General features: G+C 37.8%; 3 protein-coding genes and 1 pseudogene across 3 annotated transcripts; 2 read left to right on the top strand and 2 right to left on the bottom strand.

The window, feature by feature from the left end:
* Positions 1 to 18,897: 18,897 nt before the first annotated feature.
* Positions 18,898 to 20,554, top strand: LOC149838475 (fasciclin-like arabinogalactan protein 2). Its single transcript, XM_090006611.1, has one exon. It carries the CDS (start codon positions 19,012 to 19,014, stop codon positions 20,203 to 20,205), a length of 1,194 nt encoding a protein of 397 aa, XP_089862737.1. The 5' UTR covers positions 18,898 to 19,011; the 3' UTR covers positions 20,206 to 20,554.
* Positions 20,555 to 21,686: 1,132 nt separating this feature from the next.
* LOC149838474 (O-fucosyltransferase 15-like) lies at positions 21,687 to 35,006 on the bottom strand (annotated as a pseudogene).
* Positions 35,007 to 41,610: 6,604 nt separating this feature from the next.
* Positions 41,611 to 51,656, top strand: LOC149838473 (structural polyprotein). Its single transcript, XM_090007703.1, has 5 exons — positions 41,611 to 41,745; positions 41,817 to 41,898; positions 44,402 to 44,525; positions 44,622 to 44,743; positions 51,214 to 51,656. The coding sequence occupies exons 1-5, from the start codon at positions 41,666 to 41,668 to the stop codon at positions 51,328 to 51,330; spliced, it is 525 nt and encodes a 174-aa protein (XP_089863829.1). The 5' UTR covers positions 41,611 to 41,665; the 3' UTR covers positions 51,331 to 51,656.
* A 1,792-nt stretch (positions 51,657 to 53,448) lies between these two features.
* On the bottom strand, positions 53,449 to 59,373 carry LOC149838472 (uncharacterized). Its single transcript, XM_090006610.1, has 4 exons — positions 59,242 to 59,373; positions 56,080 to 56,435; positions 53,939 to 54,145; positions 53,449 to 53,859 (listed from the first exon to the last, which is right to left on the bottom strand). The coding sequence occupies exons 2-4, from the start codon at positions 56,335 to 56,337 to the stop codon at positions 53,542 to 53,544; spliced, it is 783 nt and encodes a 260-aa protein (XP_089862736.1). The 5' UTR covers positions 56,338 to 56,435; positions 59,242 to 59,373; the 3' UTR covers positions 53,449 to 53,541.
* Between the last annotated feature and the right edge of the window lie 11,684 nt (positions 59,374 to 71,057).

Genomic DNA, 71,057 nt, shown 5'->3' with positions numbered 1-71,057 from the left:
AAAGGTGATGGGTGGGGCACAACAGTTTGCGGAAACAGCAGAGAAAAGAGGAAGAGGCAGGTGAATAGGGTGGTGGTGTGCAATGGAAAAGAAGGAAGAAGAAGAAGACGGGTGGCCGCTTAACCAAAGAAGGTGGTGAGGTGGCAGGTGGTGACCGACTGGACTGAAGAATCAAGAGGTGCGGTGGCAGTAGAGAGGTTTAGTGGAGGTGGCTCAACCCCTCCACTCTTTTAAAACCAAAGAGATTGAGAGGGAGGGCCGAGAGGGAGAGAAATAGAGAGAAGAGAAGGCTCGTATGAGAGGGGGTGAAGTGAATGGGAGTGAGAGAGAGGAGGGTGGTGGTATTTATGGGCAAAGGAGGTGTTTAGGAAAACCCACACGTGAATGGGGTTATAATTAAACATGGAAAAAGGGTCTTAAACACTTGTAAAAATAAATTTTAAAGTGTAAGGGAAGGCTGAATACGTGTTTTGCTTTTAAAACAAATAGGTTTTGGATCTAGTTTGGTTCTGGGTAATCTAATTTAGTTTCAAACCATAGCTGGTTTGGTTAGGGTCTTGTGTTAATTAGATTAGAATCAAGTTAATGTAACTAACTAAGTTCAAATTAGTCTCTTTAGTTTAATTAAAAATTCTACCAAATAAGAATTTATCAATATACCTTAAGTAAAAAAGGTGATGATATGCATGACCTTAAGTTGGTCAACACAGGTTGACCGACTATGATCCTCATATCATAATTGTTTTCGTAACTTTTTCGCAATAACCATTTTTTCCCTTAAATTTGCAGGGCGCCATCCGAATTCATTTTAACTTTTTTTTTTATAAAATAAAAACTGTTTTTCTCAATTTTTCGATATGAATGCAACCCTGTATTCAAAAATTATAAAATAAGCCCTAAAATTATAATTTTTTCTTTAACCATCTTTCTGTTCCCATAACTTATTATTGTTTCCAGAAAAATAATAGAAAATATTTTCATACATAAAATTTTAACTAGGGGTGTCTACCTTATTCCCAAAAGAAATTCCTTGTTTATTTATTTAAAAAGGTACGGTTGTTACACTCACCCTGAATCAATGGAACTTTATTGCGACAATCAATCAACATTACACATTGTAGCCAGTGCCACACCTGTGGTCACCATTCCGACAGTGTAAAACTTTGTGGGTGTCCCCATAGAACCTCCTACTTCAGTTTGCCGAAGGAGGTACCCACATGGGTACTCGAACCTATGATAAGGAAAGCTCCCTATCCACAAGTCTGAGGCCATGTGGACAACCTCTTGAAGCATAAGAGCTCACCGTGGTCCAAGAGAATATATAATTTCTTTGTATCTTTGAATAATAAACAAAAAGAATTGATTGTTGTAAATGCATAGAGAAACAAGAAAAGAGGGTAATATATAATTACGCAAAAAAGATCCCATCCTTTTACATAGAATGAGTTCCATATAGGCTTAGGATCAGTCAAGAAAGTGAAAATGTGGACCAATCCTAACCATTGATTGAACAGTTGGAATCCGTAATCATAATCATGAATTTACATAAAAAACAACGCTATCTATGATTGAAATGAGGAAAACACTTTAAAATTATTGCATTTTCCAAATTTTATAATTGTCTTGAGGTAACTAAGCTCTTGCTTTACTGAACTAGAATTACTAAACTAACTTTGGTTACATTTTACAAATATCGTTTGATCCTTTTAAACTAATATACCTGATCTGTTACTAAGGGTTACACTTGGATTAACCTTTTTCTATGTGCGTGTATTTTTGTTAGCTACACTCAACTGCACCGTGTTCTCTCAAACTCATAAGTGCTAGCTTACATAATCAATTTGTACTCTGGGTTAAGTGGTCTCGACATAAGATTACTAATTTTTTAATCATAAAATTTTAGTGCATTGTAAGCCATTGATCTTTGAAAAAAACTAAAGAGATTATGAAAAAGAAGTCGTTTGTACCTGAAAGTAAATCTAGTTTTGCCCTTTATCCTTGTGCGAAATGAAAGCGGAATAGACTGGTTAGTCAACATGGAGGTGAATGTTAAACTCATAAAGATTTTTACATTAAAATTAAGAAATTTAATTGACAAAAATTATATATAAATAACATATGAAGTCCGTCATGCTGCAGTGCAGTTTAATAAATGGACAAAGGGACAGACAAAAAAATAAAAAGGGAAAGTGGAAACCAGCCCTATGGCCCACAATGCCACATGGGGGTGGAGGAATAAAGTCCTTGGAGTAAACTCCTAATCTTCTTATGAAGTAAAGAATTTGAGACAGATAGCTTGGTTCTCACTCAAGGCGACCGTTGCCTTTTGCAGCCATGTGCAGAGAGAGAGAGAGAGTATCCGTTAGAAATAGTTGTGTAATTATTTCGGAGAGAGAGAGAGCATGGATGTCATTACTATTTCTGTCATAGTCGCTAGAATATGAGAACTGCCCGAATGAACTGAGCATTTCGAATGCTTTTTTTTTGTAACAAATTCAACCATGTAGATATGTTCATCACAGTGAATTTGCTAAGAATAAACATGTTGGAGCATGTATTTTGCATAAAAAATATGATTTTTGAATGCATTAATATTTATGAAGATTATGAGCCATTGATTTTAATGCCTTAAAACATTTTTTTATGGATTATAACCAGATGATATAAGAGCTAGTTTTTTATAAAATCAAGCACGTAGATCAAAAGATTCTAGTAACTCCTCATATCCATATGGTTAGATTTAAGATAGAAGAACAAATTAAAGATCCATAAAAAATAACGGTTCTTGCAGTTAGTTCTCATATTCTAAGTAACTCCTCACATATATATCTCCCTCTGTAAACTTGATAAGTACAGGAAGGTAAGTCTATAAAGATTTAGTTCAAGGCATCAAGTTGAAGGATGTCAAGAGTTTGATATTCAGGATGTGTCTCCTTTGCTGCAAGGCCGCAGCCAACAAAAAACCATCACCAATAAAACACACAAAACCACAGTTAACATAGCACCTCCCAGGCTATAACAAGATGTTTGAACTAAACCATAGCTTTTTATTTTCCATCATTAAAATAAATAAGTAAGAACAGGGTAAGCCTAGCCTTAGCTTCCAACTCAAAGAGGGAAACAAGCAGGGCAATGCCATGGGGGTACCCTCCCAGATAGCATTGAGCTGGATGGTGTTTGAGATCGGAGTCAACATGGGGGGCAGCTCTTGGTGTCTGATCTGAAACCCTTGCTAGGTTTTGAGATGTGGGTTTGGACCTTAGTCTCACTTTTCTTCTCTCTCTTAATTAATTAAATACGATGACAACATGATTTTGCATTGGATGGACTTGACTGTGGACATCACAAAGTAGGCGCGCATGGAGTACTCTGAGACCAAACTCTAGCTAGTCCTAGATAGACCTTGCTTCAAGTTTTTCCTTTTTGACAGATAAAGCCCCTACCAGTTATACAACCCTACCATTTGGGGTTCGAACTTGCAAAGTCCCAACACAAGGTTACCTGCACTAACTGCTCCTGCCAGACAAGCCATTGGTTCAAGTTTTAATAGGTCTTACCAACCTGGTCTCCGATTGTCTGGTAGGAGCAGCTAGTGCACGTTACCTTGTGTTGGGTCGTTGCAAGTTCAAAACCCAATGGTATAGTGTGCCAAGACTGGCATGATTAAGATCTCATCATGCCCCTGTTTCTCTCTCTCTCTCTCTCTTATACCTGTACGAGACAGTGACTTCATAATTGAAAATGACCTAATAATTTTCAAGGATGCTTAAATACATTAATAATCTATTTTATTTATCGTTAAAATGCGTGCATGAGGAAAGAATAATGATTAGAAACCACCACTAAATATCTTACGCATATAATAATCCTTTAAAAAATATTATTCGGTCAAAAAGTCATGGAACTGCCCATAACAACGTTAATTAAGTTGATAATAATAATCATAATAATATTGTCCTTGACTCCCATAAGGTGAGCAAAGGCAGGCTGTGCAGGTGACACTTGTCCTTCCAGCCGACACTAACAAAAGATGGGTACTCTTTGCTCCCGCAAAAAAACACAAAACCTCTTAAACATTAGAGCCCAAAAAACTAGCGAAGGTCAAGTGCAATCACATTGCACACTAAAGTGTGCAACTGTACTTGATTAACCTACCATCGTTTCTTGGGCCCACAGTTGACAGTTGCATCAATAGGGATGGCAGTGGACCCGGGCGGAGACAGGGACAAGGTCTCCACCCCCTGTCATGTTTCAAAATCCGAATCTCCATTCCCCCCTTCATTTTCCCTCTGCCCACTGCCATCCCTATGCATTATAATGCGATTGCACCCAATATAAAAACACAAGTTAGCTTTTCTTTCTTTCTTTTTTGTTTATTACATGTAGAAACTGCCCTAAAATTTGAGAGACCTTACCACAATGGTCTTAGCCTGCCATACCCATAGTGACAAAGGTTTTCTATATGCAATTTCTCGTTTTTTAAAAACTCATGAGAAATTGAAAAAAATTCATAAATCTCGTGTTTTTTTTTGGCAAAATCTTGAAAATAAAAAAATAAATTTAAAAATATATAATTTATTTTTTATAAGAAAATATTAATAAAAATTATTTAAAAATAAAAATACATGATTTTTCACAATAAATAGCCATTTAAAACATAAATATCACATTTAAATAACGATATTTATGTTTTTTCATAAATCTCACGATATTTTGAAAATCTCACCAGAAATTACTGTTTTAAACTTTCAGGCAATTTCTAGCGATATTATCGCGAGTTTCATAAATCTTGCGATATTTGTCACTATGCTCATACCTAAGGTTGCTTTTCATAATGCATAAAACTTCATGAGCGCTTGATATCATACAATTTTGTTGGGCATTTTTCTGGTTTTTTCGAGTACCTTTTATGGGGCAAGTCTTTAGGGAATCAGTGAGATCTATTTTAGTGCACGAGCTTTATAAATACCCATGATAGTCCGATTCTTTTAATAAAAAATACTGTTTTTTGTCCTCCCTAATTTTATAAATTTGATAGTGGATTATGCTCTTACCTTCAAGGCTTTAGATGGGCTTATTAAGGGTTCTCTAATGAGAATTCCCTTTTCATCTCTCTATTTCTCTATCCCTAGTCGTCCCATCTTCTCCCTCGTTTTTCTTTAATTCCATGATCGGCTTCCATTTCTAATATTAAAGCATGGTTCTAATCCATTCTATCTCAAAAAATTAAAAAACAGTGTTTGCAAGTTAGATCTTAATTAGAATCAACATGAAGAACGAGCTAGCCGATTGGACAATTTTCATGCTTAACGTGAAATTCAACAAGAGGACGTGAGGAATGGCTGATTTGAGTACTTGAGTTTTATTGTAAATCCATCATCAAAGCATAAATTGATCATCATACGGTACAGATCAAGTGAAAGATTCCAGATCTAAAACAATTTTCATCGATTTGGAGAATCCAAGACATGAAAGAATGTTCCTAACGTGAAAATTGGGTGGAAATCATTATTCTGAATTCATTTTCACGTTATTTTTTGTTTAGGTTGCTTGATTATGCATAGATCTGCATCTGGTCATGATTTATTAGAGATTTGAAGTATTGATGCATGATTTTGGATTGAAATGATACTTGGATGAATTCGTATGAATAAGGCATGAATCTCTACATGTGATTTTTTAATTATTTCAACGTGAAAATCAATACATGATTTGATTGTTAGATGCTTCGTTTTAGTTGATTGGTCTATAGATTTGAGTTTTCCTAGCATAAATCATTGTTTTGGAAAGCAGGTTATATGTTCTCCCCCGAAGAGGGCAGTTAGCTACATCTTGTGTTCGGGGGTCCCAATGAGCACCATGTATTTAAGCATGTGCGTCTCGTATCCCCATGTTTGTCAGCATTAATTAGCATTGGAGTTTGATGCGATTGCAAAGACTTAAGTACCCTCTCCTCCATTGGTGCAAAAAAAAATGATCATTCTAGAAAATGAGTGGTTGTAAAGACTTAAGTGCCCCGAAGATGATTATTTAAGACCCAGTCTCTGCACTGCAGGATTATCCGAGAAAGAAATCTCCCCTGGAGGAGACCATGAACATCAACCCTCTCACTCTCTCTCCCCCTTCTCTTTCTGCTTGGGTAACATGGGTAACATCCTCCCAGCATGGGTAGCATCATTCAACTAAATGAGTTGTGGCTCCTGATTCAGAGTTTTTACTCTTACAAGAGAGGGGTATGGGGGTTCCTCCCAGCGTGGGTAGCATCATTCAACTAAATGAGTTGTGGATCCTGATTAAGAGTTTTTACCCTTACAGGAGAGGGGTATGGGGGCTCCTCCCAGCGTGGGTAGCATCATTCAACTTGAAGAGTTGTGAAGCCTGATTCAGAGTTTTTACCCTTACAGAAGAGGGGTCTGAGGGCTCCTCCCAGCGTGGGTAGCATCATTTAACTTGATGAGTTGTGCAGCTTGATTCAGAGTTTTTGCCCTTACAGGAGGAGGGTTTTGGGGCTCCTCCCAGCGTGGATAGCATCATTCAACTTGATGAGTTATGGAGCCTGATTTAGAGTTTTTACCCTTACAGAAGGGGGGTCCGGGGCTCCCCCCGGCGCGAGTCCCACTACGCGGTTAGCGGGGGTCCAGGTGGGGCTCGGGGGGCAGCGCCCCCCGGACCAAATTTTTATGGGGTCTTATATGAATTTTTTATTTTTTTATGCAACCCAACACAGAATTTTTTGGGGCCTTATATAAATTTTTTTATTTTCTTTTTCTCTTTTAACTATCGAAAAAGATCAATAAAGCGTTTTGTTTAATCGTGGGGCTCATGTTTCCTTCGGTTGTTTCTTGCTCGAGGTTTTCCGCAATAAAGCATTTTGTAGTGTTTTTCGCAAATCGCTATAGCGATTTGTAGTGTTTTCCGCAAATCGCTATAGCGATTTGTAGTGTCTTTCGCAAATCACTATAGCGATTTGTAGTGTTTTTCGCAAATCGCTATAGTGAAACACGCGCCGGGGAAGAGCCCCCGGACCCTCCTTCTGTAAGGGCAAAAACTCTAAATTAGGCTCCGCAACTCATCAAGTTGAATGATGCTACTCACGCTGGGAGGAGCCCCCAAACCCCCTCCTGTGAGGGCAAAAACTATGAATCAGGCTTCACAACTCATCAAGTTAAACGATGCTACAGTCAATGTGCAGGTCAGTCAGTGTTTGATGGAGCAATGTAGGATCGTCTGCTGGATGTGTACAGAAGTAGAAAGAGAAGGGAGAGAGAGTGAGAGGGTTGATGTTCATGGCCTTCTCTAGGGGGAACTCTTTGCCTCCCTTGATTTCTTTTCTGGAGAGAGAGAGAGGGTTTTACAGTGTTTTACGGAGAAGGAAGAAGAAGAAGATGACGATGAAAAGTTTAAACAGACATTTTTGATGGCTCAGGTTCGTTTCGCCAGATGACCATCGGATCGTCGACTCACCAGCGTTTCGCCGGATCACCATCGGCGAAACGATTAAGGTTTGTTTCGCTATGTAGACTTTGAAGAGTCAACATCATCCTCGACTTTCTGGATGGAGGACATGTTTGTCCTTTTTTTGAACATTTGTTTTTTCTTTTTTGAATGAAGGGCATTTTTGTCATTTTCTCAAACTGTCATTTTATGAAAAGAATAGCAAGAAAGGGTACTTAAGTCTTTGCAACCACACCAGACTCCAATGCTAAGTGATGTCAACATACACGGGAATATGAGCCCCATGTGCTTGTATACGTGGTGCGCATTCAGACCCCCGAACACAGACGTGGGATTCAGTGAATCATCGGGGGAGAACATACACCACCCTCTCATTGTTTTGATGCTATTAGATCTGTAGTTAGGTATATATTTGGTTGTTTTTGCTGAATTTAAAAGGTTTTGGATTTAGAGAAAGGTTCTGACCTTTTATCATTCTTTTTTTCAGCGATATTTGGAGTTGTTGGGAAGATCCACATAAATTGTGCAGCTTTCTTTCCCTATATAGGATCGAATCGAGCCTCCATGGTGTTGATTCTACTAGAGTTGTGAACTCTATTGGGGTGAAATTTCAGTCATTGGACAGCGGAATCTGACAAAAAATACACCAAAAATTCTGTTCTACAAGTTCTGATTTTGCATAAAATTGTAGAAAACACACACAAAATTATTTACATTGCTGTTATTTATTGGAGCATCATCCCCAACTCAAAATTGGGGTATATCTTTTTTACATTCTAAATTTCAGTTGAGAATTTTGTTTTGCCTTAATTGGATTTCTATTCAGCCCTGAGGACCTTTGCAAAGTATGCAAAAATTTAGACTATATTTCTATTCTAGTTTTGAAAAATTTATGTTGATCGAACTATAAAATTTGTTTGAAGGGGTTATCTGCTAAAACAATTTCTTAGATATTTTTTGAATCTTGAATTACTGCAATTGAAGTCATATTTGTTCTAGTATAGCTACTTTTTATACCTTGCTTTGTTTTTTTACCTGAACTTATGACCTCGTCTCAATCCTAAAAGTGCACCCTCTAGGCCTACAAATTGATACACAACTAGCTTTGTATGTTGTTGACCTAACTCAATTTAACTCATCTCAAAATTCACTCTATCTTGACTTGTAGTCATTTTATCATATCCTACTTTTTGTGACTGCCGGAATTGAATTCTGTCGTAGAACCGACTTACTTAGTTTAACATATTGCATTCACTTAAACCTCACAATAATTTATCAAAAAAATTCAAAACCTAATCAATTCAAATTCTTTTGAGAACAAGCTCAAATTTGACCATAACCCTTGACCTAAGGCCTTGAGCTAACATCATTTATCTAAAGCAGTTTTCGTTGCTATAGAATTCAAGAATCACTCTTGTCCAAACATTGCAACAAGAGGAGCTCGCAAGATGGAGAATGCCCTTAGCGCTAAGACATGACACCAAGTGAATGCCCTTCTTAGGAAGATGATAGCCAGATTGTATCGAATGAAGGCAAGTCATGATCACTTCAATGCATTAACAAAGAAACTACATACACAAGGAGATTTAAATTGAATTATCCTATGTGAATATTTACCCAAATTTTATTCCAACCCATGTGAGGAATTGGATTAAATTCTCGTCAATGTTGATTTATCTACTTTCTATGAGGAGTGAAGCACCATTAAGAACCACCAAATTCAACCATTGGAGCACCAACAGTCGAATAAACAATTCCACGATAATGGTAGCCAATGTGTTTGGCAAAATGTGGCTGAAAAAGAATTGATAAAGAAAAGAATCTCAAGTGAGAGGATGAACCATTCTCATACTCAAATGGGCCATGCCTCCTGCACACATGCCAGGAAAAGCGACTTCCAAGGCATAAATATGGCATCAAACTTACTATTTTCGTTCTTGTAGAATCCAAACTGTGCCAAATAACAAGTTACTCAAATCGACATCGAATGAGGTGGAATACAAGCCAAAAGTTAAGGTGAATGTTTTTCTCACACTTTTCATGGTTTTTTCCCATGAAAAAAGATCACTGCTCTAGTAGGGTAGAGTAGTAAGAGAATCATAAATATGATTTATAGTTTTGAATAAGCTTCTTGTATGTATGTTGGGTGCTTGGGAATAAATTGTAAGAGAAATAGTAGATAATTTTTCCTGAATATAATTGACACTTGAGATGTTTCACATCATCATGCGAAGAAATGAGCGAAGACCTAAAAAACCTAAAAAGTGGGTTAAGAATAAGAACAGTCACACTCACAAGCATTGCTTTGAAGACAAGGCAAATTTAAAAAGGGTGGGATTAATAGCATACCATTTTGTTGAGCATTTTTTTTAGTCTTTTCGGAGTCTCTTATATGGGTGGGTCTTGTATAACTTCTCACATCTTGTATTTGGATCCAAAAATCCATGAAGGGTGTATAGAGTTTACTAGGAGACTAGTGAGGGCTAATTTGGTTTTTTGAGTTAACTGGACTCTGTAAATACCGATCATAGTGTTTGCATGTTATCATTATTCTACTTTTTTAATGAGAATACTTTTTTGGCCTCTCTAATTCTAAAGTATATTTATCTCTTGCCTTCCTTCAAGACTTAAATTAAGCTCATTAGGCTTTCCTAGTGAGAATTCTCATTCCATTTCTCCATCATCTTCACCATGATCGGCTACCAGCTCTCCCCAAGAAAGTATTGAGTGTTTAGTGTTCATAGTTGGTGAGGATGAAGCCTCAAGGTTAGGCACCCAACCACCCACCTACCCCCCAACCTTGATAATATTAATATTATTGGCAAAACTCTATTGATAACAGATCTTTTTCAATAAAAACTTTGAAAATGAAAAAAAATTGAAATTGTCTTTTCCAAAAATTCAACAAAAGAACTCGTTCTTTTGAGAAAAATATTTACAATGTGACAAATGTAGAAAAATACGTAAAAGAAAATCAGAATGGATAAAATTTTATTGGATCTGAGGTTTGGATTACACCGATTCTCCAATTTGAATCCCGTAGTTTTCATGCCCTAACTTGATTTTCAAGGAAAAATCTAAAGCATGTGTCTAGTCTTTCAACTCATTTTTATAAAATTAAAACCCAAATTAAACCTATATACAGCTTTGCCGATTTATTTTGCACTTCATTAATTTCTTATGCCATGCTTTTTTTTTAAAACATCTGTCCTTTTTTAATGCAAAACCTTTCAAGTCAGGTATACAGTATTTGATAATATTTTTACCGTCTCACATACTGCTAAATATACACCGGAAAAGGGTAAAGTAAAATATCAAAAAAGAAAGGGCACATTGCATTCTTGATCAACTAATGATACACACACAGCTAAGCAATATTATTTATGTTTACTAATAAGGCTATAACCTTGCTTACCTACATGCATAAGTTAGATATTAAAATATTTTTTAAGGTTATTAACATGTCCTGTCATTGATGGGTTAACTTTTGTCCATTTTAAAAGCCAGAATATATTCTCCAGAAGAAGAGATCTATAACAGTCCAATTAAGTGTGATCATAAATGATAATGTTATGTCATCTGTTAACATTGAATAGAAATTATACTACCTAGATTGTTGTGTTGTGGAGAAGTCTCATGCATTTATTCATGGTTGTCTTAAAACATATTTATTTGTGCATTTTTAGACATTTTAATAACTCAAGATTAAATAAAAAAATAGCAATCTACGATTTGCCATTCATGATGATGGTACTTTTTTTAGTTAAAAAAAGAAAATCAGATACAAAGTAATCATCAAATCTCAAAGAGACAAATGCAAGGAGAGTTCAGTCTTTGAAGTCAATATGCCCTGCTTAGGTAAGTGATTATCTAAATCTGGATCGGATTTGTCAGGTGGATCTGGGTCTGAGTAGAAAAAAAAATAGATGTAGGTGATTAGATCCACGGCTGAAATCAAATTTATCTGCATTGATTGTAACTTGTAGATTGTATCCATTTTGAAATGCAAATCAGATCTCAACAGGGAATTATATCCCTTTTAAAAGTCTGATACAATGTCAGGTCAAGCACAGCCTGACCCATATCCAACCCATTTGCATCCTTTAATGAGGAACACTAGCACGTTCACCTTTATGCAGGGGTTGCCGTTGTCGTTTTTGAAGTAAATTAGTAATGAGTTCTAAAGGACGAACGAGTTCACAGTCAAATCCCTCTATGATGCATTTTCTTGGGTCCACTAGCCTGATTGGCTCCAAGTTATGTCACAGGGATGCCATTTTGGTGGTGTGTCCCGGGTAGGGGTGGGTTTGGTTCGGACCCAGGTAGAACCAGACCCAGGACTGATTTGAGAAGATGGTACCAGATCTGCGTTCAATTGGACCCACTATAATTGAAACCATACCCGGATCGTATAAGAATTACATGAACCTTACCCAAAGCATACCTGGTAAAATAATATGTTTTTGTCTTTTTTACATTGAAAATTGAGGTTCTTAGTCGGAACTCAGGTCTGGCCTGTGTCTAGTATGAAATTTCACAAACTATATCAGGCTCCGTATACTAATGGAACCCTTCGGGTCCAACCCAGATTATAATCGGACCTTCTAATTTATTACTAACCCAGATTATAATCGGACCCTGTTCGAATCCGAGTCAAACCCGACCCAATGACACCCCTAGTCCAGGGTGACATGAGCGGATACAACCTCGAACATGTGAACATGTCCATACAATATTTTAATGTTATTTGTATTAATTTTTAATGTTTTAAAGTTTAATTTTAATACAAATAATATTTTTAACATTAAAACATTCAAAAATTTAAAATTTATTGATTAAAAATAAAAAATCGTATCCTCATGTCCTATTTCCCAAAAGAAAACTCGAACTTGCGAGTCGAATCCGCATCGCCCGTTTCGTGTCCACATCTTTGTGAGATAGGATCCAAGTTATCTGCATCAAACAAGCTAGAACAGGACCGGGTTTTGAGTCTAAATCCAATAGCAAGTGTAACCCTGTAGTTGAGCTGGAGAATACTGGCTACTACAATGCCTCAAGGTCCAACCCCGTCCCGACCCGATATCCACTAAGGAATATTCCCGTAATGGACGGGAAAATCTGCCGAGGAGGCCGAGCGATTAATCGGAGAGCTCATCGCCTCTGCGACCTCGTGGCTACTCCAGATTAGATCCTTGTCGGTGGAGAAATCTGCTGATGCGAGATGTGACACGTGTCGACCTCTGGTGAGATATCTGGAGCCAGGCTGTCACTCTTTGGGAATAGCTGGAGCTACCTATACGCCAACCGTGGTTATTTAACTCTATGTTTAAGCCCTTCTCTAAGGAAAAAACTACAAAAACACCACTATCTCCACTTGTACTTCTAAATGACGAAAACACCCTCAACAAACCCAATTTTGTTTTTGTTTTTTTTTTGGGGGGGGGGGGGTGATGACACTGTCGGCTGCTGTTAGAGTAAAGGATCCAGCTCAATAAAAAGTTGATCATGTAGAGTATGAGGAATGATGTCTCCATGTGGTCATAACTAGGGCTTGTAATCGAGCTGAACACAACGGAACAGAGGGTGTTCAAACTTGGCTTATTTCTTGTGTTGAACCAAGCTGAGCTTGAGAGCTTAAGCTCGAGCTGAGCTTGAACACGCAACATACAAAATCAGATCTGCTCAAGTTCGAACCTGACTTGGCCGAATGAGTTCGAGTCGAGTTTAATCAAGTCGAGCCCAAGCCTGGGTCGAGCTAGCTGGGCTTGTTGTTTGCCCCTATTCCTGTGTCAGTGACCGTGGGTCCTTTGACATGAGGCCAAAATGGGGTGTCCCTACCACATTTCTTGGTAGGTTGCAGTTGAGGGACTAATTCTTCGTTTCTTACTATGGACAGCAATAGCAGTAACATGCTGGCACCTTTATAGCAGCATCTGCAGGACAACAACGATACCATTAATCACGCAGAGAGTTAAGGAAAGGTGGAGCCCACGTACTTCTCTTCCCCCCAACGTATCCATGGATCCTTTCCTTTGGATCCAGGGAGTTCCAAATGGAAAACTATACGAGGATCCACAGATGCGACTCATCATCTTGATGAGCGGCGATCAAGCCTCCTCTGACTGACGCATCTCCATTCATTTTGGTTAAGGATCCAAAACCCAGGTCTTATGATTATGAACTCAATCCAGGGTGCACTGGATCAGATATGTTCCCAACGATATGGATATTCAACATGACATTGTCTAGGGCTGTGAACAGGTCAGGTTTGCATGGGATACCTGACCCAACCCGAATCCGAATTCCTAGGTATGGGTATGAAAAAATGCCGATCTGAATCATATTCAGGTTAACCTGAGGAATATACGGGCTGGGTTTGGGTCATGACTTTTGCTGGGTACCAACCCAACCCTGTTTTTTTTTGCTGGGTATCTAACCTGACCCAAGTATTTTATATATATATCTTTAATAAGAAGTTTTTTTTTTGGAATTGTGTGGGTCAATCCAATCAGGTTGACAAAAGAAATGCTGCCCCATTTTATGCAATGACACCTGTCCAATATAGACACTGGACCCACAAAATTTGACCGTTAGGCGGATTTGAACAGGTATCACTGCATATGAGAAGGGTTTGCACGTTTTCGTGTGTTCTCACGTTTCATCTGATCTGCTGTCTGATGACATGATCAAAATCATACTTATTTTCAAATTATCGTGAATAAATCCTCAATTTTTGTATTTTTTATATTTTTTAAGTATACATATCAAGAGTTTAATTATATTTTCTCAAATTTTAAAATCTACTCTTCAAAAAAAGAGCATGATATTATTACATTGTACCAAGTACACTGCATAAAAAAAAACAAAGGAGAGAGAGAGAGGTCCCTTCTCTTAAAACAAAAACATGAGAGCCCCAAGAGGTATGGTACACGGAAAGGGCCTTTGACCATTAGATGGGTAATAAGTATTAGTTGTAGTTAGTAAGATATTCATAATTAATTTGAATAAATGAAATTATGAATCAATGATTCATTCATGATAAAAGTATGTTTAATACATAAGAAACTGTGGAGGAAAGACTATAAAATATATATGAGTGATAAACATTAAGCTAATTTTTATGAAAAAGAAAGTATGGAGCTCCGTTTCATCTCTAAAAAATGCTTAACCCTTCAAAATGTGAAGAATTTTATATCTGCCTATTTGCTTACAACTCATGATTTAAAAGTTATAATGAAATTCAACAATATTATATTGTTGAAGAACCACAAGTCCGTAGACAGAGGTTACTCCACCAATGAGTTGTTTAAGCTTAATTTGATTAAAAAAAAGTTGATTTTGGTTTAGTTTATATGTTTTATTTATATAGTTTTAGTATGTTAGATTATGACATTAGTTATAAGTCTTTGAAAAACATGATTAACTTAAGACTTTTTCCTAAATATAAAGTTGAGCATGTTAGAAAATGTGATACTTGTATTCAAGCAAAGTTTACAAAAAAACCTTTTCTAAGTATTGAAAGAAATTCAAAATTGCTTGATTTAATACATAGTGATTAATTATGTGATTTAAAAAGTACTCTAACTCGTGGGGGTAACAATTATTTTATAACTTTTATTAATATTTTTTTTAAATATGCATATATTTATTTTATTAAAACAAAAGATAAATCATTTAAAAAATTTAAGATTTTTAAAGTAGAGGTTAATTTTTTTTTATAATTGCAAAATAAAGTCATTTAGATATGATAGAGAAAGTGGATATCTTTCAAACGAGTTCATTGAATTTTATGAATTTCATGAGATATATAAACAAAATATTGGTCCATATACTCCTTAACACAATGATGTAGTTGAATGTAAGAACATGACTCTAATAGATATGGTTAATTCAATGTTTATAAGTTTCGATATAAATTATAATTTTATGGGGTGATGCATTGCTTCGTTCATGTCATATCTTAAATAGAGTTTCATATTCTAAATCTAACACTACGTCATATGGACTTTAAAAATATAGAAAACCAAATTTAAATTATTTAAAAATTTGAGGTTGCATTGCTTATGTAAAGTTTACTGAACCAAAATTAATCAAACTTGATCAAAAACCCAGAACATGTGTCTTCATTGGATATTTATGAATATTGAAACCAAAGTATTTTTAGAATCTATCTGAACCAAAATTAGAGAATATTTAATTTTAAAATCACTTGAAGCTCCAAAAGACATTAAAAATAACCCAAAGAAGAAAATTTGTGAACCTGAAAATCTTGAAATTCGAAAAAGTAAAAGATTGAGAAAGTCAAAAGATTTTGGTCTTCATTTTTATCTATACATGATAGATAGAAACTTAGTTTCATTTTCAGAAGTTATGATCTCTCCTGATGCTCTATCTTGGAAAGAAGTTATAGAGAATAAATTAAATTTAATTATTGAAAATAAAACTTAAATTTTGGTTGATTTACCCTATGGTTTTAAATTCTCAGGATGCAAATAAATTTTTAAGAGAAAACTTCGAACAAATGGCTCTATTGAAAAATTTAAAGCTAGACTTGTAGCTAAAAGTTTCAAATAAAAGCATGTACTTAATTATTTTGACACATATGTTCTTGTAAGTATAATTCCATATATTAGAACTATGGCTCTTTGACTTCAATTTTCAATCTTTAAATTCACCAAATGTATATTAAATTTGTTTTTTTAAATAATTTCTTAGAAGAAAAAAATTATATGGAAAAATCTAAAGGCAATGTTGAACTAAGTCCAAAAAAGAAAATTTGTAAACGGCTAAGGTCATTATATGGTTTGAAACAGTCCTATAAACAATGACATAAAAAATTTGATGTAATCATTTCATACAGATTTAGAATTCATGATTTTGATAAATGCATATATATAGTAAAGTAGAAGATAATCATGTCATAATTATTTGTCTTTATGCGGATGACATGTTAATCATGAGTAATAATATAAAATGTATAAATAATATCAAAAGTTTTTTCATCTAAATTTGACATGAAATATATAGACTTAGCTAATGTTATACTTGGGATGTCATGTATCAAGTTTTGAAGTACTTGAGAGAAACTCTAAATTATGAGATATTCTATGAGAAGAAACTTGTTGTACTTGAATGGTACAATGATGTGAATTAAAATTTTAATTTCAATGAATCATTATTCACAAGTAGATAAATATTTATCCTTCGATCTGGAGCAACTGCTTGTGGATCTAAGAATCAAACTCTGATAACTCATTCTACAATGGAATCAAATTTTATAGAACTAACTTTAGCTAGTATGTAAGTTGAGTGACTAAAGAATCTTTTAATGGAGATACTATTAGGAGATAAGCTAGTACCATTGATAGCGATGCATTGTGATAGTCAAAAAACAATATACAAAACAAAAAATAATATTTATGATGAAAAATCTATACATGTTAATCCAAAGCACAATTATGTGAATAGTTTACTCAAGCAAGGAGTAATCTCTATTAAATAAGTGAAATCTTTTTAAAACTTGGTGAATCCATTAACAAAAAGACTTTCTCAAGAATTTATCTTTAAGACATTGATGAAAATAAAGTTAAAGTCTATAAAAACAATCACCATTGATAAAAACTTAACTACATGATAAGGGGCAAACCATGTCTAATGGTTTAGCAAAAATAAGTCTCTAAGTGATTGAAATGCGTACTTAATATTTTTTTCATTCTTGATGTCAAGTACTCAAAACCTATATACGAAGGTTGTGTTCAAATTAAACTTTTAATAAGATTCATATGCCTTATGATTGGGGTGTTTCAAAAAGATTTATACCCTTGATATACTTGCCTATATGTGTATGAAGATTGGGGTCACCTTTTATGAGACTTAGACTTTGTCTCTACAGTACTCATGAAATGATATTCAACACAAGACCCTTAAAAAGTCATTTAGGATTTTTAATTCAAGGCTAATGTTATTAAGGTCCTAGATTGACTAAAACTAAGTAACACTATGGTGGAGGTTCAAACCCAAAAGGTACCTTCATTTATGCATTGGATCTTCGTGAGCAACCACTTAAGTCATTTTTAATAGTTTTGATCCACTTGGGGGATTTTTGGGATTTGACTCAAAATTACCTAAGTATCCAACATTTTCCTAAGTTTATGTGTTTCTAGTCTTTCCTAAAAGTTTAGTCTCATATTGAAAGTTGTGGAGAACCTCCCTTGTCCTTGTATAGAAGAGTATTGCCTTAGAGGGTAGAGATTATATCTTGGACTTGCACATCTTATATCTTGGACCTTTGACTTTAGACATTGGACTTTGGATTTAGATTTTGGTTTGGGCTTGAGCTTAAGTTTCGATCTGGTTTAGTCTTTGACTTTTTTTAGTACTTAGGATGTTTTCAATCTTCAAGTATAGTTTTGTCCATTGACAAAACCTTAAATGTGCATTGACTTAGCATTTATCTCTTTTGGATCTTACTTAAATCTGACCGGGATTTATATGGACAAAGCCCAATGTTTTTGCATGGCACTTTAATGGTCGTAATGGTCTACCAATCGCTCGCTACCTTGACCATTGACTGTTGACCTAGTCTAGGACATTCCTGACCCTACTAAGATCATTTTGGACTCAACCTTTGCTCTTTTGGCCATTTTTTTGTGCTCTTCTTGGGTTAACCGTTTGGGCATTCATGGTTAACCAGTTATGGCCTATGAGTAGTAGTTTGTAACTATTAAAGACCCTTTATGCTTATTAAGGGATCGGGGTCTGTATGAACCCCAGCCCTCTCCCATTTCTCTTATTTCTTAGCTCTCTCTCTCTCTCTTTGTTCTTTTATAGTGCTTTTAGGATATAGATTCGGTTGTCTTTTAGGACCCAACTTCAATTGCAAATGCTCAGGTCCATACCCACTTGTAATTCAAATCAATACCTAAGGTCTACTCACTTGTATATAAGATTTATACCTATATTTGAACCTAAGATCCATATCCAATTCGAGTTTAATCAACCTAACCTAGTCAAGAGGTTAAAAATGGTTCGTGTTAAGATTATTGATCTCACCCAATGCTAAGAGTAAACCGATTTTTGTGAGAAACACGAATACTCAATTGATTGAAGTAATTATTGCTTGAAAGATAGAGCGTATAAACGCATGCCTACGAGCGCACTTGGTTTAAACTATTTATATATCAAGGGAAGCATATTTTACATCCAGTATATTTTTTCAGCATCATGTACACTATATAAAAAGACAGCTAAAAAGAAAAGGCGAAAAAAAAAAGAGAGGCATAGAGTGAGAGAGCCCAAATCCAGCAACATCACACCAAGAAAAGCGAGGGGCCGACAACCCTCTTCCACACACTAAGGGCCTTTCCGTGAATAAGTAGAAAACCCAGGGCATTTCCTCCACCACTCTAACTCAAAAACGCCACCACTACGCCCACTCTCCTTCCAACCTTACCTATACCTCTCTCCACTCTTCCCCCCACTGCTGCTGCAGAGCGCTCTCTCTCTCTGCAACTCCCTTCTTCCCTCTTCTCCTCTCCACCACCACCACCGACAACAATGCGGGTCGTCCCGGCGGTGGTGCTCCTGCTGGTCCTCCTGGCGGCGGGTCCGCTCTACGGCGACGCCCACAACATCACCAAGATCCTCGCCCAGTTCCCCAGCTTCTCCACCTTCAACCACTACCTGACCATCACCCACCTGGCGGCCGAGATCAACCGCCGGACCACCATCACCATCTTCGCCGTCGACAACTCCGCCATGTCCGACCTCCTCTCCAAGGACCTCCCCATCGCCTCCATCAAGAACCAGCTCAGCCTCCACGTCGGCCTCGACTACTTCGGCGCCAAGAAGCTCCACCAGATCACCAACGGCACCGCCCTCTGTGCCACCCTCTACCAGGCCACCGGCTCCGCCCCGGGGACCTCCGGCTTCATCAACATCACCGATCTCACAGGCGGTAAGGTCGGCTTCGGCGCCGTCGACAACAATGCCCTCGACGCCACCTTCGTCAAGTCCCTCAAGGAGATTCCATACAACATCTCCGTCATCCAGATCAGCAGCATCCTCACCTCTCCCGTGGCGGAAGCCCCCGCCCCTTCCCCGGCGGAGCTCAACCTCACCTCCATCATGTCCAAGCAAGGCTGCAAGGACTTCGCCGACCTCCTCATAGCCACCGGCGCCATCAAGACCTACATGGACAACGTGGTTGGCGGCCTCACCGTCTTCTGCCCCACCGACGGCGTGGTCACCAAGTTCATGCCCACCTACAAGAACCTCACCAAGGAGAAAAAGACCAACCTGCTGCTCTACCACGCGGTGCCGCTCTACGAGCCGATCGCCTCGCTCAAGTCCAACAACGGGCCCATGAACACGCTTGCCACCAACGGCGGCAGCAACTACGCCTTCACCGTGCAGAACGAGGGGGAGACCGTGACACTCAGGACGAAGGTGGTCACGGCCAGCATCACGGGTACACTCTACGATGAGCAGCCCGTCGTGATCTTCACTGTGGACAAGGTGCTCGAGCCGAAGGAGATGTTCAAGCTCGCGCCGTCCCCCGCGCCGGAGCCGGCCGCGGACTCGCCCGCTCCTTCCGCCGACAGCTCTGCATCTCCACCGGCCCCCGCTGGACCGGATGAGGCTCCCGCCGACAAGGCCGCCGCGGATACCTCCGACGGCGTCAGAGTGGTGGTCGCCGCCGGGAGAATTGCGTCGGCCCTTCTCCTCATGCTGGTGGCTCTACTTGCCTGATCTTTCGGTCTTCCTCACTCTCTCTCTCTTCTTTTCTTGTGTATTATTTTGAAAATAATTCCCCTAGTTTTAGGGGCTGTGATTTTTGGTATTGATTGTTGGTTTGTTGTGAATGTGTAGTTGGGAGAAGGTGCGGTCGGTGTCTTCCTGTGTTTTTTTTTTTACAGTTTTACTGGGGGTTTATGTGGTAGATTGATTTATCTTCTTTTTTGGTTTGTAGCTTTTTGCTTTTTTAGGCAACGGAGTGGGAATTCACGTGGGGTGGCTGTGTTGTCTTGTAGATAGGAAAAGTGGCAGTTATTTAAGGGGAAAAATCGGTCAAAGATCAAACTGCTCTGACTTCGAGAAATCTCTCTCTCTCTCTCTCTCTCTCTATATATATATATAAAGTGTGCGCAATTACGCTGGCCGTCCATCACAGGGCTTATGGACGGTTAGCGTAAAAAATGATAAAAAATCAATTTTAACACTTATTGGCGACGGTAAAAAACAGTTTTGCCCTTTTTTTGCGTTTTTTTTTTGTTGCCGTCCATCACGCCTGGTTGCACAGGTAGCTGCACTCACTGTATATATATCAGGCGGTGCCGTGGTGGTATGCTCTTGATTTACGTAATTCTATTCTCCAAAAGCCAAAACTGACTTTTGAATGATTAATCATGCTTAATTTAATGTTTTACATGTATCAAATTCTACTCAAATGACTATACTAACGGGATAAATAACGCTAAACACAGCCCATTAGATTTCACATTTGGTAGTTAAATTCATTCAAACTATTGGAATGTACCGTCATACGGTCTCATGGTTCTGAACTCTCTCTCTCTCTCTCTCTCTCCGGCAACAGTATGAACTCGACATGGTACTGCCAATAATTAATGGCTGATAAAATTAGTAGAATTATAACCCCCACTCGATTATCCTGACAGTCCTAAAACCAGGCTTTCTGACTTTTAGGCTTGGTTGGACAGAGACGGCATCAGGGTCAGGCTGCCCATGGCGATGAAGGGCACTAGCCCACCATGGTTGGGTTGCTTGGGTTGCTTATGCCCCCACTAACTTTCATAGCCGTTGATGCCATTGGTCAAGTGGATGAACGGCATCCAAATAACCCCTGACGGGAGTGGGGATAAGGCTGACCTGATCGGCGCATTCGAACTTGGGCTGGTCATGCAAATCTAGATGCAGTGCAACTTTGCATCCGAAGCTTTTTACGCTTTACTTTGTAAAGCAAATAGGATCAGCCTGAGGGTCTGGATGGGATGCTTGTCAGGTCAGTGGTAAATCAGTATCATTTCCGGACTCTGTGCGATGATGTATGAGATCATGCATTCATTTGACCTAAAAGTCCGATACACGAAAGCATAGGCAAGTATTTGTTCTCCTGCTCTGACTGCAATTGACAAGCGAATACACATGGAAACATCCATATAATCTGCAATATTCCAATAAATTGATCACCTTGATCAGGTGCAGCACGCTTGAACATAGAGATTAGCAAGGTTTCACTGCTTATGACCATCCTTTTCTATAGAGTTGAGACAGTTATAAGCAACGTGAACATCTCTTGATGATAAGATATGCAAAATCACTGAAAAGTCCAATCGTTAGCATTTGACCTGAAGGGACATCACCCCATCTTACACATGCACTCATGAGATCGAGGATGCCGGTAAATACTCCTTGCCGATGGCCTTCCTTGAACCTTTTCACTCTCCCTGAATGTCTTTCTCACTCTAACCTGGAATTCATTCCAATCTATCGTAGAATTTTTTAACAGAAGGCCAACCAGCCTACGCTTATTGGGTCGTATAGTTGGTAGCCTACCACCGCCAAAATATGCCCTGTAACCAGCTACTAGTGAAGACAGCTGACTCCCTGGGTCAGTCATCGCAAATGAATCAGCAGAAGCACATCCAATGAAGTCTAAGGCTGCCAGCTGCAACAACAACAAAATCCATGTTAAGATTCAGACTGCAAAAAGCTTGAATTGAACTCGATGTGTGAATCAAGTTTAACTAGAATTAACCAGATATAGACAACCATCAAAGTAGAGTGCTTGGACGCATCCACTTATACAGATAAAAGTGTTAGGTTAGAATTAGCTTGGATCATAATGCAATTTCCCACTGTCCCATTACGTGGATAAATGGGTGCCAGCAGATGATTAAAGTATCATCTGAGCATTGAAGTTTAAATAAATCTAAAAGCATAACATTTCATGAAAAAAACATGCCCTCGTAGGATAAAGAGGCAATTCTATGAAGATAACGGGTGTTAAATAAATCCAACAAACAAGTGTTCTGTAAATTAAACCTAGTACATCATTATCCATTTCCTTTTTCAAGCTGCAGCAAGACTATTAAAAGCCATAGCTTGGCTACGGCTAGAGATTGACGGTAGTGAAGCTTCAAAAATGCTTCAGCTTTGGTTTTTTTGTTCGTGTGCAAATACTACCACTATAAGCAATAAAGCTTTGATAATCTGTAAAGAAGTCTGGTTCAAAATAGACGTATTGCATTCCCCATCAAACAGCAATTCAAGGTCAAATCACATATTACATGCATAACTACATGTTCATAAGTTTCCTAATTGCAAGAATAGATACATCCTCCGTGTTTAGCAAAAATCCTTCATGTATCCAAGCTTTTCCACAGATGAAAACTAGAAATTTATATTTTAACCTCAGCTATTAAGGTAGACTCCCCTTCAGCCACTTGAAAAACTGCAAGAACAAGAAGCATAGCAAATTCCATAATCACCTTAAGTTTCTACTCATTTACAAGGAAATCCTAAGGTAAAGAAATAACCAACTTTGCCGCTTTTTCCCAAACCAAACCAACATCAATGTACAAAATCAGTTTCTTTCTCCCAACATGTTGGCTGTTCTTAATCCTTTTCTGAGAATAAACCCAATATACTGAGTTTATTCAGAAAATAGAAACTGCTATGATTCTGTTTCCGCATTATGGTGGCAAGCATGCCAATTGACCATAATCAGGTAAGACTATTGCAGAACAGCATACAACCTCATTAAAGAGATAATAGTTGCAAGTTAACTCTCAAATTTCAGAAACCATTTTTTTGAATTACCTGAGAAGAGAAGTTTTTAAATGGCTCCATTTCTTTGGAAGAAAGCAGGTCTTCCTTTGTAACTAAATTAGGATACAAACTGGTCAGTGCAACCATCCTTGACTTTCCTCCATAAATATGTGTACCTGCCAGATATATTCTTTTCTTGTTTTTCGTTTAAACCCAAGGGCTGCAAGCATGATTGCTATTTCTTCAGGAGACAACGGGTATAGCCCTTCAGATCGCAGTGTTGCTGCAGAAGGTAACCTGCATGATTGAACATCCGGTTTCACACACACACACACACACACAGAGAGAGAGAGAGAGAGAGAGAGAGAGAGAGAGAGAGAGAGAGAGAGAGAGAGAGAGAGAGAGAGTTGTATGTGTATTTATTAATATATGTATGTATATGTACATATGTATGTGTATAACATATGCAAAACCATTATTTACTTTGTACTATTTTTAAGGAGTGAGAGAGCAGGAAAATGGATTGCACGATATGCCTCCAACTCCTCTCTCTCCTCTTCACCACCACCAAACTCACATAGAGAATAAACTGCCATGTCAATTTCAAACCGCAGATGCATGGCTAGATACTTGGAACTTTCTTCAAGAGCAAACTTTTCCCATGTCCTAGTGGAATTTGCTACATAGTGACCTAGCAGATTATGATCCACGGCACCCAGTCTCAATGTATGCTGACGCATCCTTTGCACTAACAAAGCACCGGTTTCTTGGATTTTATGAACAAACCTTAGTGCATGAAAATTACATCTGCAACAAAGTCTCTATATGAATGTCATCGATTAGAAGAAATCCATTGGGTAGAGGAAAATATAGAAAGCGAGAAGTAGCTCACATTATAGGAAACAATAAAACCACAATGACAATGCAGATACGGTACAAGAAAAGTTTAATAAACTTACCCATCTGATCTATAATTAACGGAAATTGAAAAGAAAGCAGGAAATCAGAAAAGACCATTGCCCATACGAGATATATTACATGTTAGAATAAACAATAGAGCTTATTAGTTTAAGAAATGACAATCCTTTTGCACAAATACCTAATTTAAAACATCATTTATAATAAATCAAATAAAAAATAAATAAATGTGTTAATTAGTTTCCAGTCTAAAGTATAAATGTGCTCCTTTCATGTTCACAGTTATGTCATGGACTTTCCTATATTTGAGCAATGTAACTTTAACATGTGCATATGAAGGTTTAACTGCAAATTCACAGGCTTTTCCCTAAGATGTATTTTCACATTATCCACATAAATGAGAATGGAGGAAGACCAAAGTTGTCAGTCGAGGAAGCAGGAGTGGAAAGCGGTTTGGGAAGTAGAAGCGAAGCACTTCTAAAATTTTAAGAAGCGGAAAGCGCGGGACGATTTAGAAGCGAACCAGGAGTTGTCTCGGAAGCGAGAAGGAAAGCAACCTAGGAAGCGAAGAGGAAACAAAAAGGAAACGAAGAGGGAAGCAACCTAGGATCTGAGTGGAAAGCGAATAAGAATCGGGTTTTCCCGATATTGGGCAAAAAAAAATTTGTTAAAAGGCTCCAAGCCCTTAAAAAAAGAAAATTCACTTCTTAATATTGGGAAACGAAATGGGAAGCACACTTCACATTTAAGAGGGTCGCTTCCCCGCGCTTTCTGGAAGCAACGCCCTTTTGAAACGTATTTCCCTGAGTGCTATATCATTTCCTGTAACCCTGAAGAAGACCCACATTGAGGGGAGGGATGAGAGAGAGAGAGCATTTATTTTGAAGAATCACCCCTTCGGAGCTTTAGAGGAGTGATCCATTGATTATTTTTATTAGAACCTATATAACATGGCTATGTCCCTTGTCACGAAATAGCACAGATCGCAATGTAGTCCATAATGAACTCCAAGAATCGAAACATAATACATTTAGACAAAAACATAAGAACTAAAATGAAACACATGGAATGTAAATGAATAACTTCATTAATAAAGAACATTAAAAATACAAAAAAAAATACATTTAATCCTCACTATAATACACTCAAAACATACAAAACCCTAAAATTACGCATCACTCTCTCACTTTACAAAGCACACACCCACCCCTATTTATAGAGAAGAAAGGGAGAAAGAATAGAGGAAGAGGGGAGAGAAAGAGCCCTCTCAAGTAATGAGGGAGGGACCTCCCAACGGCTAGAATTCTAGCTGTTGGGATCAATTTAACTTGTTTGACTTGGTCCCAAATATATATATTATATATATTTACTTATAATAAATAAATATATAATACATTACAATATAAATATATACATATAATATGTATATAAAGATACATATATGCATATATATATGAACATATATGTATATACTATACTATATACATAAATATGTATATGTACAATTAACAATATATATATATATACAAAAAGGATACATTGATCTTAACAACCCCCCCTCAAACTTACAGTGACTCACTATAAGTTTGCAAATACAAACAAAGAACCCTTACATACAAGTTTGTATTCAATTTATAATTTATAATTTATAATTATATTTTCAGTTTATAACTTTATATTTTCAGTATATAATATATATTTTAGATATAGCATATATATTTAGATTATATTCACTTTATTTTGAATTTATTTTGTATTTAAAAAATATTTAATATATATATATAGCCATGTCCCCGTACCCACATTTTCTGGAATTGCCGTGTTGTACCCTTCGCACCCGTACCAAGGTGACATATATATATATATATATATATATATATACCCATATTTTTAGAAATCCCCATGTTGTACCTTTTGTACATGTGCCTATGTGACATATATTAGAACCCTTCATTAAGGTTAGTACAAATAAGATCCTTCCTGTATTAATATTACAACAGTAGGCATCTTCTGTGGTCTATATATTACAACTTAGCCACTTATAAATGGCATGAATATTACTGTCATTTAATGCCTCCACTTTTAGGCTTTACTATTATGTTTTAACAGCTTTCCTCAAGCTGTACATGATTTCTTATCATGGACAGCTTGTGTTTGATAGACCAACATTGCACCTTGGTAAGTCCTTATGTAAAAATCTCAAGAATCGATTTTATGTATCCATATCTTATATCTTTTCTTATCTCACATATGGTGCACAAGGTGACCAATCATCCACAGAGCACTTCACTGAATAGCGGTTTTAAATGGCCAAACTATATGTAGTTCTTTCCCAAGTTTAGTTTGCACAGCATGCTCATATGCATTGAGTTCTACAAACACAACTATCCGGATTTTACTATAAAATATGTCGAGTTAGAACTGACAAACTATGCTGATGCTTGAACTTGCTTATGTAAATATATCCATGTTCAATAAATGATAATCTTGGATGCTGATTGCATTTGAAAATACAGTTAATCTGTTTCACCCCAGGTTTTCATTTTCATCCTGCTTCATTCTTCCCTAGTACAGACTGTCCGGTAGTTTCATTCATTTAATCTTCCTATTTGACATGAATGGAGAAACAGTGACTGGAAAAGTTTGAAGGACCACAGTTTTTTCATAGATGGATTAGGGCCAGAGGTTCTACACGGTGGACGAATTGAAAGATCTGAATATAACGCTTAAGAACAGCACAGAAATACATTTGAAATCAGTGTAATTATTATTTTTAAGAGACTATCTGCACTGTCTACAGCTTCAAATAAAAAGCTAAGATGATGTTCACCTTTGCTGTAAACAAATGCATTGAGGGATGGGGTGCTACTCCTCACAAGATATTTAATTACTGCTAATAGTTCTCTATAAGTTTCTGCAAGAAACAGAAACTAGGTGATTTTAAATAGCATTTAAACATGATGTTGCAAACAGATATTCACACCAATGAGTACAATCTGCTCCAGTAGAAGGACCATCCTAATTAAAATTGTATTCGAAAATTTAGTGAACATGCATGCAATATGTTATTCTAAGCATCCTATCAATCATCAAATAAATAAACCATGAAGAGCATTATATTGACTTAGGATAAAGATGAATGAGGAAAACAGTCCTTGTATGTTAATATGTGTGTGTGTTCAAGAGAAAAGGTGTATAAGGCCAAATTCACATAACGATAATACTACACAAAATGGATAACGTTTTCATTCTTAACATAAACTCTTAAGATAATATCATGCAAAATGCATTCTAGGATAAATTGCCATTAAACTGCCATATAATCGATAAGGTGAGTCAGTTGCCTTTTCTTAATTTGCTAGATAAAGTTGTCTATTCTATCTTGAACATAATCAACTAAGCCACACTGCACATACAAAGGTGAAAAACATGAAACAAGCAGAAAATATATGGAAAAACTAAAACCCAACAATTGCTCCTTTCTAAAATAAAATGGTCTACAAGCTTACTTTTAGAAATTGGAGAATGATATTAATTTGTAGACATACCTGCAATTGAGAAGGAACTGGATCAAACGTTAAGCGGTTTGCAAATCCCACAAAATGAACCACATGATTTTGTAGAAGAATAGGCAAAATCCTTTTCCGGAAGAAACTTGGTTTAGCCTCTTTCATAATATCTGAATCAGTCACCTAATCAAGAAGTATCAGTTATAAAATAAAATAAAACTTCAATCACAACAAAAATGCTAATCACACAAGAGCTACAAGCTTTACGCTTACTACATTACCAATTGCCTCTAAATCTAGTGACTGGAGTTCCAGCGGAAGTTCTTTCACAATTCTAATATCATCCTTTAGGTAGTTAATAAAATATTCCTCCTGATAGATGTCCCCGAATTGGCTGATAAAATATAAAACTGTTATTTCTACTTTACACCAAATACAAAACACAAAGTGAGGATGGCATTCACAATGTGGCAGCAAGACAATCAATATATATGAACATCTTGTCTGGATTTGAGAGAAGCAGCTTCTGGATCAACAAAAGAAATATTGCAGAAAAAAAAGTAAACCAAGACTCTTGTAGACAAAACCAATCATGAAAAACCATTCAAACTGTAATTGATGGTAAATGTCGTTGATGTAACTATAGCTGAAAGTGTGAGAATTGCATGAATAATAACTGAAGTCAATTTTCCCTGCCAGACAATTTGTTGACTTCTGGAATTCCATTGCATGATTGAGCATCATGCCCTTTTCTTCATCAATCATGGTGGCAGTAGTAATGAGATATATAATGTAGATATGCAGTAAAAGACCATTATGAATAGCCAATGGGAGCCTCTGATTATAATGTCAGGAAGCACAGTATACTTCCTGGCTCCCCATGACACATTTACAGATGGTTCCATAGTCACAACTATCACTGATATTTTGAAAATGACTCTTTATATGGTGATAGTTTCAAAGAGTGATATTATATTGAAAAAAAAGCTATATATTCCAAATGTATCTTGTTCTGTAAAAGTTTATGTTTTTCACCTGATATTAATGTGACGAACACATTTTGTATTAATTTACATTCTGTTTTTATTGTATATATTATATATTTATATATACTGATATCTACGAATATTTTCCAATGACTTTCCCAAGAATAACTCGTTTTTTAAAAATATTGCCATTTTCTGGCTGATATTTCCTGATAATGTAATTATATCTATGGGTAGTTCTTATACCAGGGATACAAAGTACATCCTGGTGGACAGCTTGACATAAATGATTTGAGGCCGGAATTTGAAACATTTTTACCAATTTGTAAATGGTTTGAGGCCGGAATTTGAAACAACCAAATCAGCCCTTCTACATAGAGGAAAAGTTCCCTCTATTATTGACACTATTAAAGAATTAACTATGGAGAAAAATAAGCTAAAAAAGAATACTCCAAAAAACGAAGAGGATTTCATTCTAGTCGTATCTAGACCAGACAACTATATGTGCACTTATAGACTGCCTCATTTCGGTAGACAAGACAATTATTATGACAAAAGGAAAGTCATTTGTCACCACTGTCATGAACTGAGACATTATAGGCCTCGATGTCCTAAATTAAGGAGAAAAGATAGAAAAAAAAGTTGCATTAGTCGATTCATCACAAGAATCAAAAGATCAAGTCAGTCAATATGCACCCATATCTATGACACAACTAATGAAAATTTTTCAACATCTTCTCAAATGAGCATCTTCCTCAACTGAAGCCTCAACCGGAGTAGTTGTTTCATCCTTCTTTATTCCCGGTAACTTTCCTTGGCTTCTTCTTAACTTTGGTGTTTTGTTTCTTATGACCCCAAATAATAATAGTTTGTTTGAATATCATAATAATAACTCAAGTGTGTTAAATGTTTTCACAACCGATGATACAACTCTTGAAATAAAAGGAATAGAAAATTTCAAAAATTTTTAAAATTCTAAAAAATTCTTTATCCCAAAAGTTAGATATATTCCCAAATTAAATCTAAATCTTTTATCTGTCTCTCAAATATCTGATTATGGGTGTAACATCTCCTTCTTTTCTCATGATTGTTGGATACAGGATCGCCAGTCAGAGAAGCTGATAGGGGAAGGACATAGAAAATGAGGACTCTACTATATGGATTCTTTGGAATTACCCAATAATGTTTTTTATTATAATGTTTAAAAATTGGATTTAGATCTATAACACAAAAGACTTTGCCATCCTCATATATCCAAAATCCAACACTTTCCAAGTTTAGAAAAATTTTGTAATTCTGAAAATTTTGCTTGTAAAGATTGTATTCTTCGTAAAATAAAGAAATTACAATTTCATGATAAAACTTTTGTTTCATCTAGACCACTTGAGTTAATACATTCGGATGTTTGGAGTCCCGCACCAATCATATCAAAAGGCGGATACACATATTATGTATTTTTTATTGATGACTTCTCTAGGCATACTTGGATCTACTTCCTTAAACATAAATTAGAGGTTTTTTTGCATTTTCAAATATTTCACAAAATGGCTTAAAATAAATTTCAAAATGATATTTTCATTTTTCGCACCGACTCAAGAGGAGAATTTTTGTCAAAAGAATTTAAAGATTATCTCAATTTATATGGCATTGCACATCAAAGATCTTGCCATCACACACCACAACAAAATGGTTTGGCCAAACGAAAACACTGACACATTATGGAAACTACTAGGACCTTATTGATAGCAAACCAAATGCTAAAAGATTTTTTGGCTGAAGCAGCCCTAACTGCTACCTATCTCATTAACTGAATGCCATCTTCTTCTTTGAAAAATATAACTCCAATTGAAAAACTTGTTGAATTATCTCCTGATTACTCTAGGTTAAGAGTTTTTTGATGCAAATGTTTTATCTTCACTAACAAGAATGATAAACTCTCTCCCCGTGTCATTCCTTGTGCCTTCTTAGGTTATACATAATAAAAAAGGCTATAGGTGTTTTGATATTAAAAATGAAAAATGATATGTATCAATAAATGTATCCTTCTTGAAAAAAGAAAGTCTTTTTTATTTTCAAAAGGCCAAAGAAGTAACTGAATATTCCTTTTTGATAGATTTGACTTCGAAATTTAATGAATGTGACATTGACGATGGTCAAGATATTATTGATAAAGAACGTAATGTAATTAACGAAGAACAAACCCATAGGGAAACCAATTGTTTACAATACTCAAGACGTAGGGAATCCAATCTTCCATGTGCATTGGAAAAATATTCAGAAGTACAAACCAAAAGATCATTCAGACTCTCTAAACCTTCCAGTAAATTTGTGTCCTACGAATCCTTTAGGTGTTTATAAGATTAAAACCAAAAGTGATATAACTCTTGAAAGATATAAAGTCAGATTAGTGACCAAAGGGTATCCCCAAGAGTATGGCATAGACTACGAAGAAACTTTTGCTCCAGTTGCCAGGATAACCACAATTAGTACCTTAATAGCCTTAGCTTATGTTATAAAATGACTTATATTTCAAATGGATGTTAAAAATTCTTTTTTCAATAAAAACTTAGTTGAAGAAGTATATATGGAAGCACCACCTGGTATAAGTATTCCTAAGGGTAAGGCTCTTCATTTAGAAAAAGCTATTTATAGTCTTAAACAGGCACCAAAAGCCTGGTATAACAGGTTTAGTCATGTTATGCTTGATATTGGATTCAAAACTTGCCTGTCTGACACCGCTTTGTTTGTTAAGATTTCTGATGTGAGGATTATTCTTCTTCTTTTTTATGTGGATGACATGATCATCACCGGAGGAAACAAACAGAGAGTTGAAAATATTAAAAAGCTTCTTAAAAATCATTTTAAAATGACTGATTTAGGTTTATTGAGATATTTTTTAGGAATTAAAGTTGCGTATTCTCCTCGAGGTTATTTATTATCTCAATCTAAGTTTGTTTTTTATATTATTTTCAGGTCCGAGATGATAAGAAAGTGGATACTCCAGAAGTTGTAACACCAAAATGAGAATCGATGATGGAAAACCTCTTGAAGATCTCAATCCTTACAGACAGCTTATTAGAGCACTTTCATATCTCTTCATTATTAGACCTGATATAGCACATGTTGTACACACAGCTAGTCAATTTCAACACACTCTCAATTCTGTTCACATGATAGCAGTTTTGCGTATTATTAGATAATTAAGTCTTCTCTTTCATGAGGCCTCTTCTTGTTTGCTTCATTTTCATTAGATTTAATTGCTTATGTTGATGTTGACTTTGGAAGTGAGCCCAATGATAGAAACTCAACCACTAGTTTTTGTGTTTTCTTAGGTGAATCCTTGATTTCGTGGCGGTGCAAGAAGCAGTAAAAGGTCTCTCCTTCGTCAACCGAAGCTGAATACCAAGCCATGGTCAACACAACGATGGAGGTAGTCTGGCTCAGAAGATTGCTGGTTGACATGGGAGTTGAAGTGACAAAAACCTCATGCATGTATTGTGACAACAAGAGTGCGATCTACATTGTCAGCAACCGAACATTTCATGAACCATTGGTTTGCCTTATATTACATCAGAATATCAATTAGTGGATTTCTTCACCAAACCTCTCATTGCTCCTAGATTTCATTTTCTCTTAAACAAACGTTCGCTCATTGTACCATAAGTTTGAGGGGGAGTGTTAAAAAGTATATATACATATAAATATAATTATATAATATATTTTAATATATAATAATTTATATATTATTTATATTTTTTTCTTTTTCTTTTTCTTTTTCTTTTTCTTTTTCTTCTCTTTATTTATTTTTCGTATTTTAGGATTGTCTAGTTCATATTAAACTAGAGTCAAAACTAGTCAAAGATTTGACTAGTTTTGAATAGCCGTTGAAGCTAGTCCAAGGACTCTCTTGGAGCCCTCTAAAGGCTCCTCTCTTTCTCTCTCAATGTATATAAATAGGGGTAACTCCTCTCTCATTATATCAATGCTTCTTAAGCATTTTATGTGAATGAAATAAAGTTTATTATTTTTCTTTTGAGTTCTCTCATTTATGCCCTTTTGTGGGTTATGATTAAAGTGTCCTTTGATAGACACTTATTGCAAGCATTTGTGCTTCCGTGGAAGATCCTCATTTCCTTACAACAATTGCACCTTATGTCAGGATTAGAACATGAAAAGCAATTGTTCCAATCACAAACTGACTTTTAAAGTATCCCAGGCCCACGAGACTAGTCAGCCTGTTATATGCTTAAGGTCAGGCTTCATATGATATACCCACTTTCCCATCTCTTCCATTCCTTTCAAAAGGCGAAGAAGAATGGTTAGATTACTCAAAATTTGCTGAATCTGGAATAGTCCAATCTCTAGCCAACTTTTTGATGAAACAACAGGACTGAACAACCTCTATTCAGCTTGGTCGTATCATTTCCACCCATAGGTTCAAGCCAATATGGATTATTTTATTCTAATGCTACCTTTTATAGTAAAATTAAGTAATGTAGAAGACGAAAAAAAAACTGACATGGAACACAAGATTGTTTACCAAAATTTTTCCACTCATGTCTATCTGAACAAGGTTTCCAGGCAGATGCAGAAAGAAAAGGCTCATGCCACAGGTCTTGAGGTTCATGACTTTCGACTCCCTAAGTATAAGACAGTCAATTTTAGGATGTCTAACAAACCAAGAAGCGAAATTTAAAGTGACTTCAAGCCATATTTTGATGCTAAATAAAAAAACAAGTAAAATGTAAAGCAACTTTATGTCACTATTTTTAAAAGTAAGATCAAAGTCAAAATACCTCAGCCAAGGAATGAACAGCTAATGCCAGAAGCTTAGAGCACATGACTCTCTCACGGTGTTTTACTTTTGTAAACTTCTTCCATTCACCCTAGAAATATCCATAAAAAATGTAACAGAAGATCAAATTTCTCATTAGCTCCAAATGTGTTAGATATTTGAATTACGAAAATCAGAAGTTAGAGACACAAACAAATTTGTGTTGTTTTAAGTTTCACAAAATTCACACATTAGGTTATAGAAGTATCGAGTTAAGGATGAATAAATCAATTCAAATGGTACAGTTTTTGGCTTGCTGTAACTTTTTCATTTCCATGACTGCTTTTATGCCTTGTCACGCATATTGGATGTTTACTTTAACAAGCTTATTTTCAGAGATGCCATATTAAATAGATGCAAAGAATTCTCTTGATTGTATTTTCTATTTCTGAAGATGAAACCAGTTGCTGTTAAAATATTATATTACAAAATCAAGAAAAAAGAAAGGATAAAAGTTACATAAACAATTTGCCCATTTACTTACACAATATTTGAAACAATATGCTAAATGTCAATGAAAGAAAAAAATAGATAATTCCACTGATGCAATTATCTTGGCAATTCACTTCCTTGCATGCACTTGAAGTACATAAATGCATTATTTTTATGAAAATTTTGCACGAAGAAATTATTTCTGATGTTGATTGAATCATAACTGACTAGAAAGCTGCATATTTGTCGTATAACTTTTCCAGAGTTAAAGAAAAAAAAAGGAAAAAGACTATGTTGTTCAATTCTGCAAATAACTTTACATGGTTTAGCTTATACTCGGCTTCACTTCAGTATCGACTCTGCTTTCTATGCTAAACAGTTCCTCTCATCTACGTTGACCAAGCTATGCTAGTCGAGTTAAAGGAGATACCATAGCGTTTAGGTATGCAATTAAGTTCGTCAAATAACTTGTAAGGTGCATGTCGAGACCCTCCAATGATCCAACTGGGCCTTATCAAATGCTATGTAAGTTTGCAAATTTCGGCCACAGTGTGATCTCCCACATTCATATAATGCGACTCTATTGTTTAGTTAACTACTTAATTGACATTTACATGTGTGCCAAGACATACTGAGAATGACGTCTGATGCAAGTTAATTTATATGAATCATGAGGTAAAGTCTCGAAATCGACATTGATGTAGCGAACCAGATGAGTATTAAGTAGCTTAATCCCCGTAAAATTTACTTGCAAGGCACATTTCTACACAGGCATGTCAAGAAGCCTATCCTTTTTACTTTTTTTTTATAGCCAAGACTGAAGACCATCTATGTACCCTGCATAAATTCACATAATTCATGTGCACGGATGCACAGAAAAGCACATGCACGTATCAATCAGCAGCAAAGAATGCACTCTCTTTGTAGCCACACTAAAAATTTCCCCCTTTCATCTCAACCGAGAGACGCGCATACCTCAAGCAGCAAATTAGGGCTCAGAAACCGGTCCTCATCTTCGATGCGGGGCAGCATCCACCAATTCAGCAACAAGAACGCTGCAATCAGACCTAAGATCGCGATCATCCCCCTAAATCGCCGCCTCCTCGCGTGCGGCTTCGTCCCTGGGGAGTTAACACCGATGATCAGGCCTCCGATTCGTGGCCAGAATCTCCATCGCCCCTTCGATCCGGCATCGCCGGAGAACCGAATCTGCGGGCCGCCTGACCGCGACGGAATCGAGCTCCGGGGAGACGATTGCCGGATCCTCGGCGTCGAGTTGTTGGATCTGGCGTAGAAGGAAGAGGGCGCCCTAACATGGCCGAATTGAGGATCCACGTCCTCTGGTCCGACTTATTCAGCCATGGCCGAGATTAGCAGAGAGGAAATTCTGTATTTATTTTTAAAGGCCGGAGGGAGAGGACGGTGCTGAGAGACAAAAAGCTAAAGCCATAGGCAAGAAGATTTCATAATAACAACGTTAGTAAATAATGTTGTCAGGCATCCTCAACATAAGCAGTCTCCCGTGTGTTTTCAAAACATAAATGAGAATCGACACCCCTCACAAGATTTCAAATCTTTGAGAATGGGTTCCTTGAAAGTAGATCTTTGCGTTTGACAGAACCATCTAATCCCGTGTGTTTTTTGTTCTTCGTCTGAGCTAGCAAATATTTTCCAATGTTTGAGATTATCGTGATTTTGTCACGCTTCTAGACTCAATCCTGTTTTGCATCGATGGCAAGTTCAGAAGCTCTTCAACCTCGGGATCCTCCAGCAGCAATTGCTCGTCAGGCATGAGCAGTTCTTGACCTATTCTTCAGCTTCCGAATGCTCTGGTGATATGGAATCTTAGTTTACACTGATTCTAATCTTCCTTGATATAATGGGATTTGTTGATTGAATCGGACCTGATCCATCAAAGTTTAAAGAAATCTTAAATCTGAGTATGTTGATTGGCTTAAGCCTAATCAAACTTTGTTAGGTTGGATTTTGTCATCTTTGACCCAACAAATCGGGCTTAACTTTGTCATTCAAAGTTTAGAGTGCCTGAAGTCCTCATACGTTGTCAAAGGGATGCAATTGAAATCACGATTTCAAGACATAAAAAAAAAACTCTAAATCTATCAATAAATATTTTCAAAATCTAAAGGCCTTGCACATAGCATCAAAACCTATAAAAAAAATATTATATGATTATGCAGATTTAAGGTCTTTCAAATGAGTATCTTGCTTTTAAAAACACTAGTGAGACAAGATTCAATCCTCTCTCATTGAATGAACTCCACAAGATGATATTGATTCAAGAAGCTCAATTAAATAAATCTAAAGAAAGCAATACTAATAGTATTAGCTATGCTGTCAATATGGTTTCTAAACCAAATTTTAGCAACCAAAACAAAAATTACAACCATGAGAGAAGTGATGTGGTGGATTTCAAAGTATCGTGGTCATGGTAGATCAAATAATGGTAAAAACTTCTATCAAAATAATCGTCTTCGTCCCATATACCAAGCCATCTTGCCAAAACATGTTATAAATATATTAACCTTCTTTAAGAAAAATCTGGTCCATCGTAGGCATATATAGCCACTCCAAAAAATGGCCAGGCACAGTAGTATGGTCAAGTGCAATAGTTTCTTGATGACAACTGGTACCCAGACTCAGACTTTGGTGCTACACATCATATTACTAATAACATCAACAATTTGTCCATGCATTCAGAATACTCAGGTGTTGATACCGTCAAAATTAGTGATGAAATAAGTTTGAACATCAACCAGGTTGGCTCTTTTAAGCTTTTCTAATCAGTTAGTTATGAAAGATGTCTTACATGTACCTAAAATGACTAAAAAATTGTTATCAATATAAAGTCTAACTCAAGATACTAACATATTTTTTGAGTTTCATGCTAACTTTTGGTGTGTAAAGGATCGTCATACAACGAAGATTCTGCTGAAAGGCTCAAGCCATGATGGGCTCTATCAATTGAACAAGCAGCGGTTAGGTAACAACGTGAGAATAAAGAGGCTCGAAGTAGAGAGAGGGTCAATCTTGACATATGGCACCGTCAGTTAAAATAGTTCAGCATGTTCTTGATTCCTTTGACATTTCATATGATAAAGTTTATTTCAATAATGTGTGTGAAGCATGCCAATAAGGAAAAAGTCATAATCTTTCATTTCAAGAAAAGTCTAGTTTTGTGCTTCACCCACTTGAAAGAATCTATTCTTACGTTTGGGGACCTGCTCCCATTTTGAGTGTAGACAGTTTTAGGTATTATGTTATTTTTATTAATGCACTCTAAATACGTGTGAATTTATTTCTTGAAAAACAAATTTGATGTTATATATGTTTTTCGAGCATTCAAAACCCATGTTGAAAACGTTATAGGTTTCAAAGTCAAATATCTTCACTCCGACTAAGGAGGAGAATTTCAAAGCCTATCCAAGTTCCTTATTGAAAGTGAGATCAGACATAGGGTCTCTTGTCAGCATACCCACAAACAAAATGGGTCAAAAGAATGTAAACATCAATATATTGTCGACACGGGCTTGACCATGATGGCACAAGCAGAGATAGCACATAAATTCTGGTCATATGCCTTCTTTACAGTTGTGTTCTTGATAAACCGTACTCCATAAAAAAATTTGGATTTCAAAACACCTATTGAGATTCTTCACAAATCAAAACTAAGCTATCAATTTTTTAAAGTGTTTGGCAGCGCTTGTTATCCCTGTTTGAGACCTTACAGAAAACATAAGCTTGAGTACAAGTCATCCAAATGTATGTTTCTCGCATATGCTCAATGACATCATGAATACTATTGTGTGGATTTAAAAATTGGCAAAATTTACATCTCATGTCACATTATTTTTAATGAATCATGCTTTCTCTTTAAAGACCACTTACATTCATCTCACAAACCTATAATCTCTGAAACTATTCACTTACCTATGTTGATTTCAACTCCTTTTAGCTTAAAATTTCCCAACACATTAAATTCATCTCCAAATTTAGCTTTGCAATCTTCCACCAAACTTCAACCAAAATCTAATGATCAGACTCAAATCTATAATAGTGACCCCATTCACTTGAAGTCTCACATGTAGCCAAATTACCTATAGCTGAATTTCTTATAGCCAAGTTACCTTCTCGATTAAATACTTTAAGATTCAAACTCATTCCTCCAATTAGATCTCCTCCCATGATAACGAGGTTCCAAGATGCAACTCTAAAACCTAAGGCATATCAAGTCACTCGACACTCTATTCCTAAAGCCCTCTTTTCAATTTTACTTCTTGATCATGAACCCATCACCTATAGAAAAGCCCATCAAAATCCTAAGTGGCATGAGGCAATGCAATTGAAATATTAGGCATTAATGAAAAACAACATGTGGACTCTTGTTCCTCTAGAATTTGCCAAGCATGTTGTCGGATGCCAATGTATATACAAAATCAAGTGCAAGGCAGATGGGAGTTTGGAAAGGTATAAAACCCGTCTAGTGGCAAAGGGGTATAGTCAGCTCGAAGGCTTGAACTACTTTGAGACATTTAGTTTGGTTGTTAAACCCACAACCATTCGTATCATGCTAACCATGGTTATTAATAACAATTGAGTCATTAAACTAGATGTTCAAAATGCTTGTCTTTATGGCTTTCTCTCAAAAGATGTGTATATGGATCAACCTCAAAGTTTTCAAGATCCAAATCATACTAATTATGTTTGCAAATTACAAAGAGCTCTCTATGGTTTAGCTTTCAAAACTTAGTTCATATTTATTTTCTTTAAGATTTATTGAAGTCAAAACCGACACATCCTTCTTTATTTATAAGTCATGAGGGGTAATTGTGTTCATGCTGGTATATGTTGATATAATCATCACTGAAAGTTTCTCATATCATATAGAAAGATTGATTTCAAAATTGAGAACAAAATTTGCTATAAAAGACCTAGGGTCGATTCACTATTTCTTGGGTATTGAAACTTTTCTATCAAGAGATACATTGGTTATGTTTCAACAAAAGTACATTTTAAATCTTATCCAACATGTATCTTTGCAAGTAGCTAAACATGTTTCAACTCCTATGGCCTCTTCTCCTTCTCTTATTGGGTAAACAAGATCATCATTCAAGGATCCATCTCTATAAAGAAGCATTGTAGGAGTTCTTCAGTATACCACCATGACTCATCCTGATATTTCATTTGTTGTTAATAGAGTTTGTCAATACATGCATGCCCCCACAAACATTCATTATAATGCAGTAAAGTGTATCCTTCGATACTTGAATAAAACTCTTGACTATGGAATAGTTCTCTCAACATCAAAATATCTAAATATCCTTGCATTCTCAAATGCAAACTGGGCAGGATGTTCAGATGACAAAAAATCTATAGGAGGATACTCTATTCTTATTGGTCAGAACTTAGTTTAATGGAGCTCCAAAAAGTAAGCCACTATTTCTCGATCAAGCACTGAGTCTGAATATCGTGCTCTTGCCAATGCCGCAACTGAAATAATGTGGATACAAAATCTGCTTCAAGAACTTAAAATTCATTCCAAGGTTCCACCTACTTTATGATGTGATAATATTGGAGCTTCATACCTTGCAGCCCATCTAATGTTTCATAGCCGAAGTAAGCATATCAAAATCGACATACATTTTGTTTGTGAAAGAATATCAAGAGGTCAACTTCAAGTGAAATATATTTGGTCCAAAGATCAAGTGGCTGATATCTTTACCAAACCGCTTTCTGCTAATTGGTTCAAATTGTTATGTGACAAGCTCAATGTGACTTCAGTTCCGTTGAACTTGCGGGAGGCTGTTAAAAGACAAAAGATAAGTTCATACCTGAAGATAAGGATAATCAAGAAGATTTGAAAATAACAACAAGAAATAATGTTGTCAAGCATTCTTAAAATAAACAATATATTTGTAATAGAAACCTTCAAAATAGGCAAGGTGAACTTGTCATATCCCTAATGTATGTTTATATAGATAAATGAGAATCGACCCCCCTCTCAAGATTTCAAATCCTTGAGAGTGGGTTCCATGGATGTAGGTCTTTGCATTTGACTGAACTATGTAATCTTGTGTGTTTCTTTGTTCTTCGTTTGATTCTAATTTTCTCATAGAAGTGGCATAAGTGTAAATACCTGAATTACTTTGGACTGAACACTATCCAAAGGGGTGGGCATCGGGCTAGCCTTGTTTAGAGATCGACTCATCGGGCTTTAAGTGTAGCTCTACCCATTTATTAATAGGTCGTCGGGTTTTGGCCTAGTTCTTAACGAGTCCGGGTTTGAAGAGCAGCCCATGACAAGCCCTATTGGTCTAACAGGACAATACGAAGTGGGTTGAGTCTGGCCCGACCTAGCCCAAATCTATTTATAAATAGTAATAAGTAACAAGTTCTCAACTTTTCATGCACCCAATTAATTATCTTTCTATTTTTTATAAAATTAATGTAACTAATTAGGTAAATAGTAATAATTATCAAGTTACTATGAAATAGTTAATTTTTATATTATTAAAAAAATTAATAAATAACTCAAGCTCATCGAGCCGACCAGATAGCCTGTGGGCCGATCCATGTATATAACGGGTCGGGTTTTAGCCCGATACCGAGCCCAAACCCGATCCATGGTGGGCCGGGTTGGCTTGACCCATTGGGCTGCCTGGCACGTTGCCCATCCCTATCCTAATGAAAGGATCTTTGGTCTATAAACAACCGATGAGTAGGGATGGCAGTGGATCGGGGATGAAGGGTATGAAACAGGGATAGAGGCGGGGACGAAGGTTAAAATCCATCCCCGTTCGGGGATGGACGTACACTTTTCTCCACCCCCAACCCGCCTCATCTCCGTTTGAACCGGGGATGGAGGACATAAAACGGGGATGAAGGCGGGGGTGGAGGTTAAAATCCATCCCCGTCCGGGATGGAGGTTCTAATCTTGAGGCGGGGCCGGGGTGGAGACCTTGTCCCCCGCCCCACTGCCATCCCTACGGATGAGGATCATAAAGCAACCAAACTTAGGGCAAACGGACCTTTTTTTTTTAATATTTTACTCTAAGCAACTCGCACAAAGATCTAGTCATACGGCTTAGCCTGCCATAATTATGATTGTTGTCTTGTTAGTGTAAAACTTCGAGAGGTTATCCCTCAACCCCAAGGAGTCGCCAAGCTTAGGTTTACACAAGGGGGTGAAACCCATTCTCTATCCTACTACACCAAACCCTTGGGTCTTAGGCAAAAGAACTTTACCATACTTTTGTTGGACTTGGATTTTATCCTCTTAAATTAGTTCTTGCAACTGAATGAGCTCAGGGAGTCTGATTCGTTTATATCCCTATTTTAAGTTGTATAAGCTGAGTGACAAATATTAGCATTTTTTTTCAAAAAAATATGAGAATTGGATAGCTGATATTTGCCGATAAAAAAGCTGAAAATGCTATAGGCTATTTTTTTTTTCTTTTGTAAAATTTTATTTTATTTTAATTTTGTTTGTAAAAAAAAAACACGAGAAAAATAAATAAAAATATTTCAATTTATTACGAAAAATTGGCTGCCGATATTTACCGAAAAGAACGTTTTGTCCCTAGGATTGTGAGGTGAAAAGATCAGGTGCAACTTGTGAAAAAAACAGACAGCTGTCTGTTTGTTAACATGAAGTTTCTCCCGAGTCTGACACAGGAAATCTGATAAAACAACACAGAAAGAAGAAGAATTAAAGAGGAGAAGAAATGGGAATCCCCATCTCTCTCGTGGCTTCTCTTATGTACTTGTTGCTATCATCATCGTCTGTGCTTTCTCAAGCACAAAGGTTCTCTCTCTCTCTCTCTCTCTTGCTTATAAATACGATGGTCTGATCGAGAGGGCTCCCTGTATTTGCAGGAATTTCAAGGAATTGAGGGGAAACGCGACCTTTGATTGCACCCCATCTGGGCCTTGTGCCGCCTGCCACTATTCCGAGAAGGTCAGTTTGTGGGTGGTCATCAACGCCCTCACTGTTCCCTTCTTTTGTTGTATTTCTTTTCCGTTTCCCCCTTGCTGTTTTGGTTTTGGTTATGCCACTATTTATTGTTTTTGATCTGAATGATTGATTCGCCAAATCATTCTCAATTAGGTTTCACCCTTTTTTTTCTACCTTTTGTTGCCCCTTCTGTTTTGCTTATCATATTGTTGAAGTTTCCGATTATTTACTGCGAATCCTCTCTCTCTCTCTCTCTCTCTCCTTTTTTGGGTTTGATTCCGTGAATGAATTACTTGGTTTCATCGAATTGATTGACCATTTCCTTCCTCTTTCGTTCCCCTCTGCGTTTTTGCCTTTGAGCTTTTAAATGTATTCGTTGTTGTTGTTAGATGATTTTATTATCTATTGTGCTCAAATTTGTCTCTTTTCACCTCTAAAATCTGTCGATTATTTCCCTTACTTTTTTCAAATTGTTTACCTAGTACTTTCGGTCATTATGCTCTTCCTTCTTTAAATGATATGACTTTATCAACCGTCTTTTTGGTTTCAATCTCAGTGAATCTTTATGTGTTTTCATGTACGGTTGCAGAGTATGGCAAATTTGTTCATTCTTATGCACTTCTGTCATTATGGATTGTGTATAATCATGTTTTGGGCAGATATATGAACGTGCAAAAGCTGGGGTTGCGTGACCTCTCAGTTCAATGTGTGCTGTTATGTATATGGGCATATCATTTGCTTCGATCATGAATTTGGTGTGTCTGCCTTCGTAGAATTCTGTTGAGACAAGGAGCCTTCAGAAATTGAATGATCTGTTGCAGCAACTTATCATTCTTGTCTCAACCTTACGGGGCCCAATTAATAACATCACCAGCTTCTTGCATATGATAACTTGCTGCAATAGATCTGGTTTTTGGGATATGGTAAACTAATAATTTTTTTAAGGAACAAATGAAGGTATTTGACTGTATCTGTCCTTTTATGGTAGGGTTTTGGAATTGATTAGTTCTCAATTGTTATCTTTTAGGCTGTTGATCTAGTATTTACCTACACACTTTTGATGTATCTTCATTAGATTTATCATGTTGTGAATTTTGAAACTATCTATTAGATGGGTTGAACAATGCAACCTCTTGTTGTCATAAGCAAACTTATCCTGTAATTGATAACTCGTGGGTCATGGCACTAGATACTTTGTTGATTTATTCAATTCCACCTTGTATAATGTTCCATAAGTGGATTCCAGTAAGCATCTGTCACTTTTCTCTGGGAAGTTTATGGATTGGAACTAATTCTTTGTCACCATGGCCTAACTCTTTTTTTTTCAATGTTATTATCAATGGTGCATGATCAGAACCATGAAGACTCAAAAGAAATGGGAGAATTTGCTTTTTATCTAGGTAGTAAAATTTGAAGCATCTAGCTTTTGGATTATGGGTTGGAAAAAGAAAAAGCAGATTTGATTCCAGGAATTGAAGAAAATAGAAATTTAATTTGTTAAGGTGGTATTCAATGAGAAAAGTAAGTTTCTCTCCTGTTTTGGGCTAAATAAGGACAGCAATCTTTGTCGAAGTCAATAAAAAACTTCACAGAACGAGATATTAGTATATACCTGTTGCAATAGATAACATATATTTTCCTTTTTGGTAAAAACTGTAAAAGAGGACTGAAGAAACGGCTAGGTCTATGGCCTATGAATCAAGGCATAACAGAAGAAAAGATGACAAGATGAAAAAGAGGAAGGAATAGGAGTATGAACTTTCTTGAATAAAGGGGAAGCAAATTAATGTCAAGAAGAGATTGACATGAACAAAAAGCAAGAAAAATAAGAGGACAGGAGTTTTTTGATCAATTAGGTGGAGAAAGGATATCGATGACAAGGACACAGACACAAAATTGGTGTGAGACTAAGAAAAGGAGAAAGAAAGAAGAAAAGAAGATTACATGTATGACATGAGATACAAAAACAAGTCAACAATCAAGCAGGGAGAGCAGAATTGTTTAGGTTAGATTCTCCAAGAATTGTCCAATCCATACTGCAATAGGGAGGACGTTATTTTATCATGGTTTTAATATTGATTAAGTTACAGTTTTCCTAAACTGCATTTATAGATAATAATTTTGCATATGATTCTCACACAATTAAATACGAAAAAATACATAGTACAATCACATGCGCAACAATGCTATGGAGTTATTACCTTCAAAACTATTGATGTCCTGGAATGCCATTTTCTTGGATTTTAGTATTCATTGTCACTAAGGCTCCAAGGTTTAGTATCATATGAAGCAAACTTTGATTGCTTAGATTATCTAGAGAAGAGCTTTCTATCTAGTTTGGATGCCCATTTTTTTGTGTAAAGATGTTTAAGAAATGGTAACTTCTGGTTTGCCACTTAATCATATCTTAAAATATATAAATTCAGTTTTCATTTTTGACGGGCATGGTAATATCTGATTCCTCATTATCACTCTCATTTAATTTTCTGATAGAAATTTCTTGCAGAATGATGTAAAGTACCATTGCAGTGAAACTGGCTACCGGATTCCCTTCAAATGTGTGGAAGTTGAGCATGCTGTGGGTGAAACAAATGGCCAAAAGTTTCAGAAAGGCAGACATGCTTTGGAAGGTGAGTTCAAGTTGTATCCTTCTGATCATTCAAAATTGTAAATGTATATTCAGCACTTCAGAAAATAGGACTGTGCCTCATTGCTGAGATATCCAGGAAGGAGGGTACTAACGGATGACTCATCGAAAGAAAAGCAAAGGAAGCATCAACATTATATGATTTTTAAGAGCTGTGTACCGATTGTAAATGAAGAAAAACTTACGGTCCTAGGTTTTGAGGTATGTAAATCTTAAATTGATGCACCCAGACTTTAACTGGATTATCTTTTAGTTTGTGATGCACATTTTGTTTTTCTGTGAGAAAATATTGATTTTCCATCCTAGGTTTTGAGGTATGTAAATCTTAAACTGATGCCACCCAGATTTAACTGGATTCAGGGGCCTCAAGAGAAGTTGAGGCCCTAGGCATATTTCATTGGAGGCCCTCAGCATGTACCATGTTTCATTGGAGGCCCTCAGCATGTGAAATATTAGTGTTATATATATTTTTTTCATTTGAGGCCCTAGGTGGTGGCCTCAAATCTCAAAGAGGCCAGCCGGCCCTGACTGGATTATCTTTTAGTTTGTGTGAACGTTTTTTCCTGTGGGAAAAATTGCTTTTCCACCTCAGTTAAGTTATTGTTATTCATATATTGTGTCATTATGTAAATGATTAGATTCAATGAGAAGGTTTTTTCTTTTGTTTTTTTTTTCCTTGGAAGAAAGTGAAGTAAAGCAAAACATGTATTTCATCCTTCCCTTTGTAACTCATTAGATTGGAGGAAAAAAATATCTTTTTATGGACTCCATTGAAAAGAAAAGGAAAGGATTGGAATTGCAAGATGTTTCGAGGTAAAATAAAAGAAAAATGAAGAAAAGATGAGGATTACTTTCATAATAGCTTTTTAACTTCAATATTGCAAAGGTCTTATTGGTAAGTTCCCCTGCCCTGTCACTCAATTTTCACTTCCAAGGGTCTCATTACTTTTTTGTTGGTTGTTTATGTTTCCAAATCTGGAAAGAACGCCTCTGATTTGTCCCTTTCTGATGGAAGAAGAAAAGCAATCAAAGTAAAAATCTGATGCTCCAGGTGTATCAACTATGAGATTGAATGGTCCTGTACTGAGGATCGCTTTCATATGGCTGTTAATTACCTTGGCTACTATCCTAAGAATATTCATCATAGGGATGTTAAAAAGCCTTCCTAAACAGTGAATTGGAAAAAAAGATGTATATGGCTTGAACAAACCAATCGACTCCTTCCTTTTACATTTGGCGGAGATACAAGGATGAAAAAAATGTTTATTGTGATTATGCCGAACAGCCCACTGGAGCAATTTCCCATACCCCCATCTTGGTCTGTTAGGATGCCTTAGCTGCATACACCACTGCACTTACACTTGACACCTATTGTGATGATGAGTGGTTCATCTTGCCATGACCTCAGCCTCCTAGAACCTTTTGCATGTGGGTAGCAAGGGCGCCCTGGCCTGTGGCTAGATCAAAATGATTGTGCCACTACCCCTGACTTCCCAGTTCCCACCATCTTTCCAATACAGCCTGTAAGCTGTGGAGCCCAACATTTGATGCATCGTACATGGCTGTCAGGTGCAATGTCACAAATATTTTGTGCGATGTGATTGCACCCAATCTGGCGTCGCCTGTACTAGATTGATGTTACATACTCACCCTTCCTACATTGGGTCCATAGATCGGCATTTGTATTCGGGCTTGTGATATTTTTGTACTATGGATCCACTTTCATAATTCAAGCCTATCCTTTGCGTTTTGGTTCTATCTTTTGTATTTCGGGTTTGCTTGGGTCCAAGTGGGAGTTAGAGGATCCACTCTGTTCTACTTAGCCTCATTCCAGCTATAATGTATAAATAAGTTAAGGTTCTTGTAGTTTGTATCTTTTGGAATAGTGGAATTTCTGTTTGCAGAGTTCTTTCATTGAGCGCTCTATTGAGAGGATCCCTACCTCAAATTAGGGAATTGATCTTTTAGACTCTAGAAAGATCTAGTCTTTAGGAGAATAAACTCTCATTTGAGCTCTTAAGGCCGGTTTGTGTAGCGGAAGGGATCTCCGCTGGGAGTGTTACCATGGAGCTCCCTTCCGCAGAGCTTGAGTCTGACCCCCCCTCTACATGGGAAGTGTTACCATGGAAAATTGGGGGGTGGGGGCATTGATTTTGGGACCTTTTTCCGCATGAAAAGGTATTTCTATCGAGGCTTGGAAATGCTTGGGTGAGAAAGGTTTAGTATGGTTGGAAAATCTTTTTAACAAGATTTGGCGGACAAATAAGATGCCTAATGAGTGAAGGAAGAGTACTTTGGTGCCTCTCTATAAGAATAAGGGCAATATACAAGATTGCACAAACTATCGTGGTATAAAACTTATGAGTCATACTATGAAACTTTGGGAGAGGGTGATTGAGTATAGGTTGATGAAGGTTGCCATGATATCGGAGAATCAATTTGGTTTTATGCCTAGAAGATCAACTATGGAAGCTATACATCTTCTTAGACAACTTATTGAGAGATATAGAGAGGCGAACAAAGATTTGCATATGGTTTTTATTGATTTAGAGAAGGCATACGATAGAGTACCTAGGGATGTTCTCTGGTGGACAATGATGAAGAAAGGTATTTCTCTCAAGCACATTAGTATAATTAAAGATATGTACGAAGGAGTAATAACCAATGTCCGCACTTGTGGAGGGGTGACAAAAAATTTTCCTATAACGGTTGGGTTACATCAAGGATCTGCATTAAGCCCTTTCCTTTTTGCTATAGTGATAGATGAACTTACGAAATCAATTCAAGAGAATGTGCCATGGCGTATGTTGTTTGTTGATGATATTGTTTTGATTGATGAGTCTAGAGCTGGGGTTAATGCTAAGTTAGAATTATGGAGACAGACTTTGGAAGCAAGAGGTTTTACGTTGAGAGTAAGACAGAATATATGAAATGTTAGTTTAGTAAGCAACGAAGTAGTGATGAGAGTGTAGTGAAGCTTGGTGAGCAAGGAATAACGGTGGATGACTGTTTCAAATATTTGGGATCTATCATCCAAAAGAATGGAGAAATTGATGGAGATGTAAATCATAGGATTAAGGTTGGGTGGATGAAATGGAAAAGTGCAACTGGAGTGTTGTGCGATCGTAGAATGCCATTGCGGTTGAAGGGAAAGTTTTATAGGGCGATAATTAGACCCGCTTTACTATATGGTACAGAATGTTGGGCTGCCAAGAGACATCATTTTCAAAAAATGAGTGTAACTGAGATGCGTATGCTTCGATGGATGTGTGGAAATACACTAAAAGCTAAGATTCAGAACGAGGAAATACGTAAGAAGGTAGGCGTTGCATCCATTGAAAATAAGATGAGTGAGAATCGTTTACGATGGTTTGGGCATATTCGGTGAAGGCCTAATGATGCTCCGGTTAGAAGGATGGAGAAATGAGAAAATATATTAGCTAAAAGAGGTCAAGGTAGGCCTAAGAAGACTTGGATGAGGATGATAAGAAAGGATATGAATGCTTTGAACCTCACCGAGAACATGGCATTGGATATAAATGATTGGAGGAGAAGGATTCATGTGGAGGACCCACAATGATTTTCTTTTTGGTTCATATCGCCGACCCCAATTGTTTGGGATGAAGGCGTTGTTGTTGTTGTTGTTGTTGTTTCAGCATGAAAAGAGGTCCCGCTGTTTGTGTTGCCGCTGTGGGCTCTGCGGAAACACATCAATTACTGTGCATTTCCGCAGAAAGCCCCAGCTTTCCGTGGCACACAAACAGGCCCTTAATATGTCCCAAACTACGTAATATAGTGTATTACTATGCATGGTGATTCTCTTGTATTTTCTATATTTATTTAAGGCATTCTTGTCCATTCATGTTGTTATAAAGTCAAAAGTAAGAGGTCTATTTCTGTCCTGCTTTAGAGATGTTAGAAAGGGGTATCCACCCCTTTATGTTGTTGTAATCCTTATTGTCATGCAATGAATTTTTCTTCTACACTTGTGCTCGTTTTCTCATGGCTTCCACCTGATGGACTGATAGTTCTTAAGCCCCACCCTAGCTAGCCAACCCATAGTTTCCCTCTCATTAGGGCTGTGAACGGGTTCAGTTTGTATCAAGTACCCAACCCGACCTCGAATTCCCGGATATGGGCATGGAAAGTGTCAACTCAAATAACCCGAACCTGACCCTAACAATATGTGGGCCGGGTTTGGGTCATGATTTTTGCTGGGCACCTGACCCGGCCCAAGTATTATATATATATTTTTAATAAAAATAAGTTTCTAAAATTATCCGGGTCTGGGATTCTATTTTCATGACCCGAACATGAACCCGGTTATTAGTTATATGGGCAGGTCCGGGTCAACCCTGACCTGACCTGTTGACAGCCCTACCTCTCATCTTGCCAACTTCCCTCCAAATTTCACTCCATCTCCCTCCACTAGCCTAGTGACTGCATCAGTTGAAAACTATCAAGACTATAGTTTGATGCAGTCTTGCTTCATGCTCATACCATATATGAGACTTCTGTTATTTTTCAGGAACCATTATTAACGTGCCCTCTAGTTAGCAAATTTCAGAATATTGCAATTGATGAGGGAAAGTAGTTATTGCTTGCTGGGGTGGCTGTCTTTCATGTTATCAACTATAGTAATTGCATGCTACAAGGATGATTGGGAGTGAGGGACTTTGGCAGGACACATTGCAAGAAATTGAAACCTTTTTTTTATGTGGAAGGAGATAGGGGAGGATGGAATTTTGGGTCAAGCAAATCTTGGTTATGTTATTGTTTCCTTCTCTAAATTATCATGATCATTGACGTCAGGCAGGGAAAAATCTTGGGTGGGGTTAGTGAAATCTAAATATATCTCCAGAGAGTCCTGGCAGTTTTTCCATTGTGAGATGGGTTGCATATGGAACTCCTGCTAATGCCTTTAAAGTTTAAATCATGGTATTCTAAAAGAGATCCTGATAAGTAAGCTGCTAAGGCTTGAATGTTTCAATATCTCTAATTCCAGGTAAAAAAAAGTCTAGGTTATGTTTATATAGCATTTATATGCAGATCTAGATATCTGATCATTAAATTCATCTACCAAATATTTTGCTATTGATGTATCCAATATTTTGGTTCCTTCAATGGTGAGAAGGTTCAAAGTCTACGACCAATGATGATCGGACGACTCCCCTTCTCCAATGTTTTAGTGTTTCATCAATCGGACCTTATATAGTTGTTGTTTATAATTTATTTAGTGAGAAACATGCTTTACACAGACTTTTCGACATCTAGGCATGTTTTTTTGAAAGGTGAAAAATTGACAGCTCGCAATGCATTTAAAACTTTACAATATAAAGTATTGTGGGCCTTTTATTTTTAGCACTTTAAAAAATGCATCTAAATATCGAAAATTCATAATCTAAAACAAGAATCCAATATATAAATCCAATCGATGAAAAACTTGATTGTTAGAAATGGAACACTGTTGATCGTCATCAATTGTAGATCTTGGACCTTCCTTTGGTTGCATCGTCCTCCTTTCCTATATATATATATATATATATATATATATATATATATATATATATATATATATATATATATATATATATAGAGAGAGAGAGAGAGAGAGAGAGAGAGAGAGAGAGAGAGAGAGAGAGAGATGCATTGGTGCTGCCCACTTTCTCGTTCTGCGTTTTTTCAGTATTTTTTCTCACATCTAACACTATAGATGTGATCTATAGGTTTTGTTTAGTGGGAACCGGCTTTTGGATCTCCGAAATATGACCTGTATACAGGTTTTTCCGGTGATCCAAAATCAATGGCTATGAAAGTACCAGTTTTTCCCTGCTCATAAAAACATGTTTTTTTGTCAAAGAAACATGATCCAAGAGTTTATTCCCACTAAATCAAGCATGCTAAACACATCTAATGGTTCAGATCTATCATAAAACACTTCAAAACCATGGGGCAGAACGGGAAAAGAGGCCTACACATTGTACTGATAGATAATACTTGCTAGCCGGTTTACATTTGTATGAACCCCATACAGTTGGATGCTTAAAAATTGATACCTATTCTGTCATCAAAAGTGGGTTGTATGTTCTTTGTTCAGGATCACTAGATTTTTTTTTTCTGTTGGCCGGTGCTTCGTATTGCATGTTCAGACTTCAAAGAGATGTCATGATTTGGCTATAGATTGTTTCATATGTATTGTACTGTGAGCATTACCTTTGAAAGTTCAAGGAGAAACGATTTTGAAATGGCCAATGACATAATTGGGGCAAATAATTAAGGAATAGGAGTCTCTATCACTTTCGCCACATGTTCTCAGTTTGAGAGATTTCAACGGGATCTTCGTAGTAGGAACTCCTTAACTCTATTGTGATCATATTGAAATGTTCATATGGCACACAGTAAAGTGGATTATAGAATACATGCTGATCTTTAATTATTAGGGGTCTGGATCTAATCTCATCTTATTATTATGTGATAGTTAACATGTATGCTCGTTTAACTTTTTATAAGTACAAATGAACGCATGGCATGCCCGCGTAATGATGCATACTTTAACACATCATTGTCTCAAATGTACTTGCATCACATTGTTTTAGTTTACTAGGTAATAAATATGTTTGAGCTTTCTTATGCTTAGATCATTATCTAAATGTTGGTTTTTCTTTATCCAGGGGATGATTTTGTGTCTGTTATTTGTAAGCTATCCAATCATTTATATTAGAAAGAAACGTGCCTTTTCAGCATCTGGACTCGGAATGGTGAGAATCCCTACAAACTCAAGGTATTAACATGGAAGCAATCACCTGTTCACATTCTTTTGTATGAATCAAACATATGCACGTCATTGAGGATTTCGACTGAAGCACAAGTGTGATCACATTCCGGGCTTGGGTGATAACACACATTGTGGGAGTTGGGAGTTCCTGCATTTTGATCAGTGTAGAATAGCCTTGGTGGTGGAAAGAACCCCCTCTTGTAATAGTTTGGCCCTGTTTTACTGACCAAAATTTTGATGAGTTGAAACCACTTCGATTTTTTGTAACAAAAGTACCTCTTCGTTTTGTGTTAATTGTTTCGACTTGTTAGCATCTAAAATTGAATGGGACTTCCGATCACAAATGGTGAATGACTAATTTGTGTGGCATTGGAAGCTTTGTGGTTCTGGTACTCTCAATGCATGCTTAAGGTTTAAAATCTTTTTTTTTTTTTGGTTATCAAATAATGACTTAAAAACCAATTACGTCTGAAAAACAAAGGTGGTTAAATGTAATAAGTGAAGTTTCGGTGATTTTCTGTCAACTGATAAGTTCGGTGGCGTTTTGTAATTTATTCTTTTCGTGAAGGGTGAAAAACGTATGTAGCTGACACGCGTGACTAATAGAACGGTTTAGTTGCTTGGGAGCTTGGCTTAGCCTACAACGCAAGTTGGCTCGAGCTTGATTTGGATCTAGGGCTGTCAACTTGTTGGCTATCCGACCCTTCAGGGTGCAGCAGACCCCGCCTGAAAACTTTTTTTTTCTATAGTCTAGCTGGGGTTAGGCGGACCCCTACCAGTTTATTAAGGGCCCCCCATTCATGATGCACAGACGGGGATTTGGTGCATCCCACGGATGCTTACTTAGTGTCCGCCACTGCCCCGTGCCCCCCCTATGGAACAGTGGTGGACGGGCACTCTCGGACAAAACAAACAAACAAAAAAGACATTTTTTGGGGAGTGCATGGACAGGGCAGGACAGTGCATCCTGTCCTGTTTACCGACATGCATTCAGGTCCCGGCGTGCCCTGTCTACAAGCGTCTGCGATTGAAACTTACCCTTAATTATGTGGTCCTTCCAGGACTTTCTTACCCCAGGCCCCAACCTACCCAAATTCGCTAGTTTCCTGACCAAAACTGCTATCTTTACAATTTGGAGCACGAATGTTCTGGTGTGCGCATTAGTTTCTTCACTGAATAGTCTATCAAAACTAATGCTACATTCTGGGTACAATGATGCCAATGAAGATAGACCAACCTTTTTAGCCAACCACTTCACTTTCTAAATTTTAATTTTTGGGTAGAACAAGGGAAAACCCCCTATCACTAACCAAAAACTGGCAGGCCTCCAATTGGTAACCCTTGAAGCCCCTTCTACTCGCTTATACCCAGTTTTGACCTTGTGGCAAGTCATGCTCTTCCGTGGGTTTTGAACTTGCGACATCCCATCCATTTAGAAGGCATTTGACTGCCTGTCCAAGCTTGGGCACTGTTTTTGTCCATCACAGACAAGGACAGACATGTTCTTGCAAGGACAAACTGTCTTGGGGATCATTTTACTTTTGTTTTTTTTTCAGAATACCCTCCCCCTTCCCTCACAGCCACTCTGCGGGACATTGAGTCCAGCGTTTGACTGCACCAGCATTTGGTACCACAAATCGCCCGTCATTTGGTACCAGCAAAACTTGATTAAACAGGAGGAAAGGTGCTTATTTGATCGGTTTTGTTTATGTTTTTTGTCTATTGTACACCATTTTCAAACCATTTTAAATCAAACTTAAAGAAGCATCCAAGGTTGACTGTCCTTGTTGACATGCTGGCACAGCCGCACAGGGCAACATCCTGTGGGGCTTGAATTTGCATTCTGATGGCTAACAGTCTAACACGTAACTGTCACCAATCCACAACAGATCCTTAAACAAAAGGGAAAAAAAGGTGACACATCAGGGAATATGCCATGGCTGACATGGTTAGCACAGAAAAATCAAAGAATTGTACAAGGAACTTGAAAATACATTGTTTTCCTGCAACATCATTGGAGTAGACTTCTAACAGCCAGTTGTTTTGACCTCCATGGTTCAGCCAGTTGTTTTGATCTCCATGATTCGAAATAAGTTATCAGAGAGAGAGAGAGAGAGAGAGAGAGAGAGAGTAACAAAAGATCTTTTCTCTTTTCAGGCATATGGACCATGGTGTCCACTATTACAATGTAAACTTTGAAAATAGCAGCATGAAATCAAGCATTTCAAATTGCATTAGCAGTTTCATGCAAGGCCTCTTCTTCACCAGTAAGAAATGCCTGAACAGCCACAAGATCAGGAAGCACATGTGCACCAGACTCCCTCCAGCTTTCTGCATCAGGTGTCTTGAACCTGTCCAACAGCATGGCATGCATGCCCACCGACTTTGCAGGCATGTAGTCTTTCCGTATACTGTCCCCTATATGCAAAGCAGTTGCCGGATCAATGTCGCCGGCCTTCTCGAGGGCAATCTCGTAGATGCGAGGGTTAGGCTTTTCTACACCTTCAATGCCAGAAAACACACCAAAATCCCATTCTGAGCCCTGGTTCATCACAAACCAATGTTAACATAAAACTCGAAAAGAATCATGGGCAAATGCACGTATCCAAAGAGATTATTACCTTATGCAAACCTAATGATGGAAGAATGACATCCTGATACCGGTATTCCGCATTGCTCACAATGCCGACAATGAGTCCCTTGGAGCGTGCCCAACGCAAGAATGACTGTGAATCTGGAAAAATTGTGTATGGTGCAGCAGAACCAAAAACAGAGTATATACGTTTGAACACCTTTTCAAAAGTTTCAGCATCATAGTCGTAACCTGACTGCAGTGAAAATAACAACCAAGCAAAGAAAAAAAAAGAAAAGAATCAGTAAACCATGACAAACCATCATAGTCGTAACCTGACTGTACTGGATGCGAGGCAACAGCTGATGTATGTAACTCAAGAACAGGATAGTAGTAGTAAAATACTAAAATGTCACATCTGGTTATAATGCTCCAAGTAAGCAAGTCACTGAATTGGATAAAAAAAATATGCTGACAAAGGTGTATAGCAGACAATATCAGAAATCTTCAGGAACTGCTCAGGAGTATAACTAGAGATCGTGATATGGTAACCTGGATGGAAACTACATATCAAGTCTCCATCTCATGCCAGAGGTCCTTCTGGAATGAGGAGATTTTGGGAAGACAACTGTGATAACAATACACATGGCAGTAATAAACTGTCAACATTTTTAAAACCAATAATTAGGTAAAACCTACCATGCTTTTTGATCAACAACACGTTGGCAAACCAATGGAAGCAGCCTGTTTTGGACGTCTTTTGGCTGGAAACCCCAGAAATTTCCCTATAAGGATCCAAAGAAACTTTTCTTCAAATTGTTTTGTGAACAGAAAGAGTTCCAAGGATGTTCAATTTGATGAGCAGGTGCTCCATTTCATAACCGGATACTGGTTCATCGCAAAAGCAGTGTCTAACTGACACTTCATCAGAAAAAACACTGGCAAGGAATGGTTTGAGGGAGTTCAAAGAATGTAAAGTTATCAAATATTTGCTTGTCATGTGCATCAACTACACTGCAAAAAGGCCACTTGGAACACTCTAACAAAGTCTGTAAGCTTGCGTGCATGTGTGTATCAGGAGATTTGAGCTCATATCAGGTGCTGCATTTCAGAAGTGTTTTGAAGGAACTGGGAGAAGGGGTTGATTGATAGAGATTTTAAGGGAATAGAGAATCATCAATAGAGATATGAAAGACTATGCCATAACTCAAGTTTTTTTTTAACTATAAATACGATGGAAAGGAGTAGCTCATATAGCTGACTCCATGCATATGGGAAATATGTGTATGGCAGACTCCATGAGGATGGCACAAGGCATGTTGATGATGATGATATCAACAGGTGTTAATTTCATAGTAAGGTGTTGGTTCATCACAAACTATGTCACATGGGTGCGGGGGTGGGGGGTGCGGCAAAAATAAAAAATAATATATATATATATATATATATATATATATATATATATATAAAGTCCAAAAGTTGGACATAAATGACCCTGGGTGCGGTCAACGCACCCAGGGTCAGGTTGACTGCACCGGGTGCTGCACCCGCGTAGATGTCAACGCGGGTGCGACACCCAGTTGGGCGATTCCCTGTGACATAGATCACAAACTATAAGGTTTGAAATAAACAATGTTAAAAACACTTCATTCAGAACTGTCTGGAGCAACAAATTGAAAGAACAAGAAGGATGCAGCAACTGAAACAAATGTTTGCTCATCATTTGCATCAGCTACATTTGTAGAGGTCATCTTGAGTCCTCTAACATTTAAAGAAAGGAGCTGTAGTCAATAGTCTGTCCAAGAATGCTCAAAATGTGAACACAAAAATTGTATTCCTTACATGAACAATTCATCAGGTACAATTGGGTGACCCTTTAATAGTTATGATCAATAAGTGCACATGGATGCATATGCATGGCAGAAGGGAGGAAAGGGGGGTGTGGTTTGGTGGGTTGGGTTGTAGACTTGAAATAGAGAACCTTTTGTTTGTGTTTTAGGATTTTCATTCTTTCGGACAGATGCACAATGTTTTAACCATGCCCTTCTGGATAGATGCATTTGGTTTTAATCGTTGGTGCTCTGTACTTGTCTATTGATGACTTTACATCCACTGTTTAAGGCACCATTTGGCTACTACTGATTTAATATATTTCAGAAAGAAAACACAAAAGGAAAAGCAAAGGCATACCATAACAAAGGAGTCCTTCACACATGATCTCCACCAATCAATATTACGCATCTTTGCAGAATGGCCAAAACATGGATACCGCTTTGCCATATCAGTATATGCAGCCTTGAAGCCTTGATGCATACGTTTGTAATCCGGACAAGGCAATCCAACAGATTTAGCTGCCATGCAATAATAATCCCCAAGTTCTCCTTTATATGCCATCAGTGTGCCAGTGACATCAATGGTGATGCACCGTAACTTTGATAAGAGCGACATTTGTGAATGGTGATAGAGCCTCGATGCAACCTTTCAATGCTATCAAGCATACAAAAGGAGCAATGCTCCCACCTGCTCAGAAATCCACCCAACAACTCCTGCACCACTCATTATCAAATAAATAACATGAATCTTGCAATATCAGTCTCTGAAAGTGCCCGAGGCAAAACTGGATAACACTTAAATACTAAAAAATGTACACAAATAAGCATTATAAAAATCTTAGTAGAGAGAAAGAAAAATCATAATGGGAAGCATGATCCACAAAGAAAACAAGTACACAAATAAGCCATGAAAAGGCTTAATAAAGAGAGAAAAATTAGAAGTGGAAATGATCAGAAAGAATTAGGAAACCTATTTACGCTAAAGCTAAAGCTTGGGTTCCCGTTGTCTCCCCCAATAATCTTTGTCTACACTTCTAGTTCAAGGGGTGCATACAAGCCGGGCTCGAGCCGAGCTTAGGCTCAAAAAGCTTGGCTCGTTCAAAAAAATGTATGTTCAAGCTTGGCTCGAGCTCGAAACGAGTTGATTTGTTTTAAAAAAACATTTGAAACAGGTGTGTAAAGGGCGGGATTTGAACTCTGCTCCTCACATATGAATGCTTAACACCCTAACCACTTGGGTGAAGTCAGCTTTTGAGCTTTCTTTGCAGCAAAAAGTATACATATGGTAAAACGTGTCATTATACGACTGCATTAACCGAGTTTAACAAGCTTAATCAAGTTTCAAAGCTTGATCAAGCTCGGCTCGTTTGCTTACCCAAACAAGACTGAGCCGAGCTTGAGCCAGCTCCGCTCATTGTGCACCCCTATGTTTGACTTATCTCAAATAAATGTCAAAATGCACAGTTTTTTATAAGCTTAACACATGCAAAAATCATTTCAGATGGCATTCATTTCCTTCAGATGTATTCTTAGGGTGTGTTTGTAATGTGCTGTGATTCTTGGATTTTTCTCAAGATCATGTGATTGTAAATCACAACACTTTCTCAAGGCTAGTGAAACATGAGAAAAGTACAAATTGTGATTGTGATTGCCAGCTGTGACTGTTTTTCGCCTTGAATCTTGTGAAGGTCACAAAATTGACCTTGTGACCAACAATCACAGCTTCTACTTTCTCAGCTATTGATTGTTCATCCCACCTGTGACCAAAGCAAACAAGCCATTATAGTTCATTACATGCATTTGCAACTACTCCTTTTTCTATTCCATAAATCCACCATTGCATTACTATCCCAGCTGTCATACCCTATGTTAAATAGGATTTACATATACCACTAGAGATTGACTACTAAACTTTTTCCGCTTCAGCAGTTTGACAGCTGAACTAACAAGCCATAGAATAACTAAGAAATGATGATATTTAGTCAACAATTTATTACATTCAGCTGACGCAATTGCTGAAACAGAACAAGCATTACAGGTCATGGTTTTGAACAGATTCAAGTGAAGCTACAAAGAATATCCCAGTCTACAGATCCATTTTATGAGAACTGGAAATATAAGAACTAATGTGTGAACCGCGATTTTGAATCTAACCATACAGATGTGATCAACATGCTTGGTTTTATAAGAACCTGCTATTGAATCATTCAATTTTGATGCATAAACGAGATTTTTTAAGACTTTAAAATCAATGGCTCATCATCTTCATAAATATTCAAAAAATCACATTTTTTCATCAAAAATAGACGATCCAATGGTTGATTCCTAGCAAATTCACCTTGCCAAGCACATCCACATGGTTGGATTTGCCAAAAAAGTGTTGAAAATGCCCATATTTCTAGTTCTCACATTCTAGTTCTCATATATATGGGCTGAACCAACACAATTAAGGTAAAATACAGAGGGCAATAGACAAGCCTCCTCATGCTGAACCCCAAATGGCTCAAAATGAAGAACTAAACAATCTGGAACAAAAGATCTATTCAATGGGCAGTCAACTAGCAAGAATGCAAGACAAGAAAAGGTCACCTAAACTCTGTTCGCTGAAATCACATGTCAACCTGTAATCCCCAACTCAAAGGCACCCATCAACTAAGATGCAACGCCACAACCATTGAGCCATCCTCCCATCACAAGAGAAATGGGGAAAGATGGTGTCTACACAAATGGCCAGATGGGTGCATCCAAATCCGAATCATGCAAGCATGATGGGTCCTTCAAATGCATACCACAACAAACAACAACAACAACAACTACGCCTTCATCCCAAAACAATTGGGGTCCGCGATATGAACCAACAAAGAAAATCATTCTGGGTCTTCCACATGAATCCTTCTCCTCCAATCATTTCTATCCAATGCCATGTCCTCGGTGAGGTTCAAAGCCTTCATATCCTTTCCTATCATCTCCATCCAAGTCTTCCTAGGCCTACCCCGACCTCTTTTAACTAATATATTTTCCCATTTCTCCATCCTTCTAACTGGAGCATCATTAGGCCTTCACCGAATTCAAATGCATACCCAGATTGAAAAATCAAACCAAAAAACATTTTCTGGTATAAAAAAGGAAGTCCCCATTTTTCCATCGACCATCATGAAAGTGTCCCATCCACAACTTTGCCCTTGCTTCCAGTGCTGAATCTCGAATAGAAAGATACCACATAAGAAAATAGAATCCAGTGGTGAATCTCAAAAACAAAGATACCAATCCACAAAGAAAATGAAAAATAAGGAGGAAAAAATGGGCATCCTCCTTCCCCACTTTTCATCCATAACACCAAAACTACATGCAGATCGGCAGATGGGTGCTCTTCCATTTAACCCAAAAAAACAAAACACAACACAAGAATGAAGAAAATCATCGATTGCAGGATCTCAAAACACACAAACATCATATCAATCACCAAAAGGAAATACTTTTCCGGCAAGAGGGTGAAACGAAACGAAACGGGGAGTTTAACCTTTTCAGTTCCTGTCCTTGGTTGAGGAGGAGAATCTCAGAGCAGTGAAGTCGGAACGTGCCTATTGTAATAAAAAGCGTGGAGAGAGAGAGAGAGAGAGAGAAACCCACACTTTTTGTCTAAGTGCACCCCTTGTTTATGCTGACACAAAACCATGGACGCAGGGAAGCGGTAAAAGGGGACTCGATTAAGACCGGGTTCAGACCCGAAAGTTCGATTAATACATGGACTCGGGTATAGTTTGTGAAATTTTATACCAGACCCAGATCAGACCCGAGTTTCGATTAAAACCCGTAATAAAAAAATATAGTTTTACCGGGTATGGTTTGGGTTTGGTTCATGTAGTTCTTATTGAGTCCAAATATGATTTTTCTTATAGTTAATTCGATTAAACCCGAGTCTGAACCTGATACCATACCTGAAAATCTGATCCAAGTTTGGTTTTACTTGAGTCCAAACCAAACCTGACCTGTTGACACCCCTAATAGTGAAGATGTATTTAGGATGTGGGTCAGGCAATAGATCTGAATTATTGGTGCTCATATCTTGATTAGGGCTAGCAAATGAGACGAACTGGTGAACTCGGTTCGTTCAGTTGGCTTAAAACTCGTTGAGACCGATGTTATCAGTATCTTCTCGGACCCTTGAATCATTTCCGATTCAGGCTTGAATAATTTTGAATCAACCAACATTTAACCACTGAAAGACAGGTGTCAAAATAATACTAAATTAATAATATTATTATTAAAACACTATTTTAACCATTTTAAAGATTTATTTGATAAATAACGAGTTCAAGTCTGATCGGCACCTTGACCGGAGGGGATAGCTTAGTTGGAACGAGCTTTGACTGTCAGGCGGGCAGCCAGGTATAGGGGTGGCAAAACCTGACCCGACCCGCCAACCCGCCTCTTAGGCGGGTTCGGGTTGAGCTTAAGCCACCCGTTGAATAAACGGGTCGACCCACCTAACCCGTTTATTAAATGGGTCGGGTTCGGGTTGGGGGTATGCCAACCCGCCAACCAGGCTGACCCGTTTAATAAACGGGTTAGGCGGGCGGGTCAACACGCCAACCTATTGACCCGCCAACCTGACCCGCGAACCTAAGAACCCGTTTACCCGACCCAACCCATTTATTAAATGGGTTGGCGGGTCGTGTCAGGTTACCCGTTTATTAAACGGGCCGGGTTCGTGTTTGACACAGCCGACCTGTTTAATATTGACTACATTTGTTCATGCTTGTAAAGTGAGCTTGGTCAGACAAGCCACAAGCAACTCATAAAGCACACACACATATATGGACGAGCCATGTACTTTTTACACATACTTCGCGACGTGACCTATTTTATTGTGCTCGAGCCCTGCATAGTTATAGAGATTTGGTTTTCAGCTGACTTTGTTGCCATTTTTTGGTGGCGTCTGGGTGGCACACCCATATAGTTGGCATCCCTACCACACTGTGAGCCTAGAACATCCGGGAACTCGTTCAATCAACCATCAGACCCGTGCAAGTGCTGCATTTGATCGCAGGTGGGTCCAGATGTTGGATGAGTAGGTTGGGCATGTTTTGTAGTGCTCTTTTTTTCTCTCTTTATATGTATAGAAAAATTAGAATATGCATACCAACAAAATTTGTTTGCTAGTATGAATCAAGATTTTTATAGATGTTTTTGTATATTTAACCCTGCATGTTTTCGGTGTAGTCCATTTGCTAAGAATAGACTGTTAGATCATCGTAATCAAACCAAGAAATATGATTTTTTTATGCTTGAATATTTATGAAACTTTTAAGCTGTTGATTTTCAACCCTTAAAAGATTTTTCTTATATATATTAATTGGATGGTCTAAGAATCTATTTCTATAAAACTAAGTGTCTAGATCACATCCGTAAGGTGAAATTAAAAAAAAAAATTATGAAAATCTTTTGTACCAATAAACATATTTTAGTCACCCTATATATATATATATATATATATATATATATATATATATATATATATATATATATATGTATAGTAGAGCGTAGGTGCTTGCGATATGTGCTTGATGGGTTTTTCTACTCTTTCATTGTTTTTTTTTGCAGTTTCGACCTCATAAATGTGTGGGGGCATGGTTGATTTATGAGGATTCCACACCTGAATCATGTGTTTTTGATAAAAAAAATGATATTTGAAGCCTAAAAATTTTACAAAGATTTTGGACCATTGATTTTTTGAACCTTATAAAAACCCACCATGTGTTGGAATAGAACACTTCAAGAGCTGAAAAACCCAGTAGATAGATCACATATGTACAGTTAAAGAAAAAAACTTGAAAAACCCATCAAGAACATATCACACACACCTAATGTTCAAGTATATACTCTCTCTCTCTCTATATATATATATATATAAATTCTAACCACATATAAGATTTTATATATATAGTCAATAGAGTAGAATATGAGAACCAGCGTGTGAACCACTATTTTCATGGATTTTTTGTTCTTATCTCTTGAATCTAACCTTACAAATGTGAAATATTGGTTTTATAAGAAAACACTCGATTTTGATGCATAAAAGAATTTTTTTTATGGTTTAAAAATGAATGGCTTATAATCTTCATAGATATTCAAGCATTAAAAATTTACATTTTTTTCTTTAAAAATTTGCAATCCAATGATGATTCCTAGCAAATTCATCATGTCAAGCACATCCACATGGTTGAATTTGCAAAAGAAGTGTTGGAAATGCCAATATTTCTAGTTCTCACATTTTAGCTCTATATTCTAGTGACTCTTTCTCTCTCTTTATATATATATATATATATATATATATATATATATATAAGAAAGCTGAAATATGTTTACCAATCAAATATGTTTGTTGGTATGAATTGAGAATTTTATATATTTTTTTGCAAATCTAATCATGCAGATGCATTTAGCATGGTCTATTTGCTAGAAATCAATTGTTGGATCATTGAGATTGGATCAAAAAATATAATTTTTTATACTTGAATATTTATAAAAATTCTAAGCCATTGATTTTCAACCCTTAAAAGATTTTTTTATACATTGTAATTGGATGATCGAAGAGTTCGTTTCTATAAAACCAAGCGTCTAGATCACATTTGTATGGTAAAATTTTTTCAAAAAAATAATATATATATATAAATATATATATGTATAAATCTTGGTTCATACAAGTAAATATATTTGGTTGGTAAACATATTTAAGTTACCATATATATATATAATTACCCTATATACTATGCCATGATATTTGGTGTTTCACACTCTTGTTTGTGTCCTAGCCACCAAATGGTCATATCTAACCATTCACGTGGGATTAGCATGGTTTATTTACTAAAATAAAAAGGTTTATGGTATCTAATAGACTACAAAATCCTATTGTTAAAAAATGGCATAAAAAATCTATATTCAAATCAAATTTAATACATGACAATAATAGTAATTACAATATGCTAAACATGATTCAAAAGTAGGATTTTGCTTTTGAAGCTTAGATCCATATAAACCAAGTGTACCACGTACAGTACCCTAATAGAAGCAACAATATATATATATATATATATATATATATATATATATATATATATATATATATATATATATTAAAACGCTTAAAAAAAACCTTGCTTGAAAAATGATCTAGCGCTTAGAGCTTGGTTAATAACGAGCCCAGGTTGGGCTTAGCTCATGACATGCTCATGCACTGAGCACGAGCACGAGCAAGAGTTCACCCTTAACAAGCTGAGCTTGAACTCGGCTTGTTAGGTTCATTTTCCTACCCTATCCTTGATCGTCATGGTAAAAGATTTGAAGACTGAGCTCATTTTTAGCTTGGCTCAGGTTGAGCCCATATTAGACATGGTTCTTGCTGTTTTTTCCTGCCAAGGTTTGGTATAAGTATCAACTGGATATATAGACGTCTAAAAAATGGTTCAAACATTGTTTCATTAAGTGATGCAATCAAGGCTTTGCACATGATGCAATAGCCACCCTACAATGATGAGCTCATCTCAAATTATATGATAACGTGGTTAGGGATGCTTGTCATGTTCAAAATCGGCTTGTCCAAGTACTCAGGCTTGACTCAAGTTCGGCCTAAGCCTGAACCATTGGTGTTCATTCTCAACTAAGTTCGTTAAGCTCATTCTCATTCTATGTGCAATGGACCGAGCTGGGTCAGGATGGGCTCAATTTGGGTGTCAAAACTTTTGATGCTCAGATTAAACTTAACGAACTGAGCCAAGTTCGGGCCAGCTTGGTTCGGGCTCAGTAGGCGCACAGAGAGAGGAAAGTGGGGAGGAGAGAAAGCGAGAAATGAAAACGTGGGGAAGAGAGAGAGAGCGAGAAAGGGGAAAGTGGGGTGGGCCGGGCTTGAAAAAGGGAAAGGGAGAAGAGAGAGAGAGAGAGAGAGAGAGAGAGAGAGAGAGAGAGGAAAGTGGTGAAGAGCCGAAAGTAATTCAACATTACCACTCATGAAGATCAACAAACTATTGAACCCATGAACTGAACAAGAGCAAAAACTAAAAACAAATAAAGAAAGCACAAACATCAGACAAAGCTCACGCCGAAGCCGCTTGCCCAGATTGCGACAAAGGAAATATAGCGTCAACAGGAGGGAGCGGAAGATCACTAAGATGCAAACACAAGATCGCATAAACATCTACCAAGATTTTATGCACCAGGTTATGAGTGTTAACTGGAATATGACGAAAATGAGCATCGTTTCGTGCCATCCAAACAAACCACCAAGAAGTAAGCAACCACGTCCGCCAGATGAGCCTCCACCTCTTGCTGCGCCTAATACAAACTGGCCCCAAGATCAGATCTAGCGCAAAAGACTCCTCCTTAACAAATACTTCTGGATGCCTCCAGGTCCTGCTAAAGATTTCCACAAATATTGGGTAAGACCAGAACAAGTGAAACGTAGATTCTTCAGCAGCCTGACAAAGCACGCACCAACTCGGGAGCTGAATGCCCCACTTCTTTAAATTACTGTGGGTTTGGATCCTATCGTGCAAAATTAACCAAGCCAGGACTCGAGAACGGGGAGAAGGACCCTTCGCTCAAAGCACATCCTCGGGCAACCAATCAGCTCCCGATGGGAGCAACGATCTATAGACTTTTTTTGTGAGAAACTCTCCGCTTGGCGTCAAAGCCCACTGCAACTACTGACCAAAATTTCCGGAGTCCTCAAAATGGTCTCTAAAGCAGGCTAAAGCCCTCAACCATGATTTACGCAAGTGCGAGACAACCACACTTCGGGTTCCCAGATGAACCGGGGTAAGAGCTAGAGCCCCATATTTAGCAAGAAGCAAACTAGCACAAGGGTTATCCGGTTGGTGGGCCAACCAACATTGCTTGGCGACAAGAACAATGCTTCGCAGTCTGGGCGCAGGAATGCCTAAACCAGTCATACGCCAAGGTAAGACCACTGAACGCCAACCAATCAAATGATGCTTACCCTTGAGTTGACACCCAGACCATAGAAAACCTGTCAGCAAGCGTGTCAACTGCTTCTCTATTCCCACAGGCACCACAAACATAGACATGAAAAATTCTAGAATAGTTGAAAGAACATGTCTGACTAAGGTTAGACGGCCAGCGATGGAGAGATAAGACAACTTCCACGAAAGCAATTTGCGCTTCACTTTTTGAAGCGTCGGAGCCCAAGCAGCTGAATTGAGGTGCTTCACTTGTAACGGTAAGCCCAAGTACATAATAGGCAAGTCAAAAATAGTGCAATTAAAAATTCTCCTTCCAGCTGCAAGCATATTGGCATTAACATTGAACATGGAAATAGAGCATTCGGTCTCATTTAGAGAAAGCCCGGATAGGGAAAGAAAGAACTGAATGATAAGTTTGAACCTAAGCATCTGTTGAACATTTGCACGACAAAAAATGATCATATCATCAGCATAAGTAAGAATATGACTCGGGAAGTCGGAAACCTGCAAAGGTTCAATGAAACCCGATCCAGCAGCTCGCTTAAGCAAGACCACAAGACCCTCAACAACTGCATTAAACAACAAAGGCGATAGGGGGCACCCTTGCCGCAAACCCTGTCCCAGCTTGAATCGGTCTCCTCTAATACCATTGATATTTAACATGGCCTGGGCATTTGAGACCAGCTCTCTCACCCAACCAGAAAAACGACGACCAATACCGAAGTTTGCTAACATTTGAAATAAGAATGACCAATGCACAGAGTCAAAAGCTTTATGAAAGTCTAACTTAAGGACAAAGTAAGGTTGACCGCTATGCTGCAAGGAATGAACAACCTCGGATGCCATGATGAACGAGTGTTGTACCCTCTTATTACGGATAAAGGCGAACTGAGAGTCTGAAAAAATCTGGTTAGCCACCAATTTTAACCTATTCGCCAAAACCTTGGCAAACATCCGATAGAGAGCACTCATAACTGAGATTGGTCGGAATCGAGAAATATCAACGGCCTCATCATCTTTTGGAATGAGCGAAATAATAGCAACATGAAAATGATAAGGCAGTCTGGAGTTACGATGGAACTCATCAAACATGCTCACCACGTCTGATTTAACACAGTCCCAAAAGATTCTAAAAAAGTCAACATGAAACCCGTCAATACCAGGCGCTTTCCAACCCGACAGATCCTTAATGGATGTAAAAATCTCATCGTCAGAGAACCTCATTTGCATAAATCTGGCTTGCTCAGGCTGAATTGAGCCAACTAGGATATTGCCAAGGACACCCTCCGCAGTTAACGAAGCAGAATATAAGTCCTTAAAGTATAGCGAGACTGCCAAAATAACGTGTTGATTGAGATAAGAAACACCTTCAATGGAGATAGAAGGAACAACCTTTCTCCTATGACGATGAGAAGCATATGAGTGAAAAAATTTAGTGTTGCCATCACCAGCCGCAAGCCATTTCACCCTAGACCTTTGCTTCCAACGAATTTCCTCTTTGACCCTCCAGCTTTTCAGGAGCATATTTAATTCTAAGGACCTGGTCTGGAGACTGAGAAGTTGCAAATCAGAAAGAGAGTCAGAAGAAGACATATACTGATATAACGCAGAAATCTCTTGCTCCCATGCGGCCATTTGCTGAAATTTCTCCACCTTACGACTATGAAGCCAAGCTTTGATATCCTTAGCTAGACGAGAAAGTTTATTTTGAACCCGGAGCGCTGCCCAATGCTCATCAACAGTTTTGTTCCAAGAATTAATAATAACCGAGAGAAAATCTGGCTTCTGAAGCCACCATTCTTCAAACACAAAGCTCCTGGTGGGTTGAAAACCATCCCCCCACTGAGTGATGATCTGCCCATGATCCAAGACAGAGAGAGCAAACAACACACACTTAACGTCGGGAATGAGGTCCAATAAATTAGGGGTGACAAAGACCCTATCAAGGACCCTACAGCACGGACGAGACCACATATTCGACCAAGAAAAGCGCTCTCTGGTTAAAGGAATAGGGTAGAGAAAATGTCGATGAACAAAGTCTTGGAAACCTCACATAGAGGGATTAGGAATTACAAGGTTATTAGAGTCATGGATAGATAACAAACAATTGAAATCCCCCATAAGAAGGTGACAATCCGCGTTGGAAACGACAACCCTATCCAAGTCATCCCAAAAAGTGGGCCTCATGGCGGCGAGATTAGGTTCATAAACAACAGATACCACTACTCTTCTATCAACTGCCTGGAAATTGAAAGCAACAGACAGAGAGAAAAGTCCCACATCCAGCTGAGATAAATTTAAAGACTGCTTTCCCAAGATAAGGATACCTCCTGCATGATTTACTGTTGGCTTAAAGAAATAGTCGGCTCCCTGCCAGATGCTAGAGATGACTACGAGCGGGATGACCTCCATTCTAGTTTCACATAAAGCAAGAATGTCAGGTTTTTGTTCCCTAACCCAATTAGCCAGAAACAAGCGTTTAGTGAGACAATTTAAGCCCCTAACATTCCAACAAACAGTCTTCATGAAACAAAATCTGGAAAAACCCGGGGTTGGTGGCACCGAGATGACCTTCTTGGGGACCTGACATCGGTAGCCGAAACAATTGACGAAGGCCTCCTTCTTCGCTGACCACCAACACTGACAAACGACCTCAATTGACCATTGAAAATGCCCAATTGCTCGCAGTCTGCTCCACCAGAGTTGCATAGAGAGTCCCCAATAATCGTAGAAATAGCTGAAATCGTACAATCCATATCAACAGCTATAGCTTGCAGCTGCGAAGAGGAGAGAGAGATATCCAGCAACTTAGCTGCATCAACAACTGTGACACCCAGGGGTTGTGAACTAGGATGTTGCTAAATCAAAGGCATAAGCAGGTGGCTACCCTGACCCCGTGCTGGACTACTGGAAGAGACCCCGTTTGACGAAATACCAAAAGATTTGGTAGAAGAAAAAACCTCAGAGACATAATGCGATATAGGGAGAGGATGCGGAACCGAGGAGCCAAGCACCATGTATCTGATTGACAGGTTGGTTCTAACATTAAACACAATAAGATTGATAACCAGATAGTCAGAGCGTCTGGAGGGAAAAATAATAAGGGACGATTGCAGATTCGTCCTTTGTCCATCACGCGTAAGCCTGCCCAACTGCGCCTCCAACTTGAAATGGCAATTGGTACAAACAGAGGCAGATACCAGGCCCCGAGCTTGAGAAATAGATAACGACCTTGACAGAACTTGTGATGCTGAGCATGGCAAAAATTTTCTCTGCTTCCCACGAGCATGCCTAACCAACCGCGCCACCAGTCCGACACGTGAATTAGCGCAAAAAGAATCAGACGTCGAGCTCCATGCATTATAAATAGTGAGCGGCAAATCTCTAAGAGAGTATGCATTGATGGCAGAGCCAAATTTTTTGGGGCCCACCCCTGGCAGAACTTGCAACGGTTGGGAGATGCCATCAAATGCTGGCGAAGAGTCTATCATAGCTGAAGCAATAGACGAAAAAGAAAGCCCAAAGTGTTGCAGCCGAACCGGGACCCAGATAGACCCAATCTTGACAGCATTGAATGAATTCGCTGGGTTATGAAGATTGCCAATCTGCACCCATGGCGAGAAGGATAATTTTTGTGAAGGCCGTTCAGGATTCCGACTTGTCGAATGACGCACCACCCCAGAAAAATCTTTAGAGACTGGAGTCTTCCCCGAAGAATGAGAATGTGATGTGTTAGATCGTCTTCGCTTCCATACTGGGTGCCGACGAGAGAGAAAAGATAAGCCGCACTTATGACAATCACATCGTTTGTGAAAGTTCAGAGAAAAACAATTAGCACACCACCAATCCCCCGACCTGACACGACTCAACTGAGATCTATAGCGAACAACATGAAAGGAGCTTTGCCAAGTTGATGGGACCTGTTGCCATCCTCGATCAGCAACCCATTCTGGAAGCTCACAAATGAAGAAAGGAGAAACAAGCAAAGCCTTAACAGAGCACGCTTCAAGAGGCTCCCGTCTAATAGCTCGCAGAAAAAACCTAATGTCCAAAATACGAAGAGAGCCCATATCTAGGCATGATCGGAGGGACTCCGAAAGCTTAGAGAAGAACCAGTGATTGAGCCTGGAAGACAACATCCAATCCCTATCGGCGAAGCACAAAGGCTGCACCCCAGTCATTCACAGCTTCCTTGATGAAATGTAGGGCTCGCAGGTTGACCCTAAATGGAAGATCGGGAGCAAGCCCCCAAAAAAGGCTAGACGAGGGGCGCATAACCAAACGACGAAAGGCACCGATGAAGGAGCATACGAAAGTCTGAAAAAGAGAATAAACAAGATAAAGGCACACCTGCGAGGGTCGGGGACTCCGGCGGTGATCGGCACGACCAACGAATGCAGCACAAGCTAGGGCAACGATGCCTCTTCACCGGCCAAAACCTCCGAATGGAGCGTGCTTATGGTGATGGGGACAGAGGAGGGCTGTTGGTGAGGGACCCACCGAACAAGGGCCCACTGCGGAGGGAGAGCCTCCCTCAGATTCAAGAGGATATGTCCAGCAGACAGATTCCGGTGCTTCAGACACTGAATGACCGGATGCCGGAACAATGTCGATGCCTCATCACCGGCCAAAACCTCTTGGAACGGTTGGTTAACGGCACCCCGCTTCTGGAAATGCAAGATGTCTTGTGGTGGATGATGAAGGAAAAGGGGGGCAGGGGAGAAAGGTCAGTTGGCAAACAGAGAGGATGCAGTGCGAGGGATGGGATAACGGATCGAGAGAGAGAGAGAGAGCAGAGAGAGATGGGAGGGGCTGGGTTGACAGCAACTGGAGTGGCCGGTGGTAGGGGGTAGACTAAGTGGTGAAGAGAGAGAGAGAGCAAGAAAGGAGAAAGTGGGGTGGGACGGGGCTCAAGAAGGGGCATACATGGCTTTAGATGGGTGTGGCTCAACAAGGGACAGTCGGGACTCAAGATGGGTGGGGTGGGTCGTAACTCTTAATACCCAATCCAACTCAAGCCGATTCTTCTCGAGCTCGACAGGTCGTTCAGGCACGACTCATTTGATAGTCCGAGCTTTGGACCCATGTACAGGCTGGACTCATTTGCAGAACGGACGAGCCCGAGCCCGCTCCAGCTCGGTTTGTTGTGCATCGCTACACGTGGTACATGTAATCAATGTTTTGATTGTATTATTAAACGCCTAACGTATGACAAATTTGTGTTTAGCCACTTCAGTTTTTAAATATTAAAGATGAACATTAATTTAAAAAATTACTTAAATAACTGTTCGAGATACTTTTTTTTTTAATATCTAACTCTAGTTAACTTGCTCACAAGGGCTCCATGCACCTGGCTAAGTGGGTAGGCTTGCATTCAAGTTGAAGGACACCAAGTGTAGCAAATGCACATTCTTTGCCTTAAGAATTAAGATAAAATCTGGAGACATGCTTAAGGACAAGGAGTGCAGCTACTTTTTTTTTTTTTGAAAAAAATGCTTGGGTGTTACCCCGAATTTATATTAAAAAATAAAAAATTATAAAAATCTTCTTTAAAAGGTAGCCAATCTAATGGCTTATCTTTCCATAAGAAATTAGTACACTACCTAAGAAAGAAAATAACATAGCCCATGGTCAGCAACGACCCCTTAAACTCCATCACAGACAAAAAGATTTGCCAAAACCCACGCAGGGTTTATGTGTTACAACCTTGTGTGCAACCCTCACCGAAGTGCACCACCGTTAATTATTTAGGAGTGAGGCCACTTGAGTGGGGTTTCTCCTTACAGTAAGGATGATCAAAGCAATGTAATAGTCATCTAGCAATTAAAAAAATATTTATCTTAAATAATAAAAAGTGAAGCAGTTAAACAGGAATTTACCATATCCTAGGTGCCTATATGTAAAATTAGCTTATTAAATGTCAAATGAGTGTCAGTACAAGCCCAAGTTACGAGTCATATGATTCCACTTGCTCCACTCCACTCCCCTCCACTTTATATATATATATATATATATATATATATATATATATATATATATATATATATATATATATATATATATATATATATATATATATAAGAGAGAGAGAGTGAGAGGAAAAGTTGTAGCTGCATAACACTTTTTAGCTTACCCCACCAGCCAATAAGTGATTTGGAGTTGTTTTGCAAATCTGAGCTAGAAACTTGGATTAGATGTTTTTTTAAGCATTTAATATTTATAAAAATTATAAATAATCTATTTTTTAAATCTTATAAAAACCTACCTGCATCTCATAATCGGTTGTTTCAAGAGTTGATGCATATAAAAATCAAGCATGTAGATTACATTGTATAGTCAGATTAAAAAAAATAGAAAA

The sequence above is a fragment of the Nuphar pumila genome, chromosome 5 (genome assembly GCF_984573655.1).
Source record: "Nuphar pumila chromosome 5, dmNupPumi1.hap1.1, whole genome shotgun sequence".
NCBI classification, from domain to species: domain Eukaryota; kingdom Viridiplantae; phylum Streptophyta; class Magnoliopsida; order Nymphaeales; family Nymphaeaceae; genus Nuphar; species Nuphar pumila.
This window is presented reverse-complemented; position numbering and strand designations above follow the sequence as displayed.

What these genes read in the sequence shown, in the direction of transcription:
- LOC149838475 (XM_090006611.1), top strand. Translation starts at nt 19,012, where the DNA reads ATGCGGGTCGTCCCGGCGGTGGTGCTCCTGCTGGTCCTCCTGGCGGCG.
- LOC149838473 (XM_090007703.1), top strand. Translation starts at nt 41,666, where the DNA reads ATGGGAATCCCCATCTCTCTCGTGGCTTCTCTTATGTACTTGTTGCTA. An exon ending in CCTGCCACTATTCCGAGAAG is followed by an intron (nt 41,899 to 44,401) that starts GTCAGTTTGTGG and finishes AATTTCTTGCAG; the next exon opens with AATGATGTAAAGTACCATTG. An exon ending in AGGCAGACATGCTTTGGAAG is followed by an intron (nt 44,526 to 44,621) that starts GTGAGTTCAAGT and finishes TGAGATATCCAG; the next exon opens with GAAGGAGGGTACTAACGGAT.
- LOC149838472 (XM_090006610.1), bottom strand. Translation starts at nt 56,337, where the DNA reads ATGTCGCTCTTATCAAAGTTACGGTGCATCACCATTGATGTCACTGGC. An exon ending in TGAAGGACTCCTTTGTTATG is followed by an intron (nt 54,146 to 56,079) that starts GTATGCCTTTGC and finishes TTTTCACTGCAG; the next exon opens with TCAGGTTACGACTATGATGC. An exon ending in CATCATTAGGTTTGCATAAG is followed by an intron (nt 53,860 to 53,938) that starts GTAATAATCTCT and finishes GTGATGAACCAG; the next exon opens with GGCTCAGAATGGGATTTTGG.